We start from the raw sequence: 72,089 nt of genomic DNA, 5'->3' as shown, positions 1-72,089 counted from the left end.
TCAAATATTACAATTTACCATAGAAATCAACAATACATTATTTTTCACATTAAGGAGCCCATGGCTTGACCATAATGTGCACAAAATCTTAACAAAAATATCCAGGAGTGAACAACTCAACAGAATAATACTTCACGATTTAACACTTTGCCTCAATATGATTTACGGCCTTTATAATTCAATACCAATTTCAACAACATGAACTGGAAAGTAATTCATCAAGGAACAACGCCTTCTTTAATCCAAATTTTTGGCAAATAGATTAATGCCTCCTTTTAAATTTATTTAATAAATTATTTGTAAATGAATAATCCATAATGAAATTATCTCCAGGAAATATTAACTCAACAAAAAGCGCGGGATTCACATAAAAATCAAGGTGGCAATCACACTAAATTATCATATAAAAACAAATTCAACAAACAAGGATTTAACATGGCAAATAGAGGATTTAGTAAGTGCCAACAAATTTCCAATTCAATATTTAAGGGTATCTAAGAATTTTAACCAGTATAATTTGCACATGTAAGCCAAGTACGTACTCGTCACATCCCGTACATGGCTTTTCACATTTCACAAATGGCACATACGACTCAATGCCTAAGGGGTAATTCCCCCACTCAAGGTTAGGCAAGATACTTACCTTTTTGAAGTTAGGCCGATATTCCAAAATAGCCTTCTTACTTGAATTGACCTCCGGACAACTCAAATCTATCCAAATTAATTGTATAACTTCATTAAAATTCATCGGAAACAATTCCGTATAATAAAACGTTGACTTTAAAATTCACATTAAAAAGTCAACCAAAAGTCAACACGGGGCCCGTCTCTCGGAACCCGACAGAATTTTCACGAAATCTGAACACCCATTCCGATACGAGTTAAACCATACAAGTTTTATCAAATTCGATAACAACTCGACCTCCAAATCTTAAATTTTTGTTCTTGAAGAGTTTTACAAATTTCTCTAATTTCTTCCATTTGATTCATTAATAATTGATGAAAATAACTATGGAATCATGAAGTATAATCACTTTTGGATATATAAAACTTACCCCAATCCATATGGTTAAAATCGCCTCAAAAATCGCTTCAATCCGAGCTCCATAGCTCCAAATATGTTAAAATGGCCGAAACCCCTGTTTTAAGAATCTGTCCAGGCAAGTCTCATTTAACATTTGAGACTTATAAATCGCATTTGACACATGCAATTTGCCTCAGCCCCAGAAAAATAGCAGTCTTTCCCGATACGGAAATGGGCATAACTCTCTCACACTATGTCCGAATGATGAATGGTTTAACTTTATGGAAACTAGACACCAAGGGCTACAATTTTTTGTGTTTTGCTCATCTTCCAATTTCTTATAGATGGTGAGATATAAGCTCCCAAAGTCAGCCCTGTACAACAGAAATTTTTGCGATGCACACTGCCAGGCAAAACAACTGCAGTACCAGGCTTCGGTTAATCGATCATAACTTTCTGTACAAATGTCCAAATGATAAAGAATTTATATTTCTGGAAACTAGACTCAAAGGGATACAACTTTTATTTTTGGATCATCTCCAAAATACTTTACAGATTACGAGATATAAGCTACCAAAGTCAGCCCTGTGTAGCAAAAATTTCTGCGATGCACACTACTGTAGCCAAAAACCAGCATTTAAAAATGGCCTAGAAATGGTCCGAAACCATTCCGAAACTCACCCGAGCCACGCGGGACCCCGTACAAATATACCAACAAGTCCCATAACATAATAAGAACTTATTCTAGGCCTCAAATCACATCAAACAACACCGAAATAACGAATCGCGCCTCGAATCGAACTTATGAGTTTATGAAAATTTTCAAATTCTATATCTTGCGCCAAAACATATCAAATCAATCCGGAATGACTTCAAATTTTGTATGTAAGTCATATATCACATAATAGAGCTATTCCAATTTCCATAATTGAATTCCGACCCCAATATCAATAAAGTCAACTCCCGGTCAAACTTTCTAAAAATCATCCATTTTCCAACTTTCGCCAAAATGCGTCTAATTGTCCTACGGACTTCCAAATCCAAATACGGACATATGCCTAAGTCTAAAATCACCATACGAATCTATTGACATCATCAAATTTTTATTCCGGGGTCGTTTACTCTAAAGTTAAACTCCAATCAACTCTTTGCATTTAAGCTTCAAAATAAGAATTGTTCGTTCAATTTAATTTTGAATCTTCATAAAACCAAACTTGAACACCACGAGTCATAATGCATATTACAAAGTTTCTCGAGACCTTAAGTCACTGAACGGAACATAAATTCTTAAAACGACAAATCAGATCGTTACAAAATCAATGTGAACAAGAAGTTCAAAAGATCATTTATATGCAAAATGTTGCGAATCAACTACCAGATGCTTTTACTAACTTTTTACGGGTTACTAAATCGCATATTCCAGCTGCAAATGCTCCAATTCGAATTGATATCCTGGTAGGACAATCTATTAAAGCAAATGAGTCTAAGCCACAATTAAAATGTGGTAGACCAATCAGTACCAAAGATTAAAATCCTCGAAAAAGAAAAGGAACAAATGATCAAGATGGTCATAATTTGGGGGTAGTTACTAAAGAAGAGCTCCGAGACATAACAATTGATAAAACCTCAAGAGAGGTTCAGGTACCTAAAAATAATGAAAATGAAGAGATATCAATAAATTATGTCTCAACTGGAAAAAGATGGAATTGAAATGATATAGTTGTTGACAATATTTTTGCTTATAATGTTGTTGTTGAAATAATAAAGCAAGATGAGGATCTTGAACCAAAATCTATCGATGAATGTAGAAGAAGAAATGATTGGCCAAAATGAAAAGATGCTATCCAAGTAGAATTGACTTCACTTGAAAAACATGAAGTTTTTGGACCTATAGCCCGAACGCCTGAAGGTGTAAAGCCAATGGGGTGAAAATGGATTTTTGTGCAAAAAGGAAATGAAAAAAATGAAGTCGTAATAAATAAAGCACGACTTATTGCACAAGAATTTTCGCAACGACCTGGCATTGATTTTATTGACATATTCTCCTGTAGTGGATGCAATTATATTCAGGTATCTTATCAGTCTGGCAGTACATGAAAAAATGGATATGCGTCTTATGGATGTTGTCACGACCTATTTATATGGTTCACTGGACAATGAAAGTTTTATGAAAATCCCTAAATGATTCAAAGTGCCTGAAACATACAAAGATTTCGGGAAAACTTGTTCGATAAAACTTTAGAAATCCTTATACGGATTAAAGCAATCAGAGCGCATGTGGTATAATCATCTTAGCGAATACCTATTAAAAGAAGGGTACAAGAATGACCGAATTTGTCCTTGTATCTTTATAAAAGGATCTGGATCTAAATTTGTCATAATAGTTGTGTATGTTGATGACTTGAATATATTAGAACTCCTGACGAGCTTCCAAAGGCAGCGGAATGTTTGAAGAAAGAATTTGAAATGAAAGATCTTGAAAAGACAAAATTTTGCCTTGGCTTACAAATTGAGAATTTGAAAGATGGAATCTTTATCCATCAATCAACGTACACCGAAAATATTTTGAAGCACTTTTATATGGATAAAGCACATCCATTAAGTACCCCGATGGTTGTGAGATCGCATGATATAAATAAAGATTCATTTCCCCCTCATGAAAATGATGAAGAGCTTCTAGGTGCTGAAATACCATATCTTAGTACAATTGGGGCATTAATGTATCTTGCTAATAATTATCGACCAAATATAGCTTTTCATGTAAGCTTGTTAGTAGATTTAGTTCTTTCCCAACACAAAGACATTGAAATATAATTAAGCATCTATTCAGATATCTCCGAGGGACCATTAATATAGGATTATTTTATTCAAATGAATCCATGTCACAACTGATTTGTTATGTAGCTGCAGGATATTTGTCTGGTCCACATAAAGGTCGATCTCAAATAGACTATTTATTCACATGTGGAGGTATTGCCATATTATGGCGTTCAACAAAACAAACGATGGTTGGTACTTCTTCAAATCATGCAGAGATAAAAGCTATTCATGAAGCGAGTCGAGAATGTGTTTGGTTGAGATCAATAACTCAACATATCCAGGAGATATGCGGTCTTTCATGGGAAATGATATTCCAATAATATTGTATGAAGATAATGTTGCATGTATAGCTCAATTAAAAGGGGGATATATTAAAGGAGCTAGAACATATCATATTTTACCAAAATTCTTTTTCATGCATGATCTTCAAAAGAATGGTGAATTAGATGTTCAACAAGTTCGCTCAAGTGATAAATTTGGCAGATTTGTTCACTAAGGCATTACCGACATCAACATTTGAGAAGTTGAGATATAAGATTGGAATGTGTCATCTCTGAGATATCAAATAGAATTTTTATCAAGGGGAGAAATACACGCGGTACTATTTTTTTCTTAACCAAGATTTTGACCCAATTGGGTTTTCCTGGTAAGGTTTTTAATGAGGCAGCTCTCAATGCATATTACAAGATATGTGTACTCTTTTTCTTTCACTAGACTTTTTTTCACTGGATTTTTCTTAGTAAAGTTTTAACGAGGCACTATTATCTTTTAATGGATTATCCGAGGGGGAGTGTTATAAATCCAATTGCACAGAAGGTGGATGTCCAACTTGAGAATTGAAAATCTTGCCATATCTAGATTTGTCTTCATGTCTAGATTTCTGTTGAATTTGAGACTCATGACTAGATTTAGGAAGTTATGTAACAATGCAATAGTATCTATAAATAGGTTCATTCATGAACCTAAAGAAGACATTTTTGAAACGAAGAAAGAAATGTTCTTTTCTACTATTATCATTCTCTTCTATAATTAATCTTAATTACATAGTTCCTGCTATATTGCTTTTATTTCATAACATAATTATCATTTTTAGCTCATATTATATTTCACATGTCCTAATTAAAGTGGACTATATTTACACATACACTATGCGTATAATTCAATTTGATATGCAAATCCTTATAAATTATCATCGTCTATATTGTTTTTTTTAATCAATATAAGGGAAGAGATTTTCTTCTTTCTTCTTCTTTTCTTTGTTTCCTTTTCTATATCATCAGAAAGTCGGGGAAATTAAATTTATAGGACTTTTGAACACTTAAAGTAATTTATAAGACAAAAGTGTTAAGATTGGTGTAAAAAGGACACTTTCATTGTTAGTGTTTAATATTTATAACTGGGTTTAAAAAAACCCAAATCTCACAACCGCCCCAAATAGGCCCCGCCCTCTCTAAAAAATGGAAACCCTCCCCAGCTCTCATTCCCGCTTCCAGCCCCCATTCCTAATTCCCAATTTACCAAAACCTACATTTTCCCTCTTATTCTTCTTCTTCTTCTTCTTCTGTTGTGTTCAATCTCTTCTTCTTCTTTCTTTAATCCCGACATTATTTTTTCACAGATCTTCATCTTTGAGGTTCTTATTCTTTGTTGAGAAAGATTTGTGAAAAAAGAATAAGAACAATTGGAGATTGACCCTTGCACCATTAAGAAACACTTGATCGTGATTTGCTAAATTGACTTGTGCATTATTTCAAGGGAGATATTCACTCTATTCGTTATTGTTGGTAAGTAAAGATTGGTGTTTAATTTTATTTTTTTCGTCTGCATATATAAGGTTTTTTATGATTCTTTAAACATTTGGTGAGATGTTTAAAACATTCTGTGAGATGTTTAAAACATCCTGATATAATACATCCTGCAAGTCCATTCAGGATGTTTCAAACATCCTCTCAGGATATTCAAACATCCTAAGTATATTCTCAAGATATTTTAAACATTTTCTTAGAAAGTTTGAAACATCATTAGGATGTTTGCAAAAAAGTTGATTCTTTATACCAATTATTTATATATTTGTGATATTTTCAGGTAATTCAACTGGGAAGAAGTATGACAAAGCGGATTCCAGCAAGCGGGGAAGTAAAAAAGAAGCAAAACAGATGCTCCATATGCAAAAGGACTGGCCACAAAAGAACTACTTGCAAGAAGAGAACTGAAGGAACAAGCAACTCCACTGTGTCTTAATGACTTTGTTGTTGTACTTGTTTTGGTAATTTGATGTTGATGTTATTGGAGAACTAAATGATCTTTAGATTTGTATTTTTCAAACATCATTTAGTAGATGTTATTATGTACTTGTGTTCTTTTACACCTTCAAGTACCTTAATTTCTTCAAACATCTTGATAGATGTTTCAAACATCTGAGTTAAATATCCGTTAAGATGTTTGAAGCATCTAACACAGAATTGTAACGACCCGACAGGTCATTTTGGGCATTTACGCTACTTTCAATTATTCGAAGTCTTGAATAACTTCATATGATGTATTATGACATGTGTGAATCGTCGATTTTGTTTTTTAGTTATTTTCGCATTAGTTCGGAATAATGAATTTCATATTGGAAGCTTAAATAAAAAGGGTTAACAGGAGTTTGACTTTTGTACAAATGACTCCGGAATGGAGTTTTGATGGTTGCAATATATTCATATGGTAATTTCGGACTTAGGAGTGTGTTTGGATATTTATTTTGAAGTTCGTAGTTAAATTTGGTTTGAAATGGCAAAAACAAGAAATTGAAGGTTTGGAAGTTTGACCGTGAGTTGACTTTATTGATAACGGGGTCGGAATCCAATTCTGGAAATTGGAGCAGATCCATTATATGTCATTTATGACTCATGTGCAAAATTTGAAGTCATTCCGGATTGATTTGACACGTTTCGGCACAAGATATAGAATTTGGAAAATTTATAAGTTCGATTCGAGGGGCAATTTATAATTTCGACGTTGTTTGATGTAATTTGAGACCTCCAGTAAGTCCATTTTATGTTACGAGACACATTGGTATATTCGGACGAGGTCCCGAGTGGCTCGGGTGAGTTTTTGTTACAACCTGGCCGGTCGTTTGGAGTATTACAACCCTGTTCCCCCATTTACTGCTTATCATATGTTCAATTAAAATTATGTGACTTGTCAAGGAGGTTTCAGAATAAATTGGAACACTTAGTTCAAATATTTAAAGCTTAAGTTGAAATAGTTAGCCGAACATTAACTTATGTGTAAACGACTTCGGAATAGAGTTTTGATGATTCCAACATCTCCGTATGGTGATTTTGGACTTAGGAGTGTATCCGGAAAATTAATTGGAAGTCCTTAGTTAAATTAGGCTTGCAATGGCGAAAATAGGAATTTGAAAGTTTGGAAGTTTGACCGGGAGTTGACTTTTTGATATCAGGGTCAGAATCTAGTTCTAAAAATTGGAATAGGTCGGTTATGTCATTTATGACTTGTGTGAAAAATTTGAGGTCAATCGGACTTGGTTTAATAAGTTTCGGCATCAAATGTAGAAGTTGGAATTTGTTAGTTCTCATTAGGCTTGAATTAGGGTGTGATTCATGGTTTTAGCATTGTTTGATGTGATTTGAGGCCTCAACTAAGTTCGTATAATGTTTCAGGACTTTTTGGTATATTTGGTTGAGGTCCCGAGGGCCTCAGGTGGGTTTCGGATGGTTAACGGATAAAATTTGGACTTAAGGAAAAATCTGAACATTTTGGCCTTCTGGTGCAATCGCACCTGCGGAATTTTGCTCGCAGGTGCGAGCTCGCAGAAGCGAGATGAACATCGCAGAAGCGGCCTAGCGAGGGGCTGGGCAGTGTGCGCAGGTGTGGAGCTTTTGCCGCATCTGTGAAGCCACAGAAGTGGCTTGTTGATCGCAGAAGCGGAACACGGAAGGGCGAGCTGCTTCGCAGAAGCGAGTCTGCAGAAGCGTGAGAGGTAGCAGAAGCGCAGGCAATCCTCGCATCTGCAAGACCGCAGATGCTGTTAAGTGAGCCGCAGAAGCGAAAACCCCTGTACATAATAAAATCATAGGGGTTCCGAGCTTTTGCTATTTTTGGACATTTCCAACACAGGTTGAGACGATATTTGAGCGAGGATTCATGGGAAAACTTGAGTTAAGTCACTTGTTATCATTGTTAGTAAATAATATTTAATTGTCATAGAATATTTGGACTAGATTACGTGTTTTTGAGGTGAAATTCAAGGATTTGGGTCTAGGGATTTGAAATAAGATTTGAGGATTTGAAGGTCGAGTTGATGTCGGAATTTGATAAATTTGGTATGGTTGGACTCGTGGTAGAATGGGAGTTCATATTTTGTAACTTTTGTCGGGTTCCGAGATGTGGGCCCCAGTGATGATGTTTGAGTAGAATTTCGAATTTTGTTAGAAATTTTAGTATTTTCATATGGAATTGATTCCTATAATTTGTGTTGACTGTATCGAATTAACTGTGACTAGATTTGAGGCGTTCGGAGGCCGATTCGTGAGGAAAGGGCATGTTGAAGTAAAGAATTACACGGTTTGAGGTAAGTAACACTTCTAAACTTGGTTTTAAGGGTATGAATCCCTGCATTTCGTCTTATATGAATTATTTGGAGGTGACGCACATGCTAGGTGACGGGCGTGTGGGTGTGCACCATAGAAATTATGACTTAATTGATTCCGTGGAGTTGCATAGTCAAATAATCATGCCATTATCCACAAATCCTCCACGTGTTGGAGGAAATTGAGCTGAGGCTCATGTTAAAGATCATGTTTAGGCTACGTGCCGATATTTTGGGACCCACAGAGGTCTTATTGCTATGGAATTACTTGTTTAAATTTACAATTTTGTACTCAGTCACTTCTATCATTTGCATATTATCTCTCAGTCTCTATTGTCATTCATTGATACATCATATCATCATGTCGGGTTGATTTTCATGTCATTGAGAGCCCGAGAGATTGGAGATTTTGAGTGATATTTATGGGATTGAGCTGCACGCCGCAACATATTTTATTTATTTATGCTTGGATCTGGTTATTATAGCGCTTCGGCTAAAGGAGCCCCTCCGGAGTCTACACCCCCTACAGTGAGCGCGGTTGATTTTATATTGAGGGATAGATCTTCCCTGGGCATGGATCTTGCCTGAAGCATTTTATATTGAGGAATAGATCTTCCCTGGACATGGATCTTGTCCGAATCATTTATATCAAGGGATGGATCTTCCTTGGACATGGATCTTGTCCAAATTATTTATATTGTGGGATGGATCTTCCCTGGACATGGATCTTGTTCGAATCATTTATATTTGGTAATGGATCTTCCTTTGGGCTGGATTGGCCCTATACAGTACTGAGTGACTAATTGTCAGTTGATGTATATATATATGGGATGGATCGTCCCTGGGATGGATTGGCCATATACAGTACTAGGTGATTGAGTATTTTGAGATTGTGAGTACACGAGGTTTCCACTGAAGTGCATCACATACATCATGTACATTGGCATGTAGATACAGAGATGTAGTATTCCTCATATCACTCAGAATTGATCTATTTTACTTGTACTGAGTTTAACTGTTAAACGTGAAAGCATGCCTACATTGTTGTACTGTTATTTCTATATTGGACTGTACCTATTGAGCTCGTCACTACTTTCAGTCCAAAAGTTAGTCTTGTTACTTATTGAGTAAATGGGGTCGGTTGTACTCATACTACACTCTGCATTTCGTGTGTAGATCCAGGTACTTCCGAATACGGCGGCTACTAGATTTTGGAGTTTTATCTGTTGGAGACTATTGAGGTAGCTGCTTGGCATCCACACACCTTGTCTCTCTTTCCTTTCAGTTGTTTGTACTATTCTATATTTCCAGACAGTGTTATATCAGTCAGACTATTTTATCATTTAGATCCTTATGTACTCAGAGACACCAGGTTTTGGGAGTGTATTTGTATCAGTATTTGTGGGATTTTTCTATTAAATTTAAATATTATGTTTTCAAACTTAAAAGAAGTTGTGGTTTATTGAGGTTGTCGGCTTGCCTAGTATTGAGATAGGCGACATCACGACATGCAGATTTTGGGTCGTGACAAGTTGGTATTAGAGCCTAGGTTACATAGGTCTCACGAGTCATGAGTAGGTTTAGTAGAGTCTTGTGGATCAGTACGGAGATGTCTGTACTTATCTTCTAGAGGCTGCCGAACCCTTAGGAAAATTTCACTTTCTTGTATTCTGTCGTGCGAATTTGTTGATTCCGGAAACTAAATTTCTGTTATTCTATTCTCTCACAAATGGTGAGGACACGTACTACCGAATCAGACGGCTAACCACTAGTGCCATCAGTTAGGGCCACAAGAGGTCGGGGTCGTGGTAGAGGTCGAGGTGTAGCTTGTATAATAGTTGGAGCAGCACCTGTAGAACCACCAGTTGCTCCAGCTTAGGAGCAGGTTCCAGATATAGTCGAGCCGGCGGGACCAGCTCAAGTACCAGTTATGCCTGTTGTGATTCTAGGCCTTCAGGCGGATTTAGCCCAGATATTGACTGTTTGCACTGGCCTTGCTCAGGTGGTTTCGGCTTAGGCCGCACCAGCCACTTCTCAGGCCAGGGGAAGTACTCATATCCTTGTCGCTCGTACTCCAAAGCAGGTAGTACATAGACTTCATATACCGGGGGCACTACCAGTCCAACCGGTTATAGCTGCTCAGGCCCAGGTGGGTACTATTATGAATGACGAGGAGCATAAGAGATTAGAGAGGTTTGGGAGACTCCATCCTCCAATTTTCAGTGGAACTAAGTCAGAGGATGCTCAGGATTTCTTGAACAGATGCCAGCGGATGCTTCGTACAACGGGTATTCTGGAGGCCAGTGGAGTCTCATTTACTACTTTTCAGCTGACCGGAGCAACCTTCAGATGGTAGGAGACTTATGAGAGGAGCGGACCAGTTGGTGCAGCACCACTTTCATGGCATGAGTTCTCCGTATTATTTCTGGAGAATTTTGTACCACAGACCCACAGAGAGGAACTGTGCAGGCAGTTCAAGTATTTACGTCAGGGGGATCTGTCCATGACCCAATATGAGATGCGGTTTTCAGAATTGGTTCGTCATGAAGTTTGGTTGGTTCCCACTAAGAGGGAGAAAATCAGGAGGTTCATTAATAGCCTCAACCATCAGTTCCGTTTTGTTATGACTCTGGGAAATGTAGCAGGTGCTAAATTCAACGAGTTAGTTAACAGTGCTCGACGACTCGAAATGGTCTGTACTTAGGAGCGTGAGGAGAGGGAGGCCATGAGGTCTCGTGGTCCGAGTAATTCTAGTGGTGTTCCTTCTAGGGGATAGTCCTATCATAGCAGGGGTCGATCTTATTGGCCCGCTCAGATGGCTCGTCCAGCTCATCGTGGCGCATCAGCTAGCCATGGTTCATACAGTGCTCGATCGAGTCAGTCTTCTCTTAGTGCACTTCCAGCTCAGAGTTCATCTCGTGCACCATCAGTTCAGGGTTCATCTGTACCAGGTTCTTCTGGTAGTTATTCTAGTTCTCAGGGTGCACCTCAGTACTTGCCGACATTTTCAGAGATAAGTTATTTTGAGTGTGGAGATTTGGGTCACATAAAAAGATACTACCCCCACGTTACGGGAGGTTCAGCTCAATAGAAGAGTCAGACTACGACTTCAGCACTAGTTGTTTCACCACCACCACCACCACCCTAACCAACTTAGGGTGGTGCTCAGTCAGCTAGGGGTCTCCCAAGTGGGGGAGGCCGATCAGGTGGCGGTCAGGCCCGATTCTATGCTATTCCTGCCATGCCAGATGTCATTGCAGTTAATCACAGGTATTGTCTCAGTATGCCACAGGGAAGCTTCTATATTATTTGACCCTGGTTCTACATATTCGTATGTATCATCATAATTTGCTTGTTATCTGGATATGCCCCGTGAGTCCTTAGTTTCACATGTTCGTGTATCTATGCCGGTAGGCTATACTATTATTGTAGACTGTGTGTATCGGTCATGTGTGGTAAGTATTAGGGGACTGGAGACTAGAGCTAATCTCTTATTTCTTAGTATGGTTGATTTCGATGTAATCTTGGGTATGGATTGGTTGTATCCATGTCATGCTATTCTGGATTGTCACGCAAAAACCGTAATGTTGGCGATACTGGGGTTGCCGAGGGTCGAGTGGAGAAGTTCTCTAGATTATGTTTCCAGCAGAGTAAATTCTTATCTGAAGGCCCAACGGATGGTTGGGAAAGGGTGTTTGTCATATTTGGTCCTTGTGAGAGATGTTGATGTATACAATCTTACTATTGATTCTGTACCGGTAGTGCGAGACTTTTTGGATATATTTCCTGCAGACCTGTCGGGTATGCCGCTCGACAGGGATATTGACTTTAGTATTGACTTGGTTCCGGGTACCCAGCCTATTTCTATTCCCCTGTATTGTATGGCATCAGGTGCAATGAAAGAATTGAAAGAGCAACTTCAGGAACTTCTTGATAAGGGGTTTATTAGGCCAAGTGTGTCGCCTTAGGGTGCACCAGTTCTATTTGTGAAAAAGAAAGGCGGTACTATGTAGATATGCATCGACTACAGGCATTTAAACAAAGTTAGAATCAAGAACAAGTATCCTTTGCCACGTATTGATGATTTATTTGACCAGCTTCAGGGAGTGAGGGTGTTCTCTAAGATCGATTTAAGGTCTGGGTATCATCAGTTGAAGATTTGGGATTCAGATATTCTAAAGACGGTATTCAGGACCCGTTATGGTCACTATGAATTTCCCGTGATGTCTTTTGGGCTAATTAACGCCCCAGCAGCATTTATGCACTTGATGAATAGTGTATCCAGCCGTATCTTGATTTGTTTGTCGTAGTATTTATTGATGATATCCTGGTGTACTCATGTAGACATGAGGAGCTTGCACAACACTTGAGTATTGTATTACAGAGGCCGGGGGAGGAGAAACTTTATGCCAAATTCTCTAAGTGTGAGTTCTGGCTTAGTTCGGTGGCATTCTTGGGACACATAGTGTCCAGTAAAGGAATTAAGGCAGATCCGAATAAGATAGAGGCAGTTCAGAGTTGGCCCAGGCCATCTTCAGCTAACTAAGGTTCGGAGTTTTCTCGGTTTGGCCGGTTATTATCATCGCTTTGTGGAGGCTTTCTCGTCTATTGTGGTGCCTATGACTAAATTGACCCAGAAAGGTGCTCCATTCAGGTGGTCGGATGAGTGTGAAGAGAGCTTTCAGAAGCTCAAGACTACCTTGACCAAAGCTCTAGTTCTAGTTTTGCCTTCAGCTGCATGCTCTTATATAGTGTATCGTGATGCTTCTCGAATCGATATTAGGTGTGTTTTAATGCAGGAGGATAGAGTGATTGCTTATGCTTCGCGCTGGTTTAAGCCACATGAAAAGAACTACCCTTTTCATGATTTAGAATTGGCAGCCATCATTCATGCATTAAAGATTTGGAGGCATTATCTCTACGGTGTGTCCTGTGAAGTATTTGCGAATCATCAAAGTCGTCAACACTTATTCAAATAGAAGGATATAAATTTGAGGCAGCGGATATGGTTGGAGTTGCTAAAGGACTATGATATTACTATTTTGTACCACCTCAGGAAGGCCAATGTGGTGGCTGATGCCTTGAGTAGAAAGGCGGTGATTATGGGTAGCCTTGCATTCATTCATGTTGGTGAGAGGCCTCTTGCAATTGATGTTCAGGCCTTGGCTAACCAGCTCGTGAGATTAGATATTTCGGAGCCCAGTCGGGTTCTAGCTTGTATGGTTTTCCGGTCTTCTTTATATGATCGCATCAGAGAGCGCCAGTATGATGATCCCTATTTGCTTGTCCTAAAGTACACAATTCAGCATGATGATGCCAAAGATGTTACTATTGGAGATGATGGGGTGTTGAGGATGTAGGGTCAGATTTGTGTGCTAAATGTAGATGGACTGCGAGAGTTGATTCTTGAGGAGGCCCACAGTTTGCTGTATTTTATTCATAGGGGTGCTACAAAGATGTATCAGGACTTGTGACAGCAGTATTGGTGGAGGAGGATAAAGAAAGATATAATGGGGTTTGTAGCTCGGTTTTTAAATTGTCAGCAGGTGAAGTACGAGCATTAGAGACCGGGCGGATTGCTTCAAAGACTTGAAATTCAGGAGTGGAAATGGGAGCGTATCACCATGGACTTCGTAGTTGGACTCCCACGGACTTCGAGAAAGTTTGATGTTGTTTGGGTGATTGTGGATCGGTTAACCAAGTTCGCACACTTTATTCCAGTTGGGACTACCTACTCTTCGGAGCGGTTGTTTGAGATTTATATCCGCGAGATTGTTCACCTTCATCATGTGCTAGTGTCTATCATTTCAGATCGGGGCACGCAGTTTACATCACAGTTTTAGAGAGCAGTGCAGCGAGAGTTAGGAACACAATTTAAAAATTGGAAAATTAATTGGAAGTCCGTAGTTAAATTAGGCTTGAAATAGCGAAAATAGGAATTTGAAAGTTTGGAAGTTTGAGCGGGAGTTGACTTTTAGATATCGGGGCTGGAATCCAATTCTAAAAATTTGAGTAGGTCTGTTATGTCATTTATGACTTGTGTGTAAATTTTGAGATCAATCGGACTTGATTTAATAGGCTTCGGCATTGAATGTAGAATTTGGAATTTGTTAATCGAACGCGCTCCTAAGTCCAAAATCACCCAACGGAGCTAACATAACCATCAAAATTCCAATCCGAGGTCAAATGATAAAAAGGTAAACTTGGTCAATTCTTTCAAATTTAAAGCTCCCTAGTTGAGAATCATTCTTCCAAATCAGTCCCGAATAACCTAAAAACCAAAACCGATAATTCACATAAGTCATAATACATCATCTGGAGCTACTCATGCCCTCAAACAACCGAGCGAAGTGCAAATGCTTAAAACGACCGATTGGGTCGTTACATCTTTCCCCACTTAAACATGTGTTCGTCTTCGAACGTGTCCAAAGTTGTTCTCAAAGCCATCAAACCACCGTATAACCTTGCCACGCACATACCCGGGGGTGATCTCACGTCACCCTATCCCATACAGGCCCGACAACACAACATAACTGTAGTTTCTTAATTCAACCTAGCCCATAAACCTTAGAATCCAATTTCCAACATCCGGAATTTCTTATAAGATCAGAATCTCGCATCCTACACCCTGTATAAGTCTGAACAAGTTGTACCAAGCCGCAACCATAACCCAAGATACAATCTCATGATATAACACATTACACAGATACTCGAAGAAATGATTTCTAATCACAGTAGCTGCTCAAAACAACCCAATGCCGGTAATAAACCTCATATCAAACAAGACTCCATTCTGAAACCTTTGTATACTACCGATGATGAAAGGAATATGCAAAAACTCATAACCATTCATCAGATCAACCAGTCATGGAACTCCCTCTCCTTCGACAAGAACTATAGCAAATTCCTAAGACGACTTTCGATAATATCCTTCCAAATATACCACAATCAAATCTGATAGCACTCATACTAGATCCGACGACTTCATCTTATCAAATACCAGCTACTCTACTGACATGCCACACCAATACTATCTAAAGCCACAACCCGTGCAATCCGTGCACCAATAAGCAACATTCCAGATGTACTCAATCACAAAAATGACTCAAACAAGAGAACCATCCCGCAAGCTCGACGGGTACCACCCCAAGGCAATGCCAAGAACCTGTCACACACCGTAGAACCAAAACACACGAATCTAACACGAAGGATCATATCTCAACATAACTCTACCACAATGTGCAACCCCATCCAAACACTGGCCCATATGAGACACCTCGAGCCACCACAATGTGCAACCCCATCCAAACACTGGCCCATATGAGACACCTCGAGCCACCATGCTCAAAATCAATACCCACGCAAAATTCGACATCAAGTACCCAAAGTGCATTACCATAAACACGGAGAATCAAATGACACCATGCCATACAAAACCCAAAAGAACATAACCAATACGCCATCAACCAAGCAATACCCAATACTCTTCTCGCTCAAATTTCGCTATAAGGCCACAATAGAACCGCACCATATGTGCATATAACCAACGAATCACAACTCCTCGTAGCATAGAAGAGTAACTCACAGATCATTTTAGAACAGGAATAAGCTCAACAACAATCGAATGGCACATCCCTCAACAATAGCAGCATGGAGCCAACCAATCCAGCTCAGTGTAGAATACACATCCTAATTCGGCCTACCAATGGACTCCCAAATCAGCTCTAGTCACCCACAAATAGATAAATAACCTCTGAAAGTCCACAATGACTGAATCATAACACTTTCTATCATCTGGCTAGCTTCGTCCACAACCTCACCGTCCACAACCATGAAACAATTTGTTCCTGAGAACTTCCAGTCTCTAAATCCAGAGAACACACGAATCACCATATCTGATCCCAACTCCACCGCCAGAATGTCTAACACATCTCTCATACACGATCATCCATGAGGAATACTTCTAAAATTCTTCCGTGCCACATAGCAAAACTTGAATATGAGCAGTCGATCAACCAGGAGAGTGTCGTAATACCATTGAAGTATGCATATTCAAATCATAGTTCCCCTTTTGAAATGTAAACTCTCACCAAGCAATACCAAATAGTAATATCATTTACCTAGTCATCTGAAACCGTCTATGCTGCCTAAGAATTTAGGACCTCCATTTTAAAACTGAATTGTGACCTTGCACATGCAAATGTCAATCCCATGCAATACACCGCGTCTACCATGACATCCTATGAAGAGTACAAGAATCTCATAATCATCTCTGAGTCATAAGCAGAATACATACTCGATCAGTCAGAAGCCTTCCATTTGATCTCATCCCGGAGAAAATCCCAATAAGCAACATATTCCTCACGTCGGTAGGAAATATACTCCTCGAACCATGGTAAAAACCATTGAGAACTCTTTGAAACCCCTTTGCACACAACCAAGCTATATGAATCGAATCTCTCTAACTCAACCCAGCCATGCATGTTGCCAAAACCCAAGAGTATTGCCACGAAACACCTGTAGAGACTAGCCACGTCATAAGTACCCAAAGAGCCGATCATACCCATTACTATGCTAACCCAACCTATTGCCAAGCTGTCCTATTTCTCCAAGTCCCTTCCAAATTGCCTTCAAATTGATACTTCTCCTTGCTGGAGCACCACGATCCTTAACCAAAATTCACCACACAAGAGGCTCTAGTACAAAACCACCACGCCCTAAGGCCCATAAGCCATTGACTTCCCTCTTAAGCACCCCAAAGCACCACAACCGAGATACCCACTCTAAAGAGACCTTATGTGAACCTAAAACTATTTCCTTCACCTTTTTGATAGTGAAATGCATAATCCACAATGATATAAAAATGCCACAAGTCTCGACACCATCCAATGCAGCTCCCAGTTTCTAGCCATATATAAATCTTGAAAATTCCAAATCACTACATATAAATCTTGAATCCATTAGAACCATTCTTGAGAGTCATCCACTCTACTCAAATCTCAATTAAATCGACCAAACGGACCGAATGACCTGTGCCCCATTAGGACACCAACACCTAAGGGAATAAAGAGTAACCCACACTCCTAAGCAATCGAGCAAATTTCTACTCCATGTACACTACATCCTTTGCGAATAACCACTCAATTATTGTATGATTCCCATATACCCATAGAGTGTAATACAACCCGTATCCAGAAATTGCCTTACTCGAGTCATCCTCACTCTCAACCCCTGCAATCATAACTGATTCACCAGTATACCTCAAACTGAAAACAATACAACACATAATCATGCAATTAACTTGTCGATAGCAGACTCCCCCACTTGGATCAAAGCCATAGATCAAAACACACAACTCACAATGCCCATACTCTATTACTGCCATAATACCGTAGTGAGATTCAACCAAATCCTTCCTGAGCTCCTGTAACGCAAACCATCTAATACTTCACATTATCTGCAAATCTCGCATTCACCCTTGTAATAGTCAAGCCAACTTCCACAAGAGATCTAAACTCAAATTGCAACATATATCATTTACTGGTAAAAGAGAACTCTCTACAAAACATCATAAGGACCATACAACTTCAGGACACCTCGCAGGAGATAACCCGCCTGCTCTACCTCAAACTGACATCTCTATATACCCTTCCACAGTCATGACTACTACGCAATCACTTAATTTTCTTGATTCTGAACCCATCAACAAGACATGAGAATCTACTTTACTCCACAACTAAACAACATGAGAGATCCCTCAACATACCCATAACTCGAGACCATATGCCAAATCAAGACAGAAATCAAACACCCCATAGTCTTTGCTACCTCTCCAGCAAACTCTTCTCGTCATATTCGAATGATCCGAACAAATCTCGCAGTCACATCATACTCACCACATAGCCATTTCACCGCTCATCGAGCCATAAATTTCTCTCGTAGGGACATTACCGGACATATGAGTCCAAATGTACAAGTTACCACTGAAGCTACCAAGCTCAAGCTGCGGTCTAACCATGGCCTCAAGTCCTCCAGACTGGCCCATCACCCAAAACATAGAAAACACATCTCGAACCTCGTTCATAGAATCACAAGCCGGCTATGCACAGCTGATACCGAGGCTCATGTGCGCATACGAATGTGTGGAAGGAATTCAAAGAGTTATGCTTCAAGCTGAATCAATGCCGCACGATAAGGAAAGAAAGATGGGAAGTATATCCTAAATGTCCTGCAGCCTCTCGAAGATAGGTATGGACGTCATCATACCGATCCACAAGACTCTACTAGACACTTGCTCATGACCTGTAGAACCTATGAACCTAGAGCTCTGATACCACCTTGTCACGATCCAAAATCCAACTAGTCGTGATGGCACCTAACCGAACCCGCTAGGTAAGCCAATTAACCACTAACCAATTCCAATAACAATTAAGTAAGCAATTAAGTAAAGAAATTATCTGAATCTAATATAATCCCCAAGAACTGGTAGTACAAATCATGAGCTTCTAAGAATATAATTTACAAATGGAAATAAAATAAATACATTGTCTATTTGAATAGTACATGAACAGAGTTTTACATATCTAAAGCTACCACGAACAAGACGCAGCTACAACCGGGACGCAGGTACATCTTCAAATCCAGCTCCCATCGAGCACAACAACCAATATCTGCACGCAAGGTGCAGAAGTGTAGTATGAGTACAATCGACCCCATGTACTCAATAAGTAACAAACCTAACCTTAGGTTGAAAGTAGTGACGAGCTAACACGAAGGTCGAGTCCAACACCAATATTCCACAACTCAACATAATAACATAGTATAAGTAATAAAAGAGGTATCTTAGAAATAAAATGCTCAGTTCGTTCACAGTTCCAGAAAATAGTCAGGCTTTTCAAGTATCATAGTGAAAACCCAAATCTTTTACCGAAAATTCCAAAAATACGGGTAAGTTTGAAAATTGTAATTTTTCCCAAAACTACTTCCAACAAATAGTAGGATGTTTCATTTTCAGATAGTATGAGGAAAGTACTTCTCTAAGCCTACATGTCAAGATACATGTAAAATCATAAATATCCCCAAAACCAGGTAGCAGAAGGGAATGCATCTCTATGCTTGTATCTCAAGTACACATGTCAAATGCAATGGATCTCAATGATGAGCTCATGTACTCACACTCTCAGAGTACTCAATCTCACTGTCTTGCATTCTCTCTCACTATACTCAATGCTCAGCACACTTAATCACTCAGCGCTGTACAATACCTGCTACGGCGTGCAGCCCAATTCATATATGACCATAAGGACCGTTGCGGCATGCAACCCGATCCACTTATATATAGTCGAGTACATGCACTGGGGTTGTGCAGACTCTGGAGGGGCTCCTTCAGCCCAAGCGCTATATTGCTGCGGCGTGCAGCCCGATCCAATACTGTTGCATCGTACAACCCGATCCAATATTGTATATATATATATAGCCCGAAGGCTTGTTGCAGCGTGCAACCCAATCCATATAAAATATAATTAATATAATATGTTGCGGCATGCAACTCAATCCCAAAATGTCACTCTCACTCGGGCCCTCGACCTCACTCAGTCATCAATCTCTCTAGTCTCACTCACATGCTTACAATATCATGAAACTTGCTCGACAACAATGATATGATGTATCAATAAATAACAACTAAGACTGAGATATGATATGAATGCATGAATATGACTGAGTGCGAAATATCAATGAAATCAGTGAGATGACAGTAAGAAATGACCACTATGGGTCCTAACAATATCAGCATAAAGCCTAAACATGATATTTAGCATGATTGACAGCTCAACTACTTTATCACATGGTGATAACACACATATCAACAAAATAGGGCCAATATATAGTGCCATGGAAACAACGGAATCACAATTCATAGGGTGCACGCCCACACGCCTATCACCTAGCATGTGTGCCACCTCAATACCAATCACATAACACGTATTTTAGAGTATCATACCCTCAGTACTAAGATTATAAGAGTTACTTACTTCCAACAAGCCAATTCCAACACCGAGCAAGCCAAGCGATGCTCCAAAATGCCATCTCGCACGTTCTGACCTCCGAACGGCTCGAAACTAACTAAAAACAACTCAAATACATCAAACAATGCTAAAGGAACCAATCACGATCGAAAAAGATCAAATCTTGAATCAGAAGCCCAAAATCGGCCAAAAGCCCAACTTGGGACCGCAACTCGGAACCCGACAAAATTTACAAAATCCAATAACCCATTTAATTACGAGTCCAACCATACTAGTTTCACTCAAATCCGACTCCAATTCGATGTTCAAAACTAAAAAATTCATATTATGAAACTTTAGGCCATAACCCCCAATTTCCTCTTTAAATTTCATCAATCAAGAGCTAAAATCGAAGATAAATTCATGGAATATAACCAAAACCAAGTAGAGAACACTTACCCCAATTCATATGGTAAAAATTGCCTCAAGAATCGCCTCAATCCGAGCTCCATAGCTCCCAAAATGAAGAAAGAACCAAAACCCTCGATAATATAGCTTCTGTCCAGCACTTTCCGCATTTGCGGACAAATAGTCGCATCTGCGGTATATGTTTCGCTTCTGTGACCACATCTAACCAGCTGGCCCCTCGCACCTACGGAACAATTTCTGCTTCTGCACCATCGCAGTTGCGAGTCACCATCCGCACCTGCGAAATACCTCGCTCCTGCGCTCCATCGCCTCGCACCTGCGCATCCGTATATGCGCCCAAATCTCCACTTCTGCGGTATTCCTCACCCAGCACTATTTCCGCTGCTGCAACCCTTTCATCGCTTCTGCGACCATCGCACCTGCGGAAACCAGCCACAGGTGAGGTCACACCAGAACCAACAATAGCAACATAAAGTGAAAATGATCTGAACCTCGTCCAAAACTCATCCGGACCTCTCGGGACCCCATTCGAATATACCAACAAGTCCAATAACATAACACGGACCTACTCGAGGCCTCAAATCATGCATAACAATATCAAAACGATGAATCGCACCTCAAATCGAAATCTGTGAACTTTGAACTTTCAAATTCAATAACTCGTGTTGAAACATAGCAAATCAATCCGGAATGACTTCAAATTTTGCGCACAAGTCCCAAATAACATAACGAAGCTATTCCAGTTCCCGGAATCACAATCCGAATCCGATATCAAAAAGTCCACTCCCGGTCAAACTTTCCAAAATTTCAACTTTCGCCATTTCAAGCCAAATTCCACTACGGACCTCCAAATCACAATCCGGACGCGCTCCTAACTCCAAAATCACCCAGCAGAGCTAACAGATCCATCAAATTCCAATCCGAGGTCAAATGCTAAAATGTCAAACTTCGTCAACTCTTTCAAATTTAAAGCTCCCTAGTTGAGAATCATTCTTCCAAATCAGTCCCGAATAACTTGAAAACCAAAACAGACGATTCACATAAGTCATAATACATCATATGGAGCTACTCATGCCCTCAAATAACCGAGAGAAGTGTAAATTCTCAAAATGACCTATCGGGTCGTTACATCCTCAAATCTTATTTTCAAATCCCTAGGCCCAAATCCTCGAATTACACCTCAAAAACACGTAATCTAGTCATAATACTCTATGATAATTCAATATTATTGACTAAAAATGATCACAAGTTACTAACCTCAAGTTTTCCCGTGAATCCTTGGTCAAATATTGCCTGAACCCGTGTTGGAAATGTCCAAAAATGGCAAAAGCTCAGAACCCCTCTGATTTTATTCTGTCCAGAGGTTTTCACATCTTCGGCTCACTTGGCTGCATCTACGGTCTCGCAGATGCGAGGATTGCCTCCACTTTTGCGACCTCTCAAACTTCTGCGGACTCGCTTCTGCGAAGAAGATGTCCTCTTCTGTGAAGCAGCTCGCCCCTACGTGTTCCGCTTCTGCGATCAACAAGCCGCTTTTGTGGCTTCACAGATGCGGCAAAAGCTCTGCACCTTTGCACACTGCCCATCCCCTCGCTAGGCCCCTTCTGCGATGTCCATCCCGCTTCTGCGAGCTCGCACCTGCGAGCAAAGTTCCGCAGGTGCGATTGCACCAGAAGGCCAAAATTTCCAAATTTTTCCTTAAGTCCAAATTTGATCCGTTAACCATCCGAAACCCACCCGAGGCCCCCGAGACCTCAACCAAATATACTAACCAGTCCTAAAATATTATATGAACTTAGTCGAGGTCTCAAATCACATCAAACAATGTTAAAACCACGAATTGCACCCCAATTCAAGCCTAATGAAAACTAAGTTGTTTTTGATTAGTTTCGAGCCGTTCGGAGGTCAGAACACGCGGGATGGCATTTTGGAGCATCGCTTGGCTTGCTCGGTGTTGGAATTGACTTGTTCGAAGTAAGTAACTCTTATAATCTTAGTGCTGAGGGTATAAAACCATGAAATACGTGTTATGTGATTGGTATTGAGATGACGCACATGCTAGGTGACGGGCGTGTGGGCGTGCATCCTGTGAATTGTGATTCTGTTATTTCCATGGCACTGTATAGTGGCCCTATTTTGTTGATATGTGTGTTATCACCATGTGATAAAGTAACTGAGCTGTCAATCATGTTAAATATCATGTTTAGGCTTTATGCTGATATTGTTAGGACCCATAGTGGTCATTTCTTGCTGTCATCTCACTGATTTTATTGATATATCGTACTCAGTCATATTCATGCATTCATATCATATCTCAGTCTCAGTTGTTATTTATTGATACATCATATCATTGTTGTCAGGCTAGTTTCATGACATTGTGATCCTATGAGTGAGACTGGAGAGATTGATGACTAAGTGAGGCCGAGGGCCCGAGTGAGAGTGACATTTTGGAATCGGGTTGCACGCCGCAACATATTATATTGATTATATTTTATATGGATCGGGTTGCACGTCATAACAAGCCTTCGGGCTATATATATACAACATTGGATCGGGTTGCACGCCGCAACAATATTGGATCGGGCTACACGCCCAGCAATATAGCGGTTGGGCTGAAGGAGTCCCTCCGGAGTCTACACACCCCCAGTGAGTGCAATCGACTATATATTTGTGGATCGGGTTGCACGCCGCAACGGGACTTATAGTCATATATGAATCGGGCTGCACGCCGCAGCAGGTATTGTACAGCGCTGAGTGATTAAGTGTGCTGAGCATTGAGCATAGTGAGAGAGAATGCGAGACATTGAGATTGAGTACTCTGAGAGTGTGAGTACATGAGCTCATCATTAAGATGCATTGCATTTGACATGCGTACTTGAGATACATGCATAGAGATGCATTCCCTTCTGTTGCCCGGTTTTGGGGACATTTATGATTTTACCTGTATCTTCACATGTAGGCATTGAGAAGTACTTCCTCATACTATCTGATAATGAAACATCTTAATATTTGTTGAAAGGTGTTTTTGGAAAAATTACAGTTCTCAAACTTACCCGTATCTTTTGCATTTTCGGTAAAAGATTTGGGTTTTCACTAAGATACTTGTAAAGCATGACTATTTTCTGGAACTGTGAATGAACTGAGCATTTTATTTTTGATGGGAGATGGATTTGAAGATGTACCTGCATCCCGGTTGTAGCTGCCTCTGTTCATGGTAGCTTTAGATTTGTAAAACTCTGTTCATGTACTATTCAAACAGACAATGTATTTATTTCATTTCCGCTTTGTAAACTCTATTCTTAGAAGCTCATGATTTGTACTATCAGTTCTTGGGGATTGTATTAGATTCAGATAATTTCTTTACTTAATTGATTTATTAATTGTTATTGAAATTGGTTAGTGGTTAACTGGCTTACCTAGCGGGTTGGGTTAGATGCCATCACGACTAATTAAATTTTGGGGCCGTGACAGAGGATTTGAAGGTCGAGTTGATGTCGGAATTTGGTAAATTTGGAATGGTTGGACTCATGGTTGAATGGGCGTTCATATTTTGTAACTTTTGTTGGGTTACGAGATGTGGGCCCCACTGACGATTGTTTAGTCGAATTTTGGATTTTGTTGGAACATTTAGTATTTTTATATGGAATTGATTCCTATAATTTGTGTTGATTGTATCGAATTAATTGTGACTAGATTCGAGGCGTTCGGAGGCCGATTCGCGAGGAAAGGGCATATTGGAATAAATAATTACACGGTTTGATGTTAGTAACACTTCTAAACTTGGTTCTGAGGGTATGAATCCCTGAATTGTGTTATATGAATTATTTGGAGGTGACGCACATGCTAGGTGACAGGTGTGTGGGCGTGCACTATAGAAATTATGAATTAATTAATTCTGTGGAGTTGCATAGTCAAATAATCATGCCATTATCCACATATCCTCCATGTGTTGGAGAAAATTGAGCTGAGACTCATGTTAAAGATCATGTTTAGGCTACGTGCCGATATTTTGGGACCCATAGAGGTCTTATTGCAATTGGATTACTTGTTTAAATTTATAATTTTGTACTCAATCACATATATCATTTGCATATCATATCTCAGTCTCTATTGTCATTCATTGATACATCATATCATCATGTCGGGTTGATTTTCATGTCATTGAGAGCCCGAGAGACTGGAGATTTTGAGTGATATTTATGGGATCGGGCTGCACGCCGCAGCATGCCTTATTTATTTATGCCTAAATCTGGCTATTATAGCGCTTGGGCTAAAGGAGCCCCTCCGGAGTCTGCACCCCCCACAGTGAGCACGTTTGATTTTATATTGAGGGATGGATCTTCCCTAGGTATGGATCTTGCCCGAAGCATTTTATATTGAGGGATGGATCTTCACTGTACATGGATCTTGTCCGAATCATTTATATTGAGGGATGGATCTTCTCTAGACATGGATCTTATCCGATTCAGGATCTTCCCCTGGGTTGGATTGGCCTTATACATTACTAAGTGACCGATTGTTAGTTGATGTATATATATGTGGGATGGATCTTCCCTAAGCTGGATTGGCCATATACAGTACAGAGTGAGTGAGTATTTTGAGATTGTGAGTACACGAGGTTTCCACTGAAGTGCATCACATACAACATGTACATTGACATGTAGATACAAAGATGTCATATTCCTCATATCATTCAGAATTGATCTATTTTACGTGTACTAAGTTTAACTATTAAACTTGAAAGCATGCCTACATTTCTGTACTGTTATTTCTATATTGGACTGTATATGTTGAGCTCGTCACTACTTTCAACCCAAAGGTTAGTCTTGTTACTTATTGAGTACATGGGGTCGGCTGTACTCATACTACACTCTGTACTTCGTGTGCAAATCCAGGTACTTCCGGATACGGCGGCTGCTAGATTTTGGAGTTTTATCTATTGGAGATTAGCGAGGTAGCTTCTTGGCATCTGCAACCTTGTCTCATTTTCCTTTCAGTTCTGTGTACTATTCTATATTTCCAGATAGTGTTTTATCAGTCAGACTATGTTATCATTTAGATACTCATATACTCAGTGACACCGGGTTTTGGGAGTGTATTTGTATCAGTATTTGTGGGATTTTTCTATTAATTTTAAATATTATATTTTCAAACTTAAAAGATGTTACGGTTTATTAAGGTCGTCTGCTTGCCTAGTAATGAGATAGGCATCATCACGACATGCAGATTTTGGGTCGTGATAGTTTCGGATGGGGTTCGGATCGATTAGAGCCTTGTTGAAGCTACTAGAATTTTTGGGTTGCTGGTGAAACCGCTTCTGCGGAAGCTTGGTCACAAAAGCGACGCCGCAGAAGTGAGCAGTCCATCGCAGAAGCAAAATAGGCACTGCTGGGTAGGAGCCGCAGATGTGGAGGAAATTGCACAGAAGCATGACTGCAGATGCAGTGATGCTGAGAGCAGAAGTGGAAAGAGCGCAGATGCGGACCCTTGGCTCGCACCTACGATTGCGCAGAAGCGGAAAAATTTCCGCAGGTACTAGCAGCCCTGGACAAACCTATAATTCGAGGTCTTTGGTTTCTTTCTTCATTTTCGGATTTTGGAGCTTGGTTTGGGCGACCTTGGAGTGGAATTTCACCACAACTTGGGGTAAGTATTCTTGACTCCCTTGTGATTATATGTCATGAATTAATCTTCATTTTTGGCGTTAGATTATTGATTTTTCAAGAGAAATCAGAGGAATTTTCTATAATTCCATAAAATGAATTTTCGAGCTTTGAATACCGATTTGGAGTCGGATTTTAATGAAATTAGTATGGTTGGATTCATAATTGAATGGGTTGTTGGATTTTGTGAGTTTCGTTCGATTCTGAGACATGGGCCCCACCGTCGACCTTTCGAGCGGAGTTGGAAATTTTTATAAATTGTTAAATTGTAAGCATTGGGGTACATTATGATTAATTTGCATGCCGTTTGACTAGTTTCTAATCGTTTGGCTTGGAATTGAGGAGATAGGAAGGCGTTCGTAGGTTGATACACGAGGAATGGAATTTTCGGAGTAATGTTCAGCTTGCTCGGTATTGGATTTGGCTTGTTCGAGGTAAGTAACGCTTCTAAACTTGGAGCTGAGGGTATGAACCCTGATTATACGTGTTATGTGATTTGTTTGGAGGTGACGCACATGCTAGGTGACGGGCGTGTGGGCGTGCACCGTAGAAAATGAGGTTCGGTCGATTCCGTGGAGCTGTGTAGCCAATTGACTTGTATTTTCCATGTATTTTTCATGTGTTAAAGAGATTAAAATGAAAATCATGCTTAGGCTATATGCCGATGTTATTGAGACCCACAGAGGTCATATTGTTGTTGAATTATTTGTTTAAATTATAATTTCATACTCAGTCATGTTCACCCAGTTGTGAGGATAATATATGGTCTCTCTCTCTCTCTCTCTCTCTCTCTCTCTCTCTCTCTCTCTCTCTCTCTCTCTCTCTCTCTCTCTATATATATATATATATATATATATATATATATATATATATTATTTATGGATCGGGGCTGCACGCCGCAGTAGGCCTTATAGGCTTTATTGTTATGGGATCGGGCTGCACGCCGCAGCAAGCCTACAGGCCTAAATGGCTTATTATAGCGCTTGGGTTGAAGGAGCCCCTCCGGAGTCTACACCCCCTACAGTGAGCGCAGATGATATTATATTTGGGATGGACTTCCCAAGGCATGGAGTTGCCTTATTTATTTATAATTGGGCTGGACTTCCCAGGGCGTGGAGTTGCCTTATTTATTTATAATTGGGCTGGACTTCCTAGGGCATGGAGTTGCCTTATTTATTTGTAATTTTTCCCTGGCCATGGATCTTGCCTGAATCATTTATTATATTTAGGATAGAGTTCCCTGGGCTGGATTGACCCTGTACAGTACTGAGTGACTGAATGTCAGTTATTATGTATATATATATATATATATGGGATGGATCTTCCCTGGGCTGGATTGGCCATATACAGTACTGAGTGATTGAGTACTCTAATAGTGTGAGTACATGAGTTCATCAGTGTGCTGCATTTCATTAGACATGCATACTTGATATGTAGGCATAGAGAAGTATTATTTTTCTCATGCCATCTGATAATGAAATTTCTTATCTGTCGTTAACGTTTTTGAGAAAAATCACAGATCTCAGACTTACTCATATTTCGGTGACTTTCGGCAAAAGATTTGAGTTTTACTGTTACACTTGAAAAGAAAATGTTTATTTTCTAGAACTGTATACGAGTTGAGCATGTTATTATTGAGTTATTACTTGTGTTGCTTTAAATTGTATTGTTATGAGATGTTATTGGTTATTGGTGTGGACTCTGACCTTGGTAGAAGCTCGTCACTACTTTCAACCTAAGGTTAGGTTTGTTACTTATTGAGTGCATGGGGTCGGTTTTACTCATACTACACTTCTGCACCTTGCGTGCAAATTTCTGATGTTGATGTTGTATTGTTCGGCGGGAGCTAGATCTGAAAATGTAACTTCGTTCCAATCATTGCTGCCTCTTGTTCATGATAGCTTTAGAACTTTTAATCTGTTCATGTATATTTTAGACAGATGACGTATTTGTATTTCACACCAGTTTTGCAAATTTTAATCTTAGAAGCTCATGATTTATACTACCAGTCCTTGGGGAGTGTATTAGAGTCAATTAAACATTAATTGGATTGGATTGTTGTTATTTGGCTTACCTAGCGGGTGAGGCTAGGTTCCATCACGTCTAGTTAGATTTTCGGGTCGTGACAAGTTGGTATCAAAGCTCTAGGTTCATAGGTTCTATAAGTCATGAGCAAGTGTCTAGTAGAGTCTTGCCGATCAGTATGATGACGTCCATACTTATCTTCAAAAGGCTACAGAGCATTTAGGATAATTTCGCATCTTTCCTTCCTTTTCGTGCAGAGTTGATTTAGCTTGAAGCATATCTCTTTGAATTCCTTCCACGTATTCGTGTGCGCTTGTGAGCGCTCGGTGTCAGCTATGCATCACCGGCTTGTGACTCCATGAATGAGGTTCGAGATATGTATTCTTTGTTTTGGTGATGGGCCAGTTTGGAGGACTTGAGACCAGGTGTAGACCGCATCTTAGGCTCTGTAGCTTCAGTTGTGTGAACTTGTACATTTGGACTCATATGTTTGGTAGTGGCCCTATGAGTGGAATTTATGGCTCGGTGAGCGGTGGAATGGCTATATGATAAGTATTATGTGACTGCGGGATGTGTTAAGATGGTTTGAATATGACGAGAAGTGTTTCCTTGAAATGTAAAAAGGGTCATTGGGTGCTTGATTTCCATTATTATGAGTGTGTTGAAGGATCTTTCATGCGGTTTAATTGTGGAGCAAAGTAGATTTTCATGTTATGATGATGAGTTTCTTTTCTACCATCGGGTGTATGTGTTGAGATTTGAATTTGAATCTGGTTGAGGAAGTCTACTTGCCCGTCACGAGAATAAATGCGAGCTTAGCAGATTAATTGAGGTACTATACGAGTTGCGTTGCATGAGCTTGTAAAGAATTTAGTTGAATCTCATTGCAGTATCACGGCAGTAATACGGTATGGGTATTGTGAGTTATTGAATGTCAAGATCTATGGCTTTGAGCCAAGTAGGGGAGCCCGCTATTGACGATTTGATTCTATGGTTATGTGTTAAAATTTAGTTTTGGTCCGATGCATACTTGTGGATTAGTTATGACTTGCAGAGGTTGAGATCGAGGATTACTCGAGTAAGGGAATTCCTGGATACAGGTAATTTTGCACTTTATAAGTATATGAAAATCATGAATGATTAAGCTGTTATTTGAAGGATGTAGTGCGCATGGAGTATGAATTTGATTGGTGGTGTTAAAGCAGGGTTACTTCTTTGAGTATTGTTTTTCTAATAGGGCACGTGTCTTTCGGTCCATTTGGGCGGTACAATTTAGATTTGGGCAAAGTGGATGACTCTCGAGAGTGTTCTAATGGATTCAAAATGTATGTGTGGCAATTGAAAATTTTTTGAATTCGTATATCGCTAGAATTTGTTATTTACATTGGATGGTGTCGGGACTTGCGGTAATTCTGTATGACTATGGATTCTACATTTCAGTATAAGAAAGGAAAGAGGACAATTTTAAATTCACATAAGGTATTTTCAGAGTGAGTGTTACGGTTGTGGTATTTATAGGGGTAATTATGATGTGGTGAGACTTTACAGATGTTTTGGTGGCAATATTCTTGGGTTTGGTGACATGTGTGGCTTGGTCGAGTTAGAGGGATTCAGTTCCGATAGCTTGGTTATGTGCAAATGGATTTCAAAGTGTTCTTGGTGGTTTCTACCATGGTTTGAACCGGATATTTTCTACCGGTGTGGGAAACGTGTTATGTATGGTGATTTCCTCCTGGAAGGAAGCAAGAGTAAGGTTTCTAACTAACCATGTATGTAATTTGTTGGTTACCTAGAGTTGATAATGAGATTCTTGTGCTTGTCACATGATGGCATGATAGATGTAGTGTGTTGTGCAGGGTTAAGATTTACATGTACAAGGTGGAAGTTCAGTCTTGAAGGGAAGGTCATGAATTCTAGGCAGAATAAAAATTTTAGATATTTAGATGAATGTTATAACTTCTCGATAATCCCTGAGAAGGGTGCGCATTTCAGAAGGCGCATTGTGTTTTGACTTACGGAGGTTCATAGGTATTGCGGTACTCACCTGTTTGATAGACTGTTGAGATTCCAATTATTGTTATGTGGCACAAAAGAATTAAGGAAGTATTCCTCGTGGGATGATCGTGCGTGAAAGATGTGTTAGTCATTTGAGTGCTGGAGTTGGACCAGTTACGGTGATTCATGTGTTCTATGAATTTGGAGACTGGGAGTTCTCACAAGCATATTGTTTCGGGGTTGCGGCCTGTTTGAGGTGAGTATTTTATTTATTGAGGCCTGTCTGAGGTGAGTATTTTATTTAAACTCGGTGGAGGCACTAGTTGCTGTCACGTCCCAAACTCGGGGAGTAGGACCGGCGCTCAACCGAGTGAACCCAGTCGAGCAAGCCTGCTAGATACTTTCTACCCCAAACTCACTCATGGAAAAGAGGTGACATATATTCATTAATTAGACAATAGGGAGATCCTAAATATAATACCAAAACCTTTCTATTGATTACTTCATTTTAAGTCTCAAAATACACACCTTTTTATAGCTTAAAGTGGAACAAGAGATCAAAACACAATATAATTTGTTTGACTTTTCTAGCACCCATGTAGAACCCACATAGTGTCTACAGAGCCTCTAAGAGATACAAAAGAGAGTTATGATAGTGCCGGCAACAAGGCCCCGGCTATACCTCAAAATGTGATAACAAATTTACAAAAGATACATGACCCCGGAATGAGGTGGGGCTCACCAAGTCTGCTGGGAGGAAGGTGTACTGCTATCGCTGATCAACACTGCCTACTATGGAACCACATGTATCCATTTAAAGATGCAGCACCCCCGGAAAAAGGGACGTTAGTATTGTCGAATAGTACTAGTATGTGAAGCTAAACACCATCTCAATAGAATGAATAATAATACAAGGGGGAAACAGTCATGAGTTCAATAAGGGATTCAAACAATACTAAAATATCAAATGAGGATTACATAAGTTCTTAAGTAAATCTCCATGTTATTAGGTTGGGTGATCTTTAATGCTGATATACCACAATTCACAATACCTCTGTATTCTTACACGGAGTTGGGTCTCGTCCCGATCAGATAGGTCGTCCCATTTGAGACATCAACCACAACCACAATTTCAATTATCATTTCTCAGCACAGTCACCACCATGTGTGCGGCATGGCATCCGATCACGGCTCGATCGACTAGGCCGTCTCACCCAAGACGTTACATTTTTCAGTCAATCAATTCACATCATACTTCTTTCATATCTTTTCAATTCATTGACACTAGTGATCATGATTACAAAGTCATTCTTGGCACTTGGCCGTATTTCATAGTTCTAGTTCTCTTTTCCACATTCAAATATCATTATCATTATCAACAACAATAGGGCTTCCCATTCAAGACATTAAATTCATATATGAGCAATTTGGGAAAATCTTAGGTACATAGAGGCTTTTCATACAATTTGGCATAACAATCTTCATTTCGATCTTGACATGAAGTCTTAACATTTCTAACACATATTCCACATTTTGAACACATCCTCAAATGACAAGATGACATGATGAAGCATTTAGAATAAGTATTGAACATACATCCTTCAACACAACCACATTAGGAATAACCAATTCAATAATGATCAAGGACTTACTCCAACTACATGAACACCGTGGGATTCGATTATAAGAAAAGGGGGGTTTAGCCAACATACCTCAATTGAGCTTCTCAAACTCTAAAATGATCCGGAATTCTTAGCAACTTCAATCTATTTTAGAAATATAACAAGTTGAACCAAAATTAGGAAGATGATCATGGTTTTAGCTCATTTGAGCATATTATCAAACACTAGGTGTGCATCAATGTTTTAAGGCCCTTTTTGTGGAAGATTCCACCATTCCCCAACCCATTCTCTACCATTTTTAGCTCACAATCTTCCCACATACTTTAAGAATACATACATGCAAGACAACAACCTCCACACCCAATATTTGTCTCTCTATTTAACCCATTTTTGTAAAATTTTGAAATTGAGAGCTAGGACACAGATTCTTACCTTTAGGGTGAAGACTTCCTTTGTTAATCCTCAATGGTTGAGCAAGAATTGATGGATAATAGGTTGAAGGTTTCTCCCTCACTCTAAGAATCTCTCTCTCACTCTAGAATATCATAAATGTGCTCAAAATGAGCTATGGTACATGTTTTAACGAAAAAGGGTCGGGTTTAAAAACCCCAAAAATGAATCCCTGGAACAGGATATGCAGTCGTATATGCGGTCGCATATGAGACCACAGAATGGTTATACAGTCTGCATATCGGCTGCATAATCTGGGTGCCAAAAACTGGAAGGGATCTGATCGGGTTTGCGGTCACTATGCGGCCCACAGATCTGTTCTGCGGTCGCATAATGCACCGCAAAACTGTTCTGCGGTCGCATAGTGCACCGCAAAACCTCCCTCCAAGAAATCCCAAAGATGGGTATGCGATAAGAGTGCGGCCCGCAAAGTGGTTATGTGGTCGCATAATGGCCACGAAATTGACATCAAAATGACCCAGAAAACTGACTCACTCTGCAACCATTATGCGGTTCGCATAGTGGTTCTGCGATCGTAAAATAGGCCGCAGAAAGGCCCACTTCTGCCCAACATTTTCTTCAACTCTCCAGCGTATTTTTCAATCCAAAAAGTCTGAACCGCTGCTCGCAAGCTCATCGCAAAGAATTTCTACTATTATTAACCTCTACGCCTGTCCCGACATCACAGAACCCCGGCTTTTAGGAAGAATTTTCATGGGGCCTTACAGTTGCGTTAATTATTTGTGATAACTACGCGCTACGAGTGCGTAGAGATGTGAGGTTTGAGCCCATCTGTGGGGGTCGGGGAAAGTATTCATACTCGGAAAAATGCTTAGGCTATGATATGCCAAGAGTTGATTGTTAATCTTAAAGTTATAACATTCTCATATTTGTATCTTTGTTGAGAACTATCTGAGCCATACTTGAGGTTACAAAAAAAAAGGCTAATTCCCTCAATAAACTTGGTAGTTACCAATTCTGCGATAACATGCTGATTTGATTACATGTGATTACATCTTGGGTTATGTCTATGGCTTGATACAGTTTGTTCATACTTATACAGTATGTAGATGTGAGATTCGGGTCTTGAAAAATAATTCTGAATGTTGGAAATTGAATTCCAAGGTTTATGGGCTAAGGTTAAATTAATGATCTTCATTTATGTTGTGTGGTCAGACCTATATGGAATAGGGTGATGTGGGATCACCCCCGGGTATGTGCGTGGTAAGGTGGAATAGTGATTTGAAAGTTTAGGAACAACTCTTGTCACGTTCGAGGACGAACATATGTTTAAGTGGGGGAGAATGTAACGACCCGATCGGTGGTTTTGGGCATTTACGCTCCTTTCAATTATTCGAAGTCTTGAATAACTTCATATGATGTATTATGACGTGTGTGAATCGTCGGTTTTGATTTTTAGGTGTTTCGAGATTAGTTCAGAAGAATGAATTTTATGTTGGAAGCTTAAATAAAAAGGGTTGACCGGAGTTTAACTTTTGTGAAAACAACTCCGGAATAGAGTTTTGATGGTTCCAATAGCTCCATATGGTGATTTCAGACTTAAGAGTGTGTCTGGATATTTACATTGAAGTCCATAGTTAAATTTGGCTTGAAATGGCAAAAACAAGAAATTGAAGGTTTGGAAGTTTGACCGAGAGTTGACTTTATTGATATCCGAGTCAGAATCCAGTTCTGGAAATTGGAGCAGCTCCATTATGTCATTTATGTATCGTGTGCAAAAGTTGAAGTCATTCCGGATTGATTTGACATGTTTCGGCACAAGATAAAGAATTTGGAAATTTGGAAAATTTATAAGTTCGATTCAAGGTGCAATTTGTAATTTCGACATTGTTTGATGTAGTTTGAGACCTCGAGTAAGTCCGTGTTATGTTACGGGACACATTGGTGTATTCGGACGAGGTCTCGAGTGGCTCGGGTGAGTTTCGGACGGGGTTCGGATCGATTGGAGCCTTGTTGAAGCTCCTGGAATTTTTGGGTTCCTAGTGCAACCGCTTCTGCGGAAGCTTGGACGCAGAACCGATGCCGTAGAAGCAAGCAGCCCATCGCAGAAGCGAAATAGGCACTGCTGGGAAAGAGCCACAGATGTGGAGGAAACTGCGCAGAAGCGTGACCGCAGATGCGGACCCTTGGCTCGCACCTGCGATTGCGCAAAAGCGGAAATATTTCCGCAGGTGCGAACAGCCCTGGACAAACCTATAATTTGAGGTCTTTGGTTTCTTTTTTCATTTTCGGATTTTGGAGCTCGGTTTGTGCGACCTTGGAGAGGAATTTCACCACACAACTTAGGGTAAGTGTTCTTGACTCCCTTGGGATTATATTTCATGAATTAATCTTCGTTTTCGGCGTTAGATTATTGATTTTTCAAGAGAAATCAGAGGAATTTTCTATAATTCCATAAAATGAATTTTCAAGCTTTGAACACTGATTCGGAGTCAGATTTGAATGAAATTAGTATGGTTGGACACGTAAATGAATGGGTTGTCAGATTTTGTAAGTTTCATAGAATTTCGAGATGTGGGCCCCTACCGTTGACTTTTCGAACGGAGTTGAGAATTTTTATAAATTGTTAAATTGTACGCATTGGGGTACATTGTGATTAATTTGCACCATGTTTGACTAGTTTCGAATCGTTTGGCTTGAAATTGAGGAGATAGGAAGGCGTTCAGAGGTTGATATGCGAGGAATTAAATTTACGGAGTAATGTTGAGCTTGCTCGGCATTGGATTTACCTTGTTCGAGGTAAGTAACACTTCTAAACTTGGAACTGGGGGTATGAACCCTAATTATACGTGTTATGTGATTTGTTTGGAGGTGACGCACATGCTAGATGACGGGCGTGTGGGCGTGCACCGTAGAAATTGAAGCTCGGTCGATTCTGTAGAGCTGTGTAGCTAATTGACTAGTATTTTCCATGAATCTTTCATGTGTTAAAGAAGTTGAATTGAAAATCATGCTTAGGCTACGTGCCGATATTTTTGGGACCCACAGAGGTCGTTTGTTGTTGAATTATTTGTTTAAATTATAATTTCATACTCAGTCATGTTCACCCAGTTGTGAGGATATTAAATGGGATCGAGTTGCATGCCGTAGCAGGGCTTATAGGCTTTATTGTCATGGGATTGGGCTGCACACCGCAACAGGCCTAAATGGCTTATTATAGCGCTTGGGCTGAAGGAGCCCCTCCGGAGTCTGCACCCCCCACAATGAGCGCAGATGATATTATATCCTAGGGCATGGAGTTGCCTTATTTATTTATTTATAATTTCCCTGACATGGATCTTTTTCGAATTACTTATTATATTTGGGATGGAGTTCCATAGGCTAGATTGGCCCTGTATAGTACTGAGTGATTGAATGTCAGTTATTTATATATATATATATATATATATATATATATATATATATATATATATATATATATATATATATATATATATATATATATATATATATATATGGGATGGATCTTCCCTGGGTTGGATTGGCCATATACAATACTGAGTGATTGAGTACTCTAATAGTGTGAGTACATGAGTTCATCAGTGTGCTGCATTTCATTAGACATGCATACTTGATATGTAGGCATAGAGAAGTATTATTTTTCTCATGCCATCTGATAATGAAATTTTTTATCTGTCGTTAACGTTTTTGAGAAAAATCACAGATCTCAGACTTACTCATATTTCGGTGGCTTTCGGCAAAAGATTTGAGTTTTACTGTTATGCTTGAAAAGAAAATGTTTATTTTCTAGAACTGTATATGAGCTGAGCATGTTATTATTGAGTAATTACTTGTGCTGCTTTAAATTGTATTATTTTGAGATGTTATTGGTTATTGGTGTGGACTCTGACCTTGGTATAAGCTCGTCACTACTTTCAACCTAAGGTTACGTTTGTTACTTATTGAGTACATGGGGTCGGTTGTACTCATACTACACTTCTGCACCTTGCGTGTAGATTTCTGATGTTGATGTTGATGTTGCTGTGTACGGCGGGAGCTGGATCTGAAGATATACCTGCGTTCTAGTCATTGCTACCTCTTGTTCATGGTAGCTTTAGAATTTTTAAGCTGTTCATGTATATTTCAGACAGATGACATATTTTTATTTCACACCAGTTTTGCAAATTTAATCTTAGAAGCTCATGATTTGTACTACAAGTCCTTGGGGAGTGTATTAGAGTCAGTTAAACATTAATTGAATCGGATTGTTGGTATTTGTCACGACCCAAACCGAAGGGCAACGACGATTACCCGGTACCTTACTCAGTCGAGTACCAATGTAACATATCTTTCTTATCGTACTATCATGGGTAAATGGGCCAAAAGGGCCGTCATGAGATAGCCAAAATAAAATATAAGTGCATACTAGACATAGGATGACCCAACATTATATAAAAACTTATACATGAGACATACGGGCCTATAAGGCCGACAAGATCATTTGTACACCCAAAACGTAGGCCGACAAGGCCATACAAGCATCCATATACATGACATCTATCTACAAGCCTCTAAGAGTACATAAACGTCATATAGGTCGGGACAGGGCCCCGCCATACCAGTCAAAACATGTCCCAATCATACTGACCAAATAGGCAACTCTGGAGCAAGTGGAGTGCAGCAACACCTTCCACTGAGCTGATAGCCTACTAGGAGGACTGTCAACCTATCTATCGGGACCTGTAGGCATAAAAAACAGCATCCTCAGGCAAAAGGGATGTCAGTACAAATAAAGTACCGAGTATGTAAGGCAGAAAAACATAAATAAGAACAGTAATATAAAGAGAGATAGAGGTGATACAACTTGTAGCATTTGAGTGCTTCTAAGGGCTACTAACATGAAATGCATAATACATATATATACATAAACTTTTAAAAACATACGCCTTTGTGGGCATCATTATCATCATATCGTACCCGGCCTCGAAGAGGACTCGGTAAAAACATACCCGGCCATCATAAGGCTCGGTAGAATCATACCCGGCCACGTGGAACTCGGTAAACCCAACTGATCAGTGGTTGCACAATAGGTGCCTTACCCGACCGACTATAGCGCAGCTCGGTAGAGTAAAATAGATACTATATATAATGCATGCTAGACTCATGGAATCACGTTTTATACCTTTCGGAATGACTTAAGGTCGTTTCACCTTCGATTAACATTATGGACATACATACCCTCAATATGAACCTCAGTAGGATTCAAGGATCATACGTATTTGCTTAGAATAACTTTATAAGGAAAGAACAACATGGGCAATCTTAGTTTCTAGGAGTAGATCCTTTATGAATTAGCGTATCGTTTATGTTCATTTCACTTTAGATCATGCCAAAAGAAAGAAGAAAGTGCCTTAACATACCTTAACCATTTTGAGTACTTACTACCTTCCAAGCAACTCTTCAAACAAGTCAACTCAATCTATCATAGCATAAGGAGATTCAAAATCAGTGTTGAGCAAAGGCTAAGTCTGTAACTTAAGCTAGTAACTCGTTTACGTAAATTAGGGCAGCATCTCCCTTGTAACAAGGGCCTCCTCCAATACCATATACCAACAACAACAGCCAGAGGAATCCAGCAACATATAAATATCAATAACAAGACACCATATAACAATAACAAGTCACAACTACTTCACGACGAGCGGCAAGCTCCGATTGGAATCCGTATAACCCATATTACCCCTTATAGACTTCTTACATTAAATTAACAGCATCATTAACATGATAATGAATTAATTCATCAATGATTCCATCCTTATACCATATATTTATAACAAAGGAACCAATCTACAACTCCAACTATCTTCAATTAGCAACTGTATTCACCAGTTCATGTCTAGTCCAACCATTTAAATTAATCAACATCAAGATAACCTTAATAACATGCAATAACACAATACACATACCTCCTACAGTAGCTTCAAGTTGAAATCCAAGTTATATTTAGCTTACAACAGCCCTTAATAGCAATACAACACCATAGAAGTGACTTAAGCTAAGCCAGGTAATATCTTGTAGTTTATCATCCTAACAACTTAACCAACATACAAGAAAGCTTAATCACAATTATTAGGCTGTTATACTCACCTTAGACAGTAGCAAAAACTTGAAATTTCAGCAAAACACAGCCCACAACTATCCTCAATGACAACACAACCTCAAAGAGGTGTTAGTCTTCACTAGAACTAACTTTTGATGTTGAAATATGGTGTAATCCATTTGCAAGACTTGAAATAACCTAGGGTTTATATGAAAACCATGGGAGAGTATTTTACAGAACTTAAACCACTTAAAAAAACCTCCCAAACGAGCTGGAACCACCCAAAATTCAGCAACAACAAGAAGAACAAGAAACTTACTAGCGCGACGAGATTCCCGACACTTGATTTGTGTTGTTTGCCCTTTGTTTAGGTCTTGGATTATGAGAGAACCTTGAGAGAGTGATTTTAGGTGTATAGGGTCTGAATATAATGAAAATGGATGATTTAAAACGGGGTTGAGGCGTCATATATATATATCAACATATCTAAACCGCCTATGTGGGTACCATAGAGAGCTGCTTGGCGTAGTCTCGCTAAAAAGCAAATATCTCTCTACTCCGACATCGTATAGACAAACGGTTTAATGAGTTGGAAACTAGACTCTAGATCTTCAATTTGGTAGGTATATCACCCAATCATTCCAAGCATATTGGGAGACAAGCTCAGTTACATTTGACCTAATTTTCAGCATATTATGAATGTAACTTGTGATGACCTTTGCCAACTTTTGTTCCACAACTTGCTTGACTTCAAAACCTAGCACATGACTATCATACGACACAAATAACTCATAGAATAACCTCCTTATCATGTTAAGAACCATAGTTTCACCCTAAATTACATGTTATAACATTCCAAACTTGTCGACTTTTGACGAAACTTATTTTCTTCAATTAGTTTAGCTTCTAAGCTTTCCAACCCTCTTGGTACTCGTTATTCATGATCTTAAATATCTGTAACCTCCAAGGTAACATGATTAACTTACTTTATATGCTTCCAAATATAATCTTATTTCTGAGCTTACATCAATTGACTTACGGCGTACTCTCACATAAGAAAACATGGGGTGTAATATCATTCCCCCCTTTGGAATATTCGTCCTCGAATGTTGACTAATGCACGTATCCATCTCTTAAGCAATAGCTCTTATGAATACTTTAATATTGTCTTTTCCATCTATGGAGTTGTTCGGTGAATAAATCCAAAGGCTAGGGCATTCCCCCATTTAGGCATCTTTCTCACACCACGACTTGAGGTCAAAATTCTTCCAATCTCGTAACTGTTTCTACCTTCTTTCATGCAGGCTGTACGATTCTAAACCTGAATGTGCACCAATGCGACTCTTATCTACTTTTTCCGTTAGCTTTTAACCAATATCTAGGCTTCACTTTGTGAACATATATAGTACTATGACAAGCTGTCCCTATGGGCATCTATAGGTGTACTAAACTTCTTTGCTTGGTACTTTGTTGAACTTACGACTATTGCTATATCTTGTTTCATAGCCTCAGTTATCTATGCTTATGGTTTTACCACAACTAGGTAGGTCATACTATACCATAACTCTTACTTCGGTTTATTATTATCGAGGCCTGCTGTCACACCCCGAAATCGTGGAGCGCGATCGGCGCTCAACCGAGTAAACCCAGTCGAGCAAGCCTAATTTATATTAACCTCTCATCATTACTCATGCATGATTTACCATAACATAATAAAATCTTGACTTTCATATTAAATACACTTGGCTCAATGGCCCATATTTTCTTTCTCGTGGTGGTTACATAGCTCTATAAATAGCTGTAAATACTGTGAACATAAATACATGACAAAACTCAAATCTTTAATTACATGACCCACAGTGTACATGGAGCTTCTATGACAATGGATACCTGTATACATAAAACGAACTAGACCCAAACACCCACTAGAATTGTAGCGTGCTCACCATAAGCTGAGTAGTGAAGAAGATCCCAATCAAAGGTCCATACCATCCTGTAGAAGTATACCTGCATCCATTAAAAGATGCAGCGCCCCCGGCAAAAGGGACGTTAGCACTGTCGAATAGCACTAGTATGTATAGCTAAAAATCCTCTTTCAAAATAAATGCCCATATATAAAAAAAAAAAGGCAACACATAGAAACAAATAGTCACAATCCACAATATCCAAATGTCTAGTTAAAAACATGATAATTTTCCAAAATACGAACTTCATATACGATTTTTGTTTGGGAGATCATTAACACCGATATACCACTATTCACAATATCACTATTTACAATACCAATGTTTACAATACCAGTGTTCACAGTACCGATGTTCACAATACTAGTGTTCACATATCATATTGTACACATATGCGTCTCATAGACCATTCACAGTATTCTCTTACACAATACAAGTACACAAATTCAAGGGCTTAGAAATTCGACATGAATATGATGAATCATAGCAACAATAAATGGGCTTAGATAGCCGTCAACATCAAGAAAATTTATTTAGAGCTTCCATTAACATTTATAGATACTCAGTCGGGGATCCTCTATAACCACCTTCACACAAAGCGGCAATGTCGCCTCACCCCAACATAAACGGGTGAAGGTGTATCACGATACCACAATATCTACACAAAGCGGTCATACCGCCTCACCCCAATACATGCAGGTGGAAGTGTATCACAATACCACAATCCCAACACAAAGCGGCTCTACCGCCTCACCCCAATATAAGCGGGTGGAAGTATATCGCAATACCAGAATCCCAACACAAAGCGGCCCTACCGCCTCACCCCAATATATGCAGGTGGAAGTATAACGCAATATCAGAATCCCAACACAAAGCGGCCCTACCGCCTCACCCCAATATATGCAGGTGGAAGTATATCACAATACCAGAATCCCAACACAAAGCGGCCCTACCGCCTCACCCCAATATATGCGGGTGGAGGTGTATCACAATACCAGAATCCCAACACAAAGCGGCCCTACCGCCTCACCCCAATATATGCAGGTGGAGGTGTATCACAATACCACAATCCCAACACAAAGCGGCCCTACCGCCTCACCACAATATATGCGGGTGGAGGTGTATCACAATACCAGAATTCCAATATAAAGCGGTCCTACCGCCTCACCCCAATATATGCGGGTGGAGGTGTATTCCACAATACCATAATCCCTACACAAAGCGGTCATACCACCTCACCCCAATATATGTGGGTGGAGGTGTATTCCACAATACCACAATCCCTACACAAAGCAGTCCTACCACCTCACCCCAATACATGCGGGTGGAGGTGTATCATAATTACAATACCATATATAAACACAAAGCAACATAGTTTGTCATTACATTTAACGTCGTAATTACTCATATCATTGGAATATGGCATGTTCATGTTCATGCTCATCATGGAGAAACACAACTCATTACATTAGCGCATGCATGGTAAATCAATAAGTCGATTTCAATGGCACATGGGCCCAATTTCTTTTCTTAAGGTTCATCGTCATTTATCAATGGACATCTCCCTTGCGTCTTATTATTCACTCCCTTGACCTCTTGAGGTCATTATCTGCGTTCATGACTCTTGGGGACTTAGCAATCAAAGTCATTTACATATATTATTTCATTGGCTCTCTTGGCCATACACAAGATTCTTCTTTCATGGCACAATGGCCGTATTGCATATTCCACACTTTCACCCCTTTCAATTTCAAAGATCACCATCAAATATCAACATGTAGAATATTTCGAAAATCATATACTTCAAATCTATTTGAAATGGAAACTTCAAACACACATGGTTTCTTCCCAAAGAATGAGGCATAACAACCAGCAATTGAAACACACATCAAAATCATAAACAATCAATACACCATTTATTCTTGCAATACTCTTCCCTAGAAATGACAATGTACAATTTCAACACATGAGTATATAGAACTCAAATCACCCTGAATATATTTATAAAGCAAAGCATTAGCTAAAGCAGCCACTTATAGGCATGAATTGAGTACAAAAGCTTTTAGGAAATTCTATTTTCGAAGTCCTTTTTAAATAATTGAGTCAAGTCTCATTTCATATTCTTTATCACATCCTCTCAAATCATTTGCACTACTAGCCACAATCATAACTTAAATTCTTGGCACGTTGGCCACACTCTATATCCCCAATTCACTTATTTCACTTCCAACCATCTTTATAGATTATCAACAATAAGACATTTACAAATCAATACTTTAGGTACACTTATGAGCAATTAAAAGTCTTAGGAACATTAAGATTTTCTCACACAATATGGCCTCATCACCTTCATTTGGAACATGACTCAAAGACATAGCATTTTAATACACATATCATTCTTGAACACATTCTCAAAGGGTAACATAATGTGATAAGAACATTCGGGACAAGTTTTGATTACACAATTCTCATCACGTTGCTTATTCGAGACAATCGAATTTATTGGGAACAACTCGGAACATAGAATAAGGAACTTGAGACAAACATACTTGGAACTTACGGGAATATCATGGAATTCGATTCCAAGAGAGAAAGTTTAGCCAACATACCTTGCTTTGAGCTTTCCTTAAATTACCACAACGTTCTGAAAATTCTAGCAATCCCAATCTATTTTGAGACATAACAAAATTGAACCATTATTAGGAAGATATTCATGGTCTCAGCTCATTTGAGCATTTTATCTAACAATATATGTGCAAATTGGTTACAAGATTCTTCCACAAGATTTCTTTCACTTCACAACCCAATCTTTACATATTTGAGCTCAACAATCTCCCCATAAATACTTATTGGTACATGAATGTATAAATAATACTCTCACACCCAAGAATCATACTCCAAATCAACCATCTTTTACCCAAATTCGAAATTGAAAACTAGGGTATGGAACCTTACCTCTTAGATGAAGAACTTGAGGGATTTCTTGTTGGATTTCAAGGCTTGGACAAAATCTTGATGAACAAAGCACTTGAGCTTCTTCCTCTCTCTAGAACACTCTCACTTCTCTCTAACAATATCAGATTTTTGCTCCAAAATGAGCTTCAAGGCTTATTTATCGAAGTTGGGTCAGATTATAACAATAAAAGAATGGATATTTTCGAAATTCCGGACCAGGCTACAGACCTGGCCTCACCAGGCTAAAGCCTGGATAAGCCTGGCTTTTGGCTGGCCTCGCCAGGCTAAAGCTTGGTACTACACCTGGCCTCGCCAGGCTAAAGCCTGGTTTTACACCAGCCCCGCGAGCTACAGGCCAGCCTTTGGGTATTTGATCATAACTTCTTGTAGGAATGTCCGAATGACAAACGGTTTGAATCGTTAGAAACTAGACTCAAAGGCTTTAATTTGATAGGTAGATCACCTCATAAGTCATTATATTTTGGTAGAAGAATACGTTTGAATTAGGATATTGTGCGAATTGAGACATCCTTTCCACTTAATATATCCTACTTGTTCCACACAAATTCTTTCCATTCACAAAACTCCTCAGTATGTTTCAGCACACCTTAAACATATACTTTTTATTTCGAAATAATGTGGTTCTATCCCATGGGTCTCCTATAATACTCTAACACGCTATTCCCAAATACCGTTGGCGTACTTTAAAATATTAAATCATTAGAGAAATTTTCCGGGGCCTTACACCTGCCACCCAACTCCAGGTTACTCTCTCACCCTTACCCTATATGTATAAATCTAAGCCATTTAATGTTTTATTATTACTGTTCATCTTAATAATGACAACCTAATCTCATCTCATACTTTGTAAATTTCATCCATCTATTGTTGATTCACCTTAATGTTGATCTATAATCTACCACTCATAACTTGAAACCTCTTATATAATACATCGTCACTAGGGCTCACGTCTCATCGGGGAACATCTGAAGTGATTTTCCTGATCTACTAAGGGACGATACTATACTCCAATAACTGTATTTCATAGCATCCCAATGTGATTCATCCTATGGGGGGAAGGGTATTCTAATCATGTTTCATCCATGAAATCCCTTTGAGCAAACGACTCTGGAATGGAATTTTGATGATGTCAATAGCTCTGTATTCTAATAAAATCCACCCCTCCCAAGTCTGGGATAATCTCTCATGATGTGCCTAGTATCACCACACTCACAACAACCCCTTTGAGGTCGTGGCTGCTCATACTGAGTCTGTGCCGGATAACTGGAATAACCACTATAATAATCTCGTGTCGGTGGTGCTGGAGCACCCTAAGTAATCTGATGTGTGGACTGAGCTGGCCGACTGCTCGAGCCTCCGCTATAATGGGTCCTAGCTGAAGAGTAAAATCCACTAAACCCTCTTGAGCTTCGAGACCTTTTGGCCTCCTTAGACTCCCTTTCCTCGCCTAGAACACCCTCAATTGTTCTCGCAATCTCCACTACTTGTTCATAACAACCCCTCCCAAACGGAACGACTCCGGTTTGGGGTTTGATATTGTGGGAAACAACTGGTACTCAGTGCTCGTTAATGGACAACCCAGAGGCACTGTCGAGAGGTTTAAATGTTCTGCATTTAAATTTGAATTTTTGCGGGTTTGGTCTGCCTAAATGGAGTCCCAAAATTAATCATTTAGCATATGCATACGACATAATTATATTTTCTTCTTCTGATGCTACATCCCTACAGTTGGTGATGAAGGTGTTATACGCATATGAAATTGCATCTGGGCAGAAAGTGAACAAAGGCAAGTCAGCTGTGTATATGCATCATTCTACTAGTTTAGAGGTGATTAGAAAGGTAGAAAGGATCACTGGTATTGCGAGCCAAGACTTTCCACTTACATACCTTGGATGCCCCATATTCTATTCAAGAAGAAGAATGTTTTGTTATCAAGGCCTTATCACTAAGGTTCTTGATAAGTTACAGTCATGGAAAGGCAAATTACTATCAATAGGAGGCAGGGCAGTTTTGATCGCGCATGTCCTTCAGAGTATGCCAATACACCTTTTGTCTATTGTGCACCCTCCTAGTGATGTAATCAACAAACTTCATAAATTGTTTTCTCAATTCTTTTGGAGTAGTTCTATTGGATGCAGCAGTAGGCATTGGGCATCATGGAACACTTTATGCATGCCATGTGAGGAAGATGGAATAGGCTTTAGATCTTTGCACGATGTGTCAAAAGCACTTTTCTGCAAACTGTGGTGAAATTATCGAATAAAGCCAAGCCTTTGGAGCTCTTTTATGAGCCAGAAGTATTGTAAAAAGCATAATTCAGTAATTGTTCCATGGAGGGAAGGATCACATATCTGGAGAAAGATGTTAGAATGTAGAGACAGTATTGAGCACCAGATAATTTGGCATCCAAAAATGGGATCCTCCCTCTTTTGGTTTGACAACTGGACAGGATTGGGAGCTTTATATTTCCTTGTTCTTCCTGATTTTAGGATTGATGAAGACATACAAAATGTGTATGATGTACAGGAAGATGGTGGTTGGAATGTCGACAGATTACTGGAAATTCTTCTTGAGGAATTTGCACTTCGTATTGTGGAGAAAATTTGACCTCCAGATGTGGGGGATGTCATTGATGTACCTTAATAGATGCTTGAGTCTCAAGGTCATTTTACAGTTAAATCTGCTTGGGAATATTTAAGAAGGAGGGATGAACCTAGGATAGCTTACAGAATAATATGGGTGAAAGGTCTACCATTTAAAATAGCATTCTTTATGTGGAAGGTGTAGAAAGCTAAACTACCTCTTGATGATTTTATGTGAAGGCTGGGGTATTTTATGCCATCGGGGTGTTGGTGCTGTGTTGAGCCTAAGGAGGAATCTTTAGTGCATCTGTTCTTCACATCATCTGCTGCTAATACAGTTTGGAGATATTTCTTATCGAGGGCAGGAATAACAATGGATGGATTGTCACTGCATCAAGCTATTACAAAGTGTTGGACTGCCCAGGAAATCCCTAGACTTAAACTAATAATGCAGGCTTTGCCTTCGTGTATTGTGTGGGAATTATGGAAGAGAAGGAATAGCCTCAAGTATGGTGAGACAGTGTCCATCAGCAGGGTGATATATTAGGTGTCCACTGCATTACAACATCTTGTTCAAATCAAAAGGCCTGGCTTAAATGTTCCTCACAGATGGCAGGACCTGTTAACTATAATGGAAAACTATACCCCACAATTGAAATTTGAAAAAGTTATCTGGGAATTTCCATTGGAGGGGTGGATCAAAGTCAATACTGATGGAGCCTCAAGAGGGAACCCTGGAAGGAGTGCAATTGGTTTTTGTGTGAGGGGTGAATTTGGTGATCTGAGATATGCACTTGGAAATGAGATCAAAGAGGGCTTAAATACTGAAGCAGAGGCAGTAGCAGTTGTGGAGGCATTGAGGCTATGTAGAGCACATAGATACTCACATATATGGCTTCAAACTGACTCAATGTTACTGAAGAACATAATTGAGGGATCATATAAGCCACCTTGGTGTATATTAGAGTGTGTGGAGGAGATTATGAAGCTGATAGAAGGGTGTCATTTCAAGGTGTCACACATTTATAGAGAAGGGAATAAATTGGCTGATCACTTTGCTAACTATGCACTCGATGTTTGCAACATTTAGTGTCATGAATTTTGGCACCTAGATTCACAAGGCAGAAGGATAGTGAATGAAGATAAAATGCAATGTCCATACCTAAGAGTGAAAGTTGTAAAAAGTTAGGAGGAGAAGGACGAAGAGTAACAGAGGAAAAAGAAACTACTGAAGATCACACAGTTATTTACCATGTTCGAATCCTGAAGGAGGAGAGCATGGTGAAGCTTATTTCTACTAACATTGGTTTTTTTTTTTTTGCATGAGAAATTACTGTCTCTATGCCCTATCCATTATGAAAATTTCATTTGGTAGTATTAGTACTTTGTACTTAGTCCACTGGAAGGGAATCGAACGTAGGCAAAAGCAATGAAGCGAGGAGAGATGGCCAGTGCAGTACACAATTCCCATGATACATTACTAAAACAGCTAGATTTGGGATATTATAGACGTATCTTATGATAGTTGTTAGCCTACAACATATAAGGCATATGGTGGCCAGTTGGAACGAAATCACCAGTTATGGAAAACAACACAAAATTACTGGAACTTCTGTCCAGTTTTTGTGTGTGCGCGACAAGGTTAAGCACAAGTTTTTGGCTGCAATTATGGATCATATGGATTCAAGTGAAAGTACTGGTTTGTAGACCAAAAATCAACTGCACACTATTAATCCAACAACAAATACAGGGAACCAGGACAAAATAAAAGCACAACACTTTGGTTCTGAGGGAAATCGCCCAGTCAAATACCATGCTCAAGTCGTTATTGAGGAGGACATGGTGAGGCTGGTTTTTACTAACATAGTTTGTTCTTTTGCAGGAAACGATAGTGTACTCATGTCTTTCCATTTACTACGACTTCCATGGGTGGATCATTCCCTAGAAGGAAGAGTGATGGCAAGCACAAGCAGGGGAAAGAAATACAACTGCAAAAAGCTAAGAAATGGCCAATCCAGTGGCTGTTTTTGGCAAAGATTTCTGGGCAATTTGGAAATAAAGTGGAACAAAATATCAATGCAACACTATAATACAACAGCTCAGAATCCAAAACGTACAAAGATATCAATAAGATTCACAAGGCAAGCACACGGAATTGTAGGCAAAATCTGGACAGCTGAGCACTTTTGGACAGTACACTCGCGAGGGCTCTTTTGGTGAAACATCTCGGGAACAATGGGTATAAAATGGGCTAAATTATTGATGTTTCATGGGGGAAGGACAACCAAAGATCGAATTCATGCAAAGGTTTCAAGAGATAATAGAGGGAGGTCACGCAAAAAAATCCCAGTTTTTGGGTAGTGCACATGCTTAATATTTTGCGAGCCTCATATAATTTTTGTATATGTTGGAATGACACTTTATGAAGCAGGCATGGATAAACAATTAAAATGTTGCTACAGCACCAAGGGAGGGTGATTATTTTTTGGCAAATGGAAATTGGCTATTTGTGCAAGCAGCGTAATTGGGCAGTCGCTTTCAAGGAATATGGCTATGTTTGCAAACAGCGGATCTTGCAACTGGACAGAGCTTCAAGGTCTAAATCTTAAGAATAAAACCTACATTAGACTTCATGTGCTATCATTGTTGAACATTTTACTCAACTTTGATAATAGGCTATATATAGTTTGCAAAGTTTATTTCTCTCATTTCTTAGGATTTAATGACACTTGTTTTTTATTTCTTTATATATATAAAAACTAGCCCTAGGCACTACCTTGTGGATTGCTAAAAACAAAATCGGTTTACCTAGTCTTAGAGACTAGGTGCCATCATGACGCCTGTGGTGGGATTTGGGTCGTGACACTAACTGTATTTTAGGACACACCACAATTTGAATCCTTTGCCAATAAAATACAGTGGACAAACTAAATCAAGCATAATGCATACTTGTATTTTTTTATTTTTTCGGATTCAGATTTGATCAACTCAAGCACTATTTTACCAGTCACAGACCTTTTTCCTTTGGCAATAAGTTTTTACATATATTCACCATCAAGAAGGTACTTTTGAAGCTTCGAATTTGTGTAAGAATGTCCACAGTTGAGTCCAATCATTAAGGCGATCTCACGAAGGCCGAAGCAAACTGGTAATCTTTTATAATCAAACCATAACTCATGCGTCTTCTTACATAATACTCTACAGAGTAGAAGACCATGCACTATAGATGTTTGAAATAGTGGCCTCTTAGGCAAATCCAAAAAGTGCCCGAAAGGACTACTCCTAAACTTATTTTCGAGGCCCTCATTCTGTAACAACTTCCGGAACTCACCCATACCTGCTAATCCTAATGAGGATCTCACAGTGATCTTCTTGTTGAAAGTCTCATTATCATCTAAAAATATCTTGTACTTTAAGGGTGGAAGTTCCGATCGAAGCTTTAAGATTCCAACCTCGCAACTGTCAGACTCATCCTCAGGCATCTCATCCTGTACATGATTTAAAGGTATTAATTAATCAAAGCCACAAGAATAATTAATTTAATAATTAAAAATATCTCTTTACCGTCATGTTTAGTGAAACATCCTAGGAAATATTTCAAATACCCAGACAAAAACTTTAAACATCCAAAGAGATGTTTGAAACATCCAAAGAGATGTTTGAAACATATTAAGCTTATCTTAACAGATTGAGAAGGTGCATTATCATTCTTTCTCTTTTTTCTTCTTTTTGTTGCTGCCGCTTTTTCTTCTTCTTCTTCTTCTTCTTCTTCTTCTTCTTATTATTATTATTATTATTATTATTCTTTTTCTTCTTCATCTTCTTCTCTTGAAGCTTCTTCTTCAGTATTTGCTACTGATGTTTTATCATCAATATATGTCTCCTCTTCTCTTTCATAAATTGTTGTCTCCTCTTTTGATTCGTCTTCATCAACATTTGTCTTTTCTTCTCTTACTTTCCTTGTTTCCTCTTCTTCTTCCTTTTCTGTTTCCTCTTCTTCTTCCTTTTCTGTTTCCTCTTCTTTTTCTTTCTCTGTTTCAGCTTCTCTAGCATTCCCTCCTAGTATATTCTCTGTTTCCTCTTTATTTTCTTTCTCAATTTTCTATTCATTTTCATTCTCATTTTATTCTTCTCCAACATTTTCTCCTTCTACTACTTGAAGAGGTTTGGCTTCCACTTCAGCTACAATTGATTTTTGTAGCTCATCCTCCTGAGATGTCTTAATTCTTTTGCTAGATTTTTTGGAAGGAGATTTATCTCTTCCTCTTCCACATGTCTTTGACACACGTACCTTTGCCATTTTATTTGCACACACAAATAAGTAACAACCATCAATAAAATAAATAAATAATTTGTTCCTAACACATAAAAAAATAAACTATAAATATTTAAGTATTCTTTGGTGAAACATCTCAGTGAGATGTTTGAAGCCTCATATAAGATGTTTGAAACATCTTAATGAGATGTTTGAAACATCTTAGTGAGATATTTCCAACATCTCTAAAGGTGATGCATTGAATGGTCATACAAGATTGAGCTTAAGAGGTAAAATTAATTTTCTGCCATCCACAAATGCTAAGCAAGATATAGTAATTTAAGTTTCTAGCTAGTTAGATAGAGTTTGAAAGCAAGCTAGCAATGTTCATATTATAGTTCTCCAAACTTCTTTATCTATATATCTCTATCAATGATTTTTTAATCGCTAAAATAATCAACCATCTCATTGTGATAATCAGGTATCTTTTTAAGAAACATCTCATGGATTGTTAAACATCCTTACAGATGTTTCAAACATCTTATATGAAGATGCAAATATCTTAATGAGATGTTTCAAACACTCAGCTGAAAATATCAATAACCAAACGCAGATAAACATTGCAATAACTTCACAACATACAACAACAACAATAACTGTGATGACCCAAAAGGTCATCTTATGTTTTATAACTCGATTCTGCGCTCTTAAGCCATAAAATCTCATTTTTACTCTACTCGATTTGCGTGCACAGTCCGAGCATATTTCCAGAAAGATTTTATGTTGCAAATTGAAGAAAATAAGACTTGTTGCCTTAAAAATTAATTTTAGTTGACTTCGGTCAATATTTTTGGTAAATTGGCCCAAATCAATATTTTGACGGTCCCAGTGGGTCCGTATCAAAATATGCTCTCGTGAACGCGAAGGGTAAGCTGGTCAGGGTGAGTTTTTACTCTTCGCAAACGTGAAGGCTTGGTCGCGAACTCGAAGCGATGGGGGCTTTACCCTTCGCGAACGCGTAGTGTTAGGGACCTGGGGGAGGTGTCAGTCTTTCCTTCATCGCGAACGCGAGCAAGGTCTCGCGAACGCGAAGGCCCGGGGGAGTAGCCTTCTCGAACGTGAAGGGGGACTCGTGAACGCGTAAGCTTGGCAACTCTGCTCTTCGTGAACGCGGCAGTGTCCTCGCGAACGCGGCAGTGTCCTCGCGAACGCGATGAACACTGTCGCTCAGTTCATAAAACAGTCCCAAAACAGGACTTAAGCCATTTCTTCGACTTTTCAAAAAAACAAACGAGCTAGAGGCAATTTTCAAGCTATATTTTCTTCCCCAAAGTGTTGGTAAGTGATTCTAAACCATTTTCTTTCAATTACCCATTACATTTCATGAATTGTCAACCTAAAATCTAGAGTTTTCATGGTAGAATTAGAGGTTTTGGATAGAAACTAGGAATTTCGAAAATTTGGGGATTTAGACCTCAAATTGAGGTCGGATTTCAAAACCAATTATATATCTGGGCTCGGGGGTGAATGGGTAAATGGATTTTGGTCCGAACCTCGAGTTTTGACCAAGTAGGCCCGGGGTCGATTTTTGACTTTTTGGAGGAAAATTTGGGAAATCTAAATTTATGCAATGTAGTTGATTCCCTTAGCAATATTTGATATTATTGAGTCATTTTTGATTAGATACGAGTGATTTGGAGGTGAATTCTAGAGAAAAAGTTGTGATTGAGTATTGAGTGGCTTCGGAGAGAGGTAAGTGTCGTGGTTAACCCTGACTTGAGGGAATTAGGAACCTCAGATTATTTTCTATGTGAAATTCATGTGAGCGGTGTATATGTGAGGTGACGAGAACTTATGTGCCGCCAATTTACCTGTTTTCCATGTTTCTCCCTTTTTTTATATTGTCTCTTTCTCATGCCTAATTGCTACATGTTTAGTCTAATGTTGTTAAATTAATCTTTCTTATCATGTTTACAGATCTTCTGATGATAATTGAGTATTTATTTCGAAGTTGAGATTGATATTGTGGAATCAAATATTGAAGTAAGGCTTGTACTTGTTATTCTATCTCCATGTTGTTATTTATTCATTGCATTATGGTAAGGGAGAGTGTTAATGCACGAAGGGCTATGCCGTGCCATACTGATGTCGTGCCATATTGTGAGTGTGATGTCGTGCCATATCGTGAGTGTTAATGCACGAAGGGTGATGTCGTGCCATATTGTGAGTGTAAAAGCACGAAGGGTGATGTCGTGCCATATTGTGAGTGTTAATGCACGAAGGGTGATGTCGTGCCATGATATGAGAGTTAATGCACGAAGGGTGATGCCGTGCCATTTCTATTGATTTTATGGTGAGATTGAGAGTAAAAGCACGAAGGGTGATGTCGTACATTTTTCCTTTACTGTATTCGTTGTTCCTGTTGATTCATAGTATATTGGTTGTTCCAGTTATCATTCTGCCGTAGTTCTTTATCTCGTATTTCCCTCAGCATGTTTTTCCCTCCCGATATTAGTTGTCTAGCTTTTCTGTGATGTTACTTGTATATCCATTGTTAAACTGTACGGGTTGATTTGTAGGTGCCTTGTCTTAGCCTCATCACTACTTCATCAAGGTTAGGCTCGACACTTACCAGTACATGGGGACGGTTGTACTGATACTGCACTCTGTACTTTTTGTGCAGATTTTGGTACCGGCTCGGGTTGATCGAGATTTTAGCTGTTGGACCCGCTATCCGGAGACTCAAGGTAGATCTGTCGGCGTTCACAGACCTTGAAGTCCCCGCCTATCTTTTCTGTTTTACTGTTTCTTTCATCCAAACAGTTGTATTTCTTTCAGACTATTACTTCTAGTGAATTCTAGAATGCTCGTGAATTCTAACTCCAGATCCGGGTGGTAGTAGTTAATAAAATTTTGATATTATTCTGCACTCACTATATTTCATCTTAGCTAATTTACTGTTAATCACAGAATAAAATAAGGATTGGTTTAATGATTCTCTAACGTTGGCTTGCCTATCAAGTGAAATGTTATGCGTCATCATGGTCCCGACGGTGAGAATTCCAGGTCGTGACAATAACAATACGAATATTTAACAATATCTTAAGATGTTTCAAACACTCAACTGACATGTTTGAAACATCTGGGCAAAAAAGTTATTCCACGAACCCAAAATAGAGTAATATAGCTGTTTCAATATCACAACAGCTAATTTTATGGGCATGTGGAACAACCACATCAACGGCTACAATTAAACAACATAAAATTATCTAATTTTCGGTAAAAAATATCAACTACACAACAACTCTAGAATTTAGGCACAAAAACTACACAACAAAAAGAAGATACAAAAACACCCCCAAAAAATTAATTTAGGGTTGAAATAACAAGTTTAGGGTTTATCAATATGATAGGAAAAAAAAAACTTACCTTGACGATGGAATCTCGACTTCAAAGCAAATTTGAACGAAATGGAGCCGATTTTTGAAGCCCTACCGTACTCTTGAGTTTCGAAATTGAATTTGAGAGAAAAGTTTGGGGGAAATGGTGTGTGGTTTTGACAAGAGAAGAAAGAGAAAAGTTGAAAAAGTTGGAAAATCGTGTGTGATTAGAAGATGATTTTCTTTTATGTTTTAGTATTTTAAATTTTACTCCAAAATTTTTTTATTTCTAATTTGACGACCACCTATAATCAGCCTTTTGTTAATAAAAAAAAAGGGTGTCCCAGCTAATTACACAACACTTAAATGTGGAGAAAGTCTCACTCAGAAAAATAAAAAAGGAAAAAGGATAATTGTGCTGTGAAAAGTTTGGATAACGCAAAAAAAAAAACGCGCGGTTAAGGATGAGTCACACCGTCACCGTCGACCGTTGGGTTCTCAGTTCCGGCGCTTCCTCCTTTACCTCTACTTTCAAGTTCTACTTTCCCGCCAAATTCGCTAGAACCCGCCATTTTGGCGGCACTCCAATTCGAGCTTCTGCTACCAGCAACGCTTCAAGTAAGCATTAAACCTTCAATTTATGGAATATTGCTGAACATTTTAATGATTTTACATTCTACAATGTGTAGATATTTGCTAATTCGAGATGGGTCTTTTTTTTAAATTGCAGATGAAAGTGTAACTTGCAATTCCTTATTATGTGGAAGGAGAGCTTTACTATCTATGACTGCCTTGTCACTTGTTATGCCGTGTGATAGAGTTAACAATAGCTTTGATGCCATTGCTGCTGAGTACGTTTCAACTACATTACTTTTAGAATTTTTCTACAATTTTAAAACTTTATTGTAAAAAGAATCAATTAGAGAGATCCAAATTGTGGTGTTAATTATCAGGAAATCTGATAGGAAAAGTTGAAGTATTTTTTGCAATTAAGCTTAGCGGTTAACGTGGAGGTGATGAGACCATTTTTATATTTAAAAGCAGCAGTGTTTAGTCCAGCACAATCCACATTTATTAATTAGTTTATTTATGGATGATTCCTATGTGCAGGATCAATTTGAGAATTCTCCCAAGTTGTGTTTTCGCATGCATGCTCCTTTCCCAGTGATTCTATACCCCTTTTGGATTGTAAATTTATAGAAAAGAACTGAGAAACTTTCATTTTTGAAGGAGAAGGATTTACTCAATGAGATTGTGGTTTCTCACCTATTTTCACCAGAAGCATCAACAGTTTGGTTTAGGAGTAAATGTTATTCCAAAATGGTTGATAATTTTTTAATTGTTATTAGAAAATGATTCCTCGTGGAAGGCATTTTCCTTGTGCTCTTGAAGCATGTAGTTTGGTAGTAGAAAGTTGAAGTATGAAACATTTGGAGAGTCATCCCTATGTGAAGATTGGTAGCTACTGCTTGGACTCAATAAAACAGCCGTAGATCGAGTAGGCTTGATCACCTTTACTGCTTTTATGTTAGCAGAGAGAAGTTGGTAATTTTATTTTGAATTAGAGAAAGTAATTCATAAGAGAGAGGTTCCGAGATGTTCTGTTAACTTTAGGCCTCTCCAAAATTGAGTTTCATAACTAAGATCTCAGCCAAATTTGCTTGACAGTGTAATTATTCATTTCAGGTTATTTCTTTTAAGCTATATTACCGAACTTTTATATTCCTTAAAGAATCTTAAATTTCTTTGGCAGTGAGAGTTTACGCTTAAGGGAGGAGATCAGGAAGGTCTTATCGAAGGGCAAGGCTGCTGGTGTACTTCGCCTTGTATTCCATGATGCAGGAACTTTTGAAATTGATGAGAAAATTGGTGATTCTTTGAAACATTATTCCTTCCCTCCCCTACCCCCCCCCCCACACACACACACACACACACACCAACCAAAAGAAAAAAATAGAAGAAACAAGAACATTGGTCCAACCATTAGCAACTTTCAATTGCAAACTTTTTGTACTAAAAAGGGAGCCGGGTGCGCAAAATATCCCGCATTCACGCAAAGTCCGGGGAAGGGTCGCACTCCAAGGGATGTGATGTAGACAACATTACCCTAGTGCAAGCATTAATGGTTGCTTCCACTGCTTGAATCCATGACCTATAGGTTACAGGAAGATAATTTTACTGTTGTTCCAAGGCCCCCCTTCAAACTTTTTGTAGTATATCACCTATTTTGAGAATCTACAGAGCTGGTCTAAAGGGTTGTAATATCGTAAATGCCGATCAAAATGCTACTAATATTGTTCACCTGCAAACCCTGTATACATCATGTTATTCTTTATACACAAAAAAAAAAAAAATCTTAGTATTTAGTATGCAGATATACTTGAAAGAAGAAAATTTTCATTTTCCATTCCTGGATGCATGATACCAACCTCAATTTTCATTATTAGGGGGTATGAATGGCTCTATAGTTCTTGAACTCGACAGACCTGAAAACAAAGGCCTTAAGAAATCTGTAAAGGTAAGTAATTTTATTTTATGCTTTTCTCTTCTATCGTTGACCTGTTGACCATTACTTTTATTTTCACGACCCTTGTGAACAGTCTGCAGCTATCCTCATTTTAGATTTATGTTATTTTCCATTTGCAAAGGCTGATGAACTCTCATATGGACTTTAACCAGCTAACATCTCGGTCCAATGCATTGTTCTTTAGATTCTGGAGAAAGCAAAGAGTCAAATAGATGTTGTGCAACCAGGTAAACTGTCTTAGTCAATAAACTTCTGTTAGTTCACCTATCATTTTTGTACCAGCGTGACTTTTTTATTGATGGCTTTGTTGTCAGTCCCGTGGGCTGATTTAATAGCTTTGGCTGGAGCAGAAGCTGTTTCATTATGTGGTGGACCTAGCATCCCGGTTCAGCTGGGCAGAATTGATTCACTGTAAGGGCTTACCTTTTAGTTTTTTATATTAGTTATGTTCTGCTAAAATAAGAAGTAGATTCATTGATGAATCTGGAGCTATGTTTCCTTGCTACGATATTTTCATTTACATTTTTGTAGAAATAGGGATGCAAAGATTTAATAATCAGTTCTTGAACCGAGGGTCTTTCAGAAACAACCTCTCTACCTTCATAGGTAAGGGTAAGGTCTGCGTACACACTACCCTCCCTAGACCCCACTTGTGGGATTCCACTGGGTTGTTGTTGTTGTTGTTGTTGAAAGATTTAATAATCAGGATCATCTGAATATCTTAAATTTAGCGATTTACTAGCAACTTACAATCTTGATTGAAGCCTTTGTAACTAAATTATTTCCATTTCAAAGAGAAAAAAGATTGAGTAACAGGTTTAGAGCATTTATCAAGAGGAAACCTTTAATGCATGTAGCGATTATATTCAGATGATTTACGTAATTTATCTGCCGTATGACCGTATCTACATTCTGATAACTGACTTTGATTTTGTAGGGTGCCTGATCCTGAAGGAAAACTTCCTGAAGAATCACTAGATGCCACTAGTTTGAAGCAATGTTTTGAAAGAAAAGGCTTCTCGTGAGTCTATTGGCCATACTCAAATCTGCTTTTTATTTTTATATTATTTTAGTCTTCTGCTCTCCTTGTGCATGTTATACCATTCTATTAGCGTTGACATATAGTTTTGATGCCATTCACGGAATTTGACTGGGTTTATTTTTTGCAGTTGCTGTTAACGAGCAAATAGATAATCTTTTTTTTTATAAGGAATTTATTTTTTGCAGTTGCTGTTAACGAGCAAATAGATAATCTTTTTTTTTATAAGGAAACGAGAAAATAGATAATTATGTTTGTATTTTTCATGTTTCTTCTACCTTGCTTTGGTGGATAACAAAGCACTTTAGGGGTTCCCCCCTTCCAGTAGCTTCTTTAGATGAAGTAATGAGACTTGTAATTCATACAAAGTTTTGCTTCTTGGCATTTCTATGGTTTTCACTTGCAACATTCTGTGTTTAATTTTCACAGATGTTGGGCAATGTACATAAAACAGTTGGTTTCAAGTTCAGCACATCACTAATAAACTGGCTCTGTATCATCAGTGTGTCATATATGTATCCATTCTATATTAGTTTCTAATACTAAACCCTTTTTGATAACATTAAATGCAGTATAGAGTATAGACAAATATGGTGATAATAACATTCGTTATGTCTGTAGCTACGTGGATAAATAAGAATTGGTAATTCACATGGTGGAGTAAATGTTAGTTCTGTCTTGTTTACGTTGAAGGGACCTCTCATTAGTTCTGCTCTATTTGAGGCATGTGAATTACTTCTGTATTTCTTACGTTTCATATGCATCTTGTTCTCTTTCTCCAATGTTATAATCTCACACAGCGTCATCATATACTCAGACTTTTCAAAAGTTGATTGTTATCTTCTTTATAATCGTTTCTGATTTCGGATCTGTTTATAATCGCTTCCTTATCCTTATGAGTTTCTAATGCATGGGTATGAGACTCATAGCTTAGCCCCCTGTCCCATTTATGTGATGCATAATAATAATAATAACTTATGCAACATCCACAATTTCAAGAACTTGGCTTTATTTGACAATTCAAATGAATGTACGCTGCGATAGCATTTGATGGACCAACTGTATACACGAAGTCACATTTTCTTATGCCAATACGAATACGGTATATAGGTCATAGTGAATTCTTAACCTCCATGGCATACACAATTTATCTAAGTCATGCATAAAGAGCATATGACTTAGCCAGTCTTTGGGGTAGTCATTTTGAACCTTAGATCTGTTGGTGTTATCCAAGGCCACATTAAGAAACTCATCCGAGATGATGGTTTTAGATGAAGAAAAGGAGATTTATTTTAAATATATTCAAAAGCAAACTTTTCTCCAATTATGCTTTTCTTTGTGAAGCACTTTGTCTCCAATATGCTATAATGGTGTCAATCTGCATATGATATTTTGTGACTGATTGCATGATTCATGGCCAAAAAAAAATAAATTAATTGCACGCATTCTTCCTCCTCCCTCGAGGTTAAGGAATTTCAGTTAGGCTGCACAAAATACAATAGTTCATATGGTATTTTGCCTCCTCTATTAGCTGCATCAGTTCTGTAATTTGGGTTGAGAATGTCATCGACTGACAGTTCAAAACTCAAAAGACATATCTCACATTTGGTAATCATGCTAGCCAATTGCCAGAGGTCTGAGCATGCTCTAACTCTAAATTATGTAGTCGAGCCTCCTTGCTCACCTATCCTTGGAAAAAAGCTAGATCTGTTGATTATCACTGTTAAGATATCCTGCCTGATGGCTTGTGCATTTTGTTGGCAGAACTCAGGAACTTGTTGCCTTGTCTGGCGCGCATACTCTAGGAAGTAAAGGGTTTGGGAGTCCAGTTGTCTTTGATAATGCATACTTCAAGATACTCATGGAGAAACCATGGTTATCCTCAGGTGACGAATAACATTTAGATGCATACTTATATTTGATTTATCGAAATAAAAGCCAAGCACACTCACTCATCAGATGCTATGCAGCAATGATGGTCTTTTATTCTGAAATGGAAATCCCTGATACCTACATGCATAGAGCTTAAATGACTTTTACGCAGAAAATTGCTAAGCAAGACTAGGCTTCCGGAAAAGCTAAGCTGCAAACTTCTTATGCTTCACTATTTATGAGGAATGATGACACTCTTTCTGATTAATTCATACAAAAATGAGAATCATTGAACATAAGTTCCTCTTTTAGTATCTTCAACCGTATAGTATTTTAAATCTCTTTCATCTATACAGCCGGCATGACTAGTATGGTTGGCCTTCCTTCTGATAGGGCACTTGTCGAAGATGTTGAATGTGTAAGGTAATGTTTTCTCTGACCTTATGTTATGGGTGTTCCTTTATTATGGTTTGAAACAATAGCTGCTCCCAGTTTATCCTGACTTTAAGCTTACGTCTGCTAGCGAAATGGCAGAATTTTCAATTCACTAATCTAGTTTCAGTTCACAAGTTATAGACTCGCTGTTTGGTAATGAAATGTCTTTCATGCTTCTTGAACAGATGGATCTCAAAGTATGCTGAGGATCAGAGTTTATTTTTTGAAGATTTCAAGAATGCCTATACCAAACTTGTTGACACTGGTGCAACTTGGAAGAAATGAATGTAGTACTGAAAATTAATCAGCAATACCTCGTCATAACCAGTAACTTGTTTTGGTATATACAAGATTCCATGACCCAACAACAAATGCAATCAATGCCAATTTTTGGTTGCATGGGCAATCTTTCGATAGGCAAATCCTGAATGGAAAATTTGCAGCTGAAGTTGAGAAAATGAATGAAATTTTGATTAGAAGAAAAAGATGCAAAGTCAAATGTTTAAAGGCTAGGCTTAGCTCTATCTACCTATCGATGTTTCAGAAACTTGGCCACCATTGATCAACGACAGTGCCTGCAAACCAGTACTAATCCTACTCCTACAGGATCATGAGATACATTATTTGGTTACATTTTATCTAAAGAAATGTATGAGAGCCAAGGAGGGAAAATGCATACTATAAAAGTATACTACAGCTTCATTTAGGTGTTCATATCACTATGTCCAAAAGGTGATTCCACTAATTAAAGTTTTTCAAGTCCCACTTAGGTCTCGTTCTTTAGCATTTGTTCTTATTCTAGACTTACCCTAAACAGGATGACTTATCAATAAAAGTGATCACCCTATAATTTAAAATTGGTTTTTTCACCTTTCTGCTATCTTTACACAAATAGCCGGTCATATTCATTGTTTATTTTTTTAGTCATATACATAGTTTATATATTGATTATACTAACTATACACATATAATACATAAATGGTAATCCATCCACCGGCTATTTTTAGTTTAAGTGGTTGAATGAGCGGCTATTTGTTTCATTTTTTCTTTTGATTTTTGTGTTGGATATGTTGTTATTTGGATCTTTTGTGTGTGGTGGGGGGGGGGGGAGTAGGTTTATCCTGAAATAATTCATGAGATAATGAAAGTTCTTTGCTTGTCATTTCAATTGAACCATTAAAGAGTTGTATTTACTTCATAACATATATAGAACTAGGACGGATTTAAAAGGAGTGACATGGATAATGAGAATTTATATAGTTGACTCCAACTAACTCGGGATTGAGTAATTATCATCTAATGTTGACACTGAGCTATAAGATGGTGCGACATGAGGGAGTATGCAATCTCAAGTTCAAGCTTCAGCTGTTGTCCAATCTTGCATGCAATTAATTTTTTTTCCTTCTAATGGAGTTTTCAGTAGTTTTTTTCTCTTCTCATATGCTTAATGGGAATTTCAATTTTGAACTCTCTCAAGTCTCTTTTATTCGAATATCTGGAGGGTTCTACTTCCTCTATTTTAATTCAAATTGGCCGATTTTTGTATGAACCTGAATGCCCCACCAAGAAATTAGAAAATGAAAAGCTACTTGCTCTATTTTTTATGTGTCTTTATCTATAAATTTTCTTGACAAGTGCTATCTACTTTTTATTTTGTGGGTAAATAAATAAATTCCCCTTAAATAATACTAGCATTTTCCAGGACATTTTCAAGAAGGGAAACAAAAAGAATGATATATTAAGACAGGAATAGGATAGCCTAATTAAAAAGTTAACACGTGTTGTTAACATTCAAACAACCATAACGATTAACATGCAACAGCCTAAGCTATAGCCTTCCCATAAAGAATCCCTTAATTAATCTGCTATTTTCCTTAATTTTTGCTTGCATCAGATCTCAAATCTAAACCTTTTTTTCTTCATTATGTTCTTCTTTTCTCAAGAAAAGCAAAAAAGTTTAATCAATCCTTTAAAATGGTCTCTTTGATCTCTACTTCTCAAGCCATTTCAACAATATTATAACTGATCTGTTTTGCATGGGAAATGCAATGGCTTCTTCAAAACCTTCATATACACAGATCATTGTAGCATCTTCAATTGGATTAATTCTTGCTGCTGCTGTGCATTATCGCCTCAAGAAAATTCGTGACCAAAAAATTGTTCCTCGTACTAAAGTTACCAATACTGGTCAGATCCTTAGGTTTGAGAGTTTTTCTCATTATGTAGGTAATTTTTCATGAATCCCTTTTACGATTTTTTTTGTATAATTGTGATGTTCGAGTTAGTTTGCGTACATCTCGATTATTTAATCGTGTACATGTTGCCTCCCGCCCGCCAGCAAAGATATTGAATAATTCGGTTCGGTTTTGTTTCTCTGTTGGGATTTGAACCCAGACTCTCGTGATTTTCATCCACTTCATTAAGCTAGGCCATCGTCTTTAGAATTTTCTATTGTTACCTTTTTTATGATTAGTGATGTTAGTCATGTATGAATATGCAGCTAGACAAATGGGATTTGCTGATAAGAGGGAATGTCCACATTTATGCAAATTAGCTGCTGAATATATAAGAAAATCAGAAGGGTGTGAAGAAGATATATACAACTTCTTTTCTAATGAACCAGATGCTGATTCACTCTTTATAAAGCTAGTTGAAGAATTTGAGAGATGCATCCTTAGTTACTTTGCATTTCATTGGTGCCATGCTTCTCATATGATCAGCCAGGTATATTCATTTAAAGGATACATCTTTGATCTCTATGTGTTTCTAATTGAAGTAATTAAGATGTTAATTAATTTCCTCTTGTTACATGATCTTTCAGATTTTGAGTGCTGATCATGCAGAGCCAAAAAAGAAGCTGAAAAGCATTGTCATGGCAGCTACTAGGTACAACAATCCAATAATTAGGACATATTTCAGTACTACCTTCAAATTGGATTTAAACCGTTGAATGGGAGCCTTGGAGCAACGGTAAAGTTGTCTCCATGTGAGCTATAGGTCACGGGTTAGAGCCGTGGAAACAGCTATTAATGCTTGTATTAGGTTAGGTTGTCTACATTACACCCCTTCGGATTCGGCCCTTCCTCGGACCCTGCGTGAACGCAGATGCCTTGTGCACCGGGCTGCCCTCTTACACTAACAGTATACTTAACCGAATTTTAATCAATTTAACATGTTATAGAAGATTACTTGCTTTATGTTTTAGGTAACTAATTCCACTTATTATGGACAGTTATCTCTAATTATATTATAAAAATGACCTGATAGTTTGAAAGTATTTACATATACTCTTTGGAATTTGGCATATTACTAACATTGCCTTCTTTATTAAAAAGGGAACAAAGATTTGAAAGGGTGACAAAGAATCTGAAGGTAGCAAGAGTATTTACAACCTTAGTAGAGGAGATGAAAGCAATAGGGCTTGTTTCAGCAGATGATTCACAGTGCACAGATGTTATGGTTCCAATGGCTCATAAAGATAGAAGCCCTGTCCTCCTCTTTATGGGTGGTGGTATGGGAGCTGGCAAAAGCACTGTGCTTAAGGACATTCTCAAGGAGTAAGAATATATGGCTACTTAATTAATTTTGTAAATAACTAAACAAAGTATAATGTGGATTTATTATGAATTCTTTATGTAAGATACTAATATGGAGTTGTCTGCATAAATTTTTGTTTAGACCATTTTGGGCAGGAGCAGCAGCTAATGCTGTAGTAATAGAGGCAGATGCTTTCAAAGAATCAGATGTCATTTACAAAGCCCTCAGCTCTAGGGGACATCATAATGACATGCTTCAAACTGCTGAATTGGTAATATATATATATATGCTTCTCAAACTTTCCTTTAAAGCCGTCAAAATGAGTTTACCCCGTGAGATTAGTCAAACGTAACCTGCTTAAAGGTTGTGTTGGGCAAGCATGTATTTCAAGCCTTTTCAAATGAAAGGTTAGATTGGGCTGATAATTTCTATAGTCCGTTAGGATTGAATTGGTTCAGTCCGTTTTGACAACTCCATTCTCCCCCTCACTAATATATATCACTTCTCAATCATATCCAGTGGCGAACTTACATTAATACTAGTGTATGCTCAAGCACCCATTGTTTTTTACCCATACACTGTATATTCATATAGGATACTAGTAATATCATGTATTTAGATTTAGTGAGCACCCAATGTCATGAAATGGTAGTAGCAACTTTACAATTGAAGGTAGTTGAACTACATTCATGATTCTAAAGTTCGGGATTCGCCCGTAGAAGCAGCCATTAATGCTTGCATTAGGGTACATTGTCTACATCACACCCCTTGGGGCGCGGTTGTGCACCAAGCTTCCAAAAAGAATAAAAAGGATCCGCCTGAAAAACGAAATAGAAAATATACCACTCCTGAGATTATCTTACCTAACTAGCTAGGTCAATAATCTATTTGTACTTTGAGTTAAGGAGAGTGCTAACAATTGTCCTACTTTCAACTTTATTGATTTTGCCAATTTTGAGGTTATGTTTTGTCTTGTTCTAATTCTTTTATTTATAGTGGTTAAGGAACAATATGCCTAAGCAAAAGTTGCATTGAAATGTAATATGCAGGTACATCAGTCATCAACAGATGCAGCATCATCACTACTTGTAACAGCACTAAATGAAGGGAGGGATGTGATTATGGATGGTACACTCTCATGGATACCCTTTGTAGTGCAGACTATAACCATGGCCAGAAATGTTCACCGGCGCCGTTATCGCATGGGTGTTGGTTACAGAGTAGAGGATGATGGAACTGTTACTGAAAACTACTGGGAACAGCTGAATGAAGAGCAAGAGGCCACTGATGGGAATAGAAAGAGAAGGCCTTATAGAATAGAATTGGTTGGAGTTGTTTGTGATGCTTATTTAGCTGTCATTAGAGGAATAAGGTATGGAATTACCTACCTATAACCATGTCAAAAAACAAATAAAAGTTAACATTTGTCATAAAATATACTCCATATTTGTACTAAGTTGGCTCAGCTATTACATAACAATAGTGGATGTAATTAGTACTATAGTACTTCGTACTCACTGACTTAAAATCTTAGCTCTGTCTTTTCCTAATAGCTAGTATTTCTACCTAGCTTGAACTTCTAGATATTAATACCAATTAGAATATTCAATTTTTTCTAATACTAATATTAATTGTGAATTTGTGGTTGTTTACAGGAGAGCAATCATGTGTAGAAGAGCAGTAAGAGTTAATTCACAGCTGAAATCACACAAGAGATTTGCAAGTGCATTCCATACATACTGTCAGCTAGTAGACAATGCAAGAGTATACTCCACTAATGCATTGGAAGGCCCACCTAAGGTACAACCAAACAACTTCCTACAATATCTTCTTACTTTTGTTTTTTGTTTCATTTGTCTCTGCCTGTAGGTCATTTCTTGTCTACGGGTCACGGGTTTGAGCCATGAAAACAGCCACTAATATTTGCATAGGGTGGGATATCTACATCACACTCTTTGAGATGCGGCCATTCCCCGGACCCTGTTTGAATGCAGGATGTTTTGTGCATCGGGCTGCCCTTCATTGGTCTTTGCCTGAAGGGAGCCCTGGAACAACGGTAAAGTTGTCTCTGTGTGACTTATAAGTCACGGATTTGAAACATGAATTCAACCACTGATTCTTGCACCCCTTTGGGATGCGGCATTTTCTCGTACCTTGCGTGATGGGCGAGATGTTTCATGCACCGAACTGCCCTTTTCAGTTGTCACAGCTTGCACATTCTTATAATTTGCCTAGCATATGACATGTTGTGATATTAAATGGCATAATGCTAAATGGGATATCTGCGGCTGTCTCATATTGATTAATTCTTTTGTTGTGGTTTATTAATTCTCAACAGTTGATAGGGTGGAAGGACAAAGACAAGACACTATTAGTTGATCCAGATGAGATAGATGTATTGAAAATGGTGGGAAGGTTGAATGATGGATCAAACTCCATATATGAACTTTACAAGAATCCACATCCAGCTTTTCAAACAGGTTCTGTTTGGAAAGATATTGTCTTGTCACCTTCTAGGTTGAACATTCAGAAAGAACTCAAGTATTCCATTCAGAAAGTTGAAAGGATGAGAGCCTAGCTCATCACTTAATTACTAGTTTTATGATATATTAAACTGCATATTATTTGTATTTAATTATCTCAGTTATTGTTGCACACAATTAATTATTTTATGTGTGCAAAAAATTATAAGAGACTAGGGATAGAAATTAAAGTGACATACTCTTATTACATAGTATAAGATGATTACAAGTGTCTTAGGACCCGTTTGACCATAGATTTTGTCAAAATAAACTTGGTTTTTATTTGGCAAATACATGTTTGGCCATAGATTTTCCCTACATTTTGGCCAAATCCTAAATCTCAAATCCCAAAACCAGCTTTTGGGCCAAAATATCACTATTATATTTTATAAAAATTGCCCCAAACTTTTGTATTTTATAAAAGAGCCCACTATTTATTATTTTGTAACGATGTTGCTTCGTCTTCTCGGTCATCTGATAGTGTATCATGTAGTTCATTATAAAAATGATAATTTTGTATCAAATTTATTTATGTTCAGGACTATGGTTTGTAATAATATAATGAATGTTATTGATAATGATACTGTTGGGTATTTGTGATAGTTTTTAGAACTTATGGGTATAAGTTATGTTTCATGTTTTTCCAAACCAAACTTCACCCAAAACATATGTCCAAACACATATCTTCAAAACAAACTTCACCCAAATCAAATTTTTTAGAATAAATTTAAGCCAAACGCTAGCTTAAACTTTTCGATTTTAATTTTCAAGATTCAGATTCATGAATCCACAACATTGTGTTCCATCACGTAGTGGCTATAGCGGGTAGTTCCATGTTTATAAATAATGGTAATATTCTTCAAATTTGGTAGCCGTTATATTTAAATAGCTATAGCTTTAACCAAAGATTCCTCTGACTAACATTCAGAGATTTTATAACTATGCTTTAACCAAAGATTCCTCTGACTAACATTCAGAGATTTTATAACTACAATAGTAGTACTATTTTTTGGTAGGAGCGATGTTACGAGTACGATTATCAATTGTTAAGTAGGATACTATGAAGTATGAACTATTCTTTCCATTTAAAACAGTTTGAGGGAACGCAAATCTTATAGAAACAAATTGTTTATACTACACTAGTTTCAAGAATTCAGCACGTTTTATGGTCTAAACTCTAAAGTGTCATGCTATATTTGCTTATTTTCATTTATTTTTCTTTATTTTTTCTTTGTGAGGAAGCTCAAAGAGGGGGGAAAGGGTTAATTTCACCCAAAAAAAATATCATTATATAATAGTAAAGTAATGAAACGATGTTTTGTTACACTAAGTAAAGTAATGAAACGATGTTTTGTTACACTAAGTCCTGAAGTTTATTCAATATAACAGAAAGTTATAAAACTACTTTTATTAAATATAAAGGTAACAGAAATATATATGTGTGAATTGCTCCGAAAGTACAAATTAAATAATATATCAGTTCAATTTTAAATTGATGTATATCATGAACTGAAATCTCCACTATTTATAAAAGAAAACAAGTTGTTGTGTAAGTTGCTACTGAAAGCTGTTGTGTAAGTTGCTACTGCAAGCTGCTTGTAAGCTGGTATTGTACCAGATATAGATAATCTTCTACCGGGGGTAATATTTATCAATAATGGAGTACCGACATGATAAGTTTATTGTACCAGATATAGATAATCTTCTATTGAGGGTAATATTTATCCATAACAAAATACCCTAATAAAAGGAAACATTCTTTCTCTCCTTTGGTTTCTCTGGTTGACTGAAAGTTTTGGAAATCATAAAATCTTTTAAAGCAAAATTATGTGAGAAAATCAATTACTGGAAAGTTCAACGTGTTAAAAAATGGCTAATATTACTAAAAGACGAATAAAAATTTGAAAAGAAAAACCAAGAAAGAATCTCTCAGTGTGCATATCATTTTAATTTGTTTACTAAATTAAATTTGTCAAAACTAACAAACCATTTTATAATTCACACACTTGTTCGTGTCTCCTAAAAGGCTCCCCACCCATTCTTCTGGTTGACATAATCAAAATCAACATGAATATTTCCACTCTTAATTTATAAATTAAGTCATATAGAAAGTGACATATAGGCCTCTAAAGGCTACATATATGAACAAGTAGATCAACAGTTATTATCCCAATTCATATCTTGGTAAATATTCCTCCACTAATTAAGATTTCCACTCTAGAAAACTTACTCTATAGTTGAGCTTGTCCAATTATAATCATAAGTTAATGGAATTTAATGTCCTTTTTTCTATTTGAGTTGTTTGTCTATGAGGTATCTGATTTTGACAAATTGAAAGATAATCTAATTAAAAAGCTCTTGCCTACGCCTTAAGCAACTTCATTCCTAGGATAAGATTAAACTTCTGGAGACATTGTGTATTATATTAAGATTACTAGAAAATACATCGATTAGTTAATTTAATCACTAGACTTAACTTTAGTTCCTCGGAATTGCTAGATAACATAAATGAGAAATTACAACAAGTCTCGTATTTTTTACTAGATTTTATAGTTCCATGATACACTTAAAATCAAGATGCGGATAAATTGTTTTGTTGCACATACAAAACAATTTAATTAAAGATTAAGTAGAGGGATTTGGATAAATTATGTACGGCAAAGGGCCAAATATATCTCTGTACTTTTAAAAATTGTCTAAAAATATTGTTCGTTATACTATTGGGTTATCTATACCCCTACAGTAATACTTTGGGTTTAAATATACCCCTCATTTAAACGGAGGGACACGTGTCATCATCATGTTGGCCAATTCTAAATATCTCCTAATTAATTAAAAAGACTCATTACCCATACCCGAAAATTAATTTTCTAAAGCAATTTTTTGTTGTTGTAAAAACAGGAAAAAACTGATTTCTTTTTAACTAAAAATTGAAAAAACGAAAATATTTGTTTTTCAGTTTTTACAAAAAAACTGCTTTTAAAAAAACTAAAAAATATTTTCTAAAACAATAATTTTGTAAAAACTGAAAAGCAATTTTCTAAAGCAATGTTTTTGTAAAAATTGGAAAAAAATTGAATGTTTTAAAAACTGAAAAAATTTAAAATATTTTTTTCCAGGTTTAAGAAAAATATTGCTTTAAAAAAAACTGAAAAATAATTTCTAAAGCAATTATTTTTGTAAAAACTAAAAAAAACTGAAAAGTAATTTTCTAAAGCAATGCTTTTGTAAAAACTGAAAAAACAAATATTTTATTTTTTTCCAGTTTTTAGTTAAAGAAATTTCAGTTTTTTCCAGTTTTTAATTACTTAAGAAAATTGCTTTTCAGTTTTTACAAAAACATTATTTTAGAAAATATTTTTCAGTTTTTTTTTAAAGTTTTTTGGTAAAAACTGGAAAAGAAAACTGGAAAGCAATTTTCTTAAGCAATTAAAAACTGGAAAAAAAAATATTTTTGTTTTTTTAGTTTTTAGTAAAAAAAATTCAGTTTTTTCCTGTTTTTATAAAAAAAAAAAATTGCTTTTCGGGTATGTATAATGGGTCTTTTTAATTAATTATGAGATATTTAGAATTAGCCAACAGGACGATGACACGTGCCCCTCCGTTTAAATGAGGGGTATATTTGAACCCAAAGTATAACTGCATGGGTATAGATAACTCAATAGTATAACGAGAAGTATTTTTAGACTATTTTCGAAAGTAGAGGAATATATTTGGACCTTTGCCAAATTATGTATGAGATTAGCATAGTTGATATTCCTTATCCCTTTGGTAGTGTCAAAATTTAACAACTTTATTTTCCTATTTCACACCTTAATGGTCAGACCAGTTAATGATTCCCAAGCTAAACTAAATAGAATTAATGCCCAAAAACTAGAAGTGATTTTTTTTTCCAGCGGCACTAAGATAAAATGTAATTTTTTAAGTTCCGTAGTTATTCATTACCTGTTTTGTTATACTTTATATATGTAAAAAAATTACTCTTGCTAATAAAATTTAAGTTCTATATTTTGTAAAAAGTTAGCTACCTGAATATTCACCTTATTGATAAGGTTTTAATTCCCAACCTTGCCATCTCCTTCCTTATTCCCTTTTACAAAAATAAAAAAATATAAGTATATTTTTTCGTTGGTGTGACGTTTCTTTGTAACCGTGCTAATTTGTTTCTTTTCTTCTTTTACATTTCCATACTTACTATTTAAAACTGTATAAAAAGTTCTACATCATGATCAATCAATAAATCTTATATTCTACATTTTACTGTTAGCGTTACGTTTCCTCACCAGTGGTTCAAATTGAGGAATGTCAATTATGATGCTACTCAATAAAATTAGAATTGACTTAACCAAAAAGCTGCAATAGAGCATGAGAAGAAAAACCTTGGATCAACGGTAAAGTTATCTCCGTATGATCTTGTGTACGGTCAGAATCGATTGAGTTAGTCGTACGGACTGATCGAGACAGCAATACTTCGATCGAAAGGTATTTACGTAAGGTCAGGTCGAAGTCCGAAGAAAGGGGCTTCAGGATTCGAGCTTCAAGTCCGATCAAGGATCAGTTCGGTATCATTATCGGACCCATGACCAAATCGAACCACGAGGCAAAAGGTTATCGGAGATGCACAAACCGACCAACACCCACCCCGAATATCAAGACTCCGAGTCAGGATCGAACTCGAGTCAAGGCCAATGGCTCGACCCGATATCGAGTTCGAGTCAGTATCGAAGCTCACAGACAAGGCTGTTACAGCCGTACTAAGGGAAAGAATCCTTGCGGGAAGTAGAAAAAAGACAATACATCATGGGCTCTCCACTACGTATTTTTTATTATTGTATATAAAGTAAGATCCCTCTACTATAAACAAAAAATGGATTGTAAGCAGAGGGGATCGGAACGAAAGATTTCTTCTCATATTGAAAGAGATCTCCTTGTGTTTATTTCCCTTTATCTTATTCGTTCTTCTTCTCACTATTCTTATTCTCATAGTCAAGAATACACGTATTTCTATTTCTCTATACGATTTGTATCAAATCATATCACATATCCTTAGAACCATACATAAATTTAACTCTATCCAATTTTTCGGGTAAATAGTTTGGCGTCCACCGTGGGGCTAAGGATAATAGTGGTTGTTTAATACAAATATGCAATACACACCAGTTTACAACTTCAAATCAGCAATGGCAAACCCTCGATTGATGGCTTTACCTATCGACCATGAAGCCAGCCTTTAAGATGAAACCAATAACTTGACACCCAGGGCCGGAAGGCGAATTAACGATGTCACCAAAGCTCGAGTCGAAGTACCGCTAGATGTCAATTCACAAGTGGCTTTTGAGGCGAACCAATGTTCCGAACCGGAAAAAAGCATTCACGGCGGTACTCGATCCGTAGCTCGAGACACCCATAACGTGGAGGAGATCGAATTCAGCTTACGGATGATCTTCGAGATGTTACAAGCCCAGCAAATAGCGATAGCTCAGTTGCAGAGCCAAACTCACGTACAAAGCAGGCCAGAGCCCAATCCGCTTCGAGAAATCACCCACAGAACGGAACCAGCCACAGTGAAGTCAAATGAGCAAGAATCAGGGACTACCCCCGAAATTATTAAATTGCTTGAGGAACTCACAAAACGAGTCGAGCCAACGATAAAAAAGTAGAAACATATAATTCCAGGGTCGATCAGATCCCGGGAGCTCCACCAATGATAAAAGGGCTAGATTCGAAAAAATTCATTCAAAAGCCTTTTTCCCTCGAGTGCAGCCCCAAAACCAATCCCCAAAATATTCCGTATGCCCGAAATACCCAAATATAACGGAATGACCGACCCAACGAGTACGTCACTTCTTACATGCGTGCCATCAAGGGCAATGATTTGGAAGATGATGAGATCGAATCTGTATTATTGAAAAAATTCGGTGAAACCCTGTCAAAGGGGGCAATGGTATGGTATCATAATTTACCATCTAACTCTATTGATTATTTTGCTATGCTTGCAGATTGCTTCGCAAAAGCACACGCCAGAGCCATAAAGGTCGAAACCAGAAAGTCGGACATGTTCAAGGTAATACAGAAGGATAACGAGATGCTAAGGGAGTTCGTATCTCATTTTCAAATGGAACGAATGGATCTGCCACCAGTCATAGGCGATTGGGATGTTCAAGCTTTCACTCAAGGTCTAAACGAGCGGAGCTCGATGGCTTCACGGTGGCTGAAGCAAAATCTAATCGAGTACCCAGCTATTACTTGGACCTATGTGCACAATCGATATCAATCCAAAATAAGAGTCGAAGATGACCAGTTGATTTC

At 38.0% G+C, this 72,089-nt stretch overlaps 2 protein-coding genes across 4 annotated transcripts; both read left to right on the top strand.

The window, feature by feature from the left end:
• The first annotated feature begins 54,214 nt into the window (after window positions 1–54,214).
• Window positions 54,215–60,483, top strand: LOC107779974 (putative L-ascorbate peroxidase 6). 2 transcript variants are annotated; one of them, XM_016600476.2, is made up of 10 exons: window positions 54,218–54,466; window positions 54,579–54,699; window positions 55,602–55,717; window positions 56,296–56,366; window positions 56,560–56,602; window positions 56,690–56,786; window positions 57,313–57,396; window positions 59,179–59,300; window positions 59,643–59,709; window positions 59,907–60,483. In XM_016600476.2, exons 1-10 carry the CDS (start codon window positions 54,313–54,315, stop codon window positions 60,004–60,006), a joined length of 975 nt encoding a protein of 324 aa, XP_016455962.1. In that variant the 5' UTR covers window positions 54,218–54,312; the 3' UTR covers window positions 60,007–60,483. The 2 variants fall into 2 exon arrangements, with proteins under 2 accessions (XP_016455964.1, XP_016455962.1); XM_016600478.2 differs by lacking the exons at window positions 59,643–59,709; window positions 59,907–60,483 and adding an exon at window positions 59,385–59,636 and having other exon boundaries at window positions 54,215–54,466.
• LOC107779979 (calmodulin calcium-dependent NAD kinase-like) lies at window positions 60,332–65,918 on the top strand. 2 transcript variants are annotated; one of them, XM_075246614.1, is made up of 8 exons: window positions 60,332–60,453; window positions 62,222–62,445; window positions 62,543–62,607; window positions 63,057–63,278; window positions 63,400–63,529; window positions 64,308–64,630; window positions 64,914–65,058; window positions 65,597–65,918. In XM_075246614.1, exons 2-8 carry the CDS (start codon window positions 62,230–62,232, stop codon window positions 65,834–65,836), a joined length of 1,341 nt encoding a protein of 446 aa, XP_075102715.1. In that variant the 5' UTR covers window positions 60,332–60,453; window positions 62,222–62,229; the 3' UTR covers window positions 65,837–65,918. The 2 variants fall into 2 exon arrangements, with proteins under 2 accessions (XP_075102715.1, XP_016455969.1); XM_016600483.2 differs by lacking the exon at window positions 60,332–60,453 and adding an exon at window positions 60,925–61,947.
• The last annotated feature ends 6,171 nt before the right edge of the window (window positions 65,919–72,089 follow it).

Source organism: Nicotiana tabacum, chromosome 23 (assembly GCF_000715075.1).
Source record: "Nicotiana tabacum cultivar K326 chromosome 23, ASM71507v2, whole genome shotgun sequence".
NCBI classification, from domain to species: Eukaryota; Viridiplantae; Streptophyta; class Magnoliopsida; order Solanales; family Solanaceae; genus Nicotiana; species Nicotiana tabacum.
Note: the sequence above shows the minus strand (reverse complement) of the source record. Positions and strands in the feature narration are given on the sequence as shown.

Bases quoted from the DNA above. Each gene is read 5' to 3' on its own strand.
- LOC107779974 (XM_016600476.2), top strand. From the start codon at position 54,313: ATGAGTCACACCGTCACCGTCGACCGTTGGGTTCTCAGTTCCGGCGCT. The intron at 56,367-56,559 runs GTAAGTAATTTT...ATTGTTCTTTAG, and splicing joins GCCTTAAGAAATCTGTAAAG to ATTCTGGAGAAAGCAAAGAG. The intron at 59,301-59,642 runs GTGACGAATAAC...TCATCTATACAG, and splicing joins GAAACCATGGTTATCCTCAG to CCGGCATGACTAGTATGGTT.
- LOC107779979 (XM_016600483.2), top strand. From the start codon at position 61,758: ATGGGAAATGCAATGGCTTCTTCAAAACCTTCATATACACAGATCATT. The intron at 63,530-64,307 runs GTAATATATATA...TGTAATATGCAG, and splicing joins TGCTTCAAACTGCTGAATTG to GTACATCAGTCATCAACAGA. The intron at 65,059-65,596 runs GTACAACCAAAC...AATTCTCAACAG, and splicing joins CATTGGAAGGCCCACCTAAG to TTGATAGGGTGGAAGGACAA.